This window comes from Lycium ferocissimum, unplaced genomic scaffold, assembly GCF_029784015.1.
Source record: "Lycium ferocissimum isolate CSIRO_LF1 unplaced genomic scaffold, AGI_CSIRO_Lferr_CH_V1 ctg5437, whole genome shotgun sequence".
Classification (NCBI taxonomy): Eukaryota; Viridiplantae; Streptophyta; class Magnoliopsida; order Solanales; family Solanaceae; genus Lycium; species Lycium ferocissimum.
The window spans coordinates 134689-206777 of NW_026725988.1; the positions used below are offsets into that span (position 1 = coordinate 134689).

Genomic DNA, 72089 nt, shown 5'->3' on the forward strand with positions numbered 1-72089 from the left:
AATGTCCCTGTTCTGTTATAAGTTGGAGGTGAAAACGGGTCAGCCAGTACTGGTTTGGGTTTTAAAACTTGGGTGGATTTTAATTATTTTGAATTAAAACGTGGCACCAATTAGAAAATGACACGTCTCTTTTTAAAGAGTCAAATTTTTTCTGTTAGTTTGAGGGGTATTTTTGAGCCAAAAACAAACCTTAAGGATATTTTTAGACCCAAAGACGAAAGGAAAATATTTATGAGTCTTTTCCCATAGGTTAGGGGTATTTATAAACCTTTTCCGTTTTCAATTTTACCTTTAGAGGACTTTGGGAGAAGAGCCTTGGAAAAAGACAAATTGATCATTTTGGTGTTTTATTAGAAATTGTTATCCCATATTGAAGTATGTATAAAAAAAATATAAAAAGAATATTGCAGTTGTTACATAAATAATTCCAAAACAAAAAAGCTTCTTCTTTCAAACTTTTAGATTTTTTCTTAAGAAAATACTGTTTTCAACCAGACACCAAGAAAATAGAGTTTTAAAATTAATCTAATATAGCTTTTTAATTAAAGAAACTAAGTTTCTCTTGGTATTTGATTGAAAACACTGTTTTTTTTTTCTTTTCCTTGTTTAAAGTTTAAGATGTCGGAATCTGAACACATATTTGATTATTAAAAATGCTATCACTAAACAAATAACTGAATAGTGTGTCAAGAACATATTAAGAAAAAATTTTATTCGCATATGATGTTATAAAACTAGCTGTTTGGTAAATCGCAGTTTAAAAGTTAGCAGTGATATAGGCAGAGGTTATTGTGAAGTGGTAGCTAATTAATGGTGGTCATAGTAGACGAAGGTTAGATAGCTATGGTGGTTGTTTGTAGTGATGGTTGTACATGCAGTAATAAATAATACGTGGTGATGATTAGGGGTGGTCATGGTTCGGTTTGGGTCGGTTATTGATTAAAACCATAACCAAACCAATTTAGTCGGTGTTTAAATGTCTAAAACCATAACCAAACCAAATAAAATAATAACCACCGGTTTGGTTATTGTCGGTTTGGTTCGGTTTGGTTCAATTTTTCGGCTTTTATGTTACTTGAGACTTATCGCAAAACATTAAAAAGTTGAAAAAGACATGTTTTTTTTTTTTTTGTTCAAACGCTAACTTTTATTAATAGTTTAAGGTGGAACATACATCATAGAAACATTTTCACTGTTAGTGATAGTGGAGTACTCAAGTTACCCAAAGTTGCTAAACTATTACCTATAGAGCTAAAAACTAACTTAGTAGTGGCTGCACCATTTTTGTCATCTTAATACACATACCTGGAAATAAAGTAGAGCATAAGAACTTTTAGTTGTTGTTACAAACATACATATTAATTAAACATAAAGACTACCTAAAATTAAAATGAAATAAAAAAAACTTTGTGTAATGATCCCAAACTTTGAGGCAGTAATTGCATTTTGCTCTCAATTCTCCCATTTTATTAAAAAAAAACTTTGTGTAATGATCCCAAAATTCAGATGTTTTTCTATCGTTATCCCCAAGGTTAGGGTCTCGACTACAAGGAGTTGTTCTTTTTCTGCTTTTTAGGAGGATAACCCACGGAAAAAGTTTTAGGGCATTACCATGTGCTTGAGTTGCAGCAAATGCTGATGTTACTGAAGTATCTTCTATAGGAACCTCCAAATCTACAACCTGTGTCCTTTTCATATGAAAAATATTAGAAGTATAGTGTCACGTCCGGAACCATGGCCTGGGCAAAACACGGCACTCAGTGCCTTACTGCATGTGACCGAGCGAACCACATGGCTTGCTAAATCATCATAAGGCATAAAATGAGCGGAATATAACGTGAATACATGATGAGCTTTTGTAAAACATGAGAATCATAACATCTACAACATACTGGTTTAAAACATGAATGCGGAAATAACATGAGTTAAGCCAAACATGGCTAAACACCTTGCATGTCTAACATAACATAACTAAACTAACTAGTCTATGAAACCTCTAATCATGAGTCTTGACTAGAAACGTACTTGCTGGAACAAGGCCCCCAGCATACCTTTAGATGCAAAACTAAATAAAGAAAGACAATGTCTAAACCCCGAATGAGATGGGGCTCACCAATAAGCTGGTACGTGCAGATCCTAATGGCTTGAGAGGCGTCGTCCTGTAATCCGCACTTTGCATCGTGTATGCGAGGCCCGAACAATAAAGGGAACGTCGCACATTGAATATCTTTTGGTATGTAAAAAAGGCGAAAGAAATGACATGAGACATGGAATAACATGATAAGAATCGAAATCGAAAGCACGGACATGAACATGAGCATGAGCATGGGTACATATATATATATATATATATATATATATATATATATATATATATATATATATATATATATATATATATATATATATATATATATATATATATATATATATATATATATATATATATATATATATATATATATAAAACATGATAAGTAGGGAGAGCATTTCATAAACCGACACATGATATCACCACGTGGATACGTGAGTCCGGTACCTCGACTGGGACCGGCGAGCCCCCATACCTTGCCTGGGGTATAAGGTGGTATCGTGCTTGATGGATCCATTCGGTGTAAATTAAGGAATCGTCCTAAGCGGGCGGAGCGATCCTTGTCCTACGGTGGCTACGTAGTTTCGGGATATCGAGCCTTCTTGGTAATTCGTGCAACTCCCAAAATATGAACATGATATAATTGGCTAAGAAGTCCATGATTTTCGTGAATTAACTTGTACTTGACTTGTAATCATGATTTCACGAAATAACTTGTAAACATGGTTTCATGAAATAACTTGTAAACATGGTTTCATGAAATAACTTGTATTTAGCATGTATGTATCTTGTATCATAGCATGAAAGCAATTATATAATATAGTTGCATGAAAACTTGTAGATATGTAGGATATTCATGAAATAATCATTTTAGCTAAAACATGCATGCAAGAATCCATGGAATACAAGATATGGGTTTTCATGGATTACGGACTGATTCTCAATAATCATATGGAGTTATTAAGAACACAATGATAGAATAATAACAATTCATACATAATATAATCATGGACATGGACCTAGGGTTGTCATGAGCATGACATAGAAAACCCTAGTTTTCGTAGAGAATCATAATTTATGGATTATGAGGCGTGGGGAAGAACAATGATGTTCCCACACGTAGATAGTAACTCTACATACCTGGTAATGCTCCAAAACTTGAATTAAAGACTTGAACTTTGAAGAAGATTTTCAAAATCTTGAATTCTTGAACCTTGAGATGGGTTTTCTTGAAGACCCTAGGTTAGGAATGATGATTTCTTATTTAGATTACAAGAAAATGTATGAGAATTGACTTGGAATAATTAGAGTAGGCTTACCTTGGTGTTCTTGATGATGGAAGAAGGTAGGAGGTCGTTCTAGGGCTTGAAGGAATGAAAAATAATGATTTGAACTAATATGGACGAATATATACTATTCTGGAAAATTGAATTTTACGCCCAGTTAAATACTGACCGTATTTTGAAAGACTGGCCGTATTTTGAAATACGGTCTATATTCCGTATGGACTACACTACGTCTCTTCAGTAAAATGGTCATAACTCTTTGCACAGATGTCCGTTTGACCCCCATAATATACCGTTAGAAAGGCATTTCAAAGCTCTACAACTTTCATCAAGGAAGTTTTCCCAAATTCCAAATACGTTTTGAAATACGGGCCATATTTTAAAATATGATCTGTATTTAACAATGTAACATCCAAATGCCAAATTCCAGAATGTTCAGAAATCTTTGGTACCACCAGTTTACGACTTGAAATACGGCCCGTATGTTGAAATACGGTTACTGTTCATGGGCATAAACCCCGATCTTACAACTGAACAGGGAAATTCCAATTCCCACATTCTTTATCTGATTTTCTAAGTCTAGGATCATGGTCAAAGCTTAGGTTAAAGGTACGAGGTGTTACATTTAGGACCCATTCAGACAAGAAAAAAGAAAGATATAAATTCGAGAAAAAAGAAGAAAAAACCTAAAATCAAATGGCTGACAAAGAAAGGCTAAAAATTTAAGTTAAAGACATTAAACTCTAACGTGATCGTCTGTTAGTAGGTTTACACTTAAAACTTAAAGAGTTAAAAGACATAAAGACATAGGCTTAGACATATTCTTAAAAATATGAGCCTTAAACAATCATGTGAAATACGTAGACCAAAATTCAAATTGATGATTAAAAGGTATAAAATATGTATAATTATTTATGAAAAACTAATATTATACATATAAATAATTATAAAATTTATGTATATAATTTATCGGTTTGGTTCGGTTATTTATTCGGTTATTTTTTAATAGAACCATAACCAAACCAAATATTATCGATTTTTAAAATTTAAAACCAAATCAAACCAAACCAAACCAATTGTCGGTTTTTTTATTCGATTTGATTAAATTTTCGGTTTGGTTTTGGTTTTAACCAAAATCGTGAACAACCCTAGTGATGATAGTGATATTTATGTGCGGCTAGAGCCTACTTATCTTGATAGGATTCCATATAAGAACAAGAGCTATGAAAATGATTGACGATTATGATTGTTGGTAGAAACTAATTGATTGATGATAAAGATGGTTTACATTAAAGGTGATTAACGGTAGTGCTCTTTCGCGGAGGCTAATGGTAGTGGTTCTATGGCGGTAATGGTTACAGACTTATAGTAACAGTCATAATGTCACATTTATACGGCTGTTAATTAAATTGAACAACATATTCTTAACAACATCAAAATTATGTATAGTACCCGAATAAATAATACCTATTAAATCCATTTAGTTCAGATCTGAACAATTAGATGCAAACTATCGTCAAGTAAATTTATACCGGCCTTAGTTTCTTGTCAATTCTTCGAAAGATTGGCCTTCTACAGTGTATGGCACGGCATCCCAAAGGTAAGGTAATACAAAAATCTAGTTTTATACTTGTTTGAAATAACAATTATAGAGAGTGGAAAATAAATTGAGATCCAGAAATGTTGGGCCAGCTGTCAGCATATCAACTATTTAATTGGATATTTATAACCTGGCCGGTAATAATTCTTTAATTTTGTGTTGCATAATAATTATTCATAATAAATTTTTTGTGTTACATAACTTGTCCACGTCTCTCTCTAGTAATTATGACTCAATATTAAACCTTAACCTCATTTGCTCATCTTCCTCAAGGAAATTAATTAAAATTTAATTCACGCCCATCATCTCAATCTTCACTTGCCTGCGCACAATTAATTTTTATTATAACAAGTTCAAACAAAATAGAAGCGAAAACAAATAACACAGAATATAATTAAGAGGGGCACATCGTGTGAATAGTAAAGATTCTCGACAATCAAGATGATTTCATACTAATAAGAAACCCAAAAGAATAGTCTTATGCTTAATAATTACAATTAAGGTTTAGGATTTTCTTCAAAATAGTTCCAATTGACACTTCGCTCTCAATGCGTTTTACTAGTATTAAAGTTTCATTAGATAATATAGTTTTTAATGAGTACACTTGGAGAATCTCTTCCTCTCCCTTTCACCTATCAAAATGTACACCATAACTAGTAACCAAATTCAAAATTTTATCCTTGTAGAAGAACCTACTATGACCTAATCAAAGAAAATCTAGTTAGCTTTACATCATAACGCACATCATGCTTATGTTTGATGACTAACTAAAATATGTTGAATAAATAAATAAATCTAGCCCCAATGGATTTCCTCCAACTACTTAAAAAGAATTTCTTCTTGAAAAGCAAATTGCAAGAATGTCTTATTTTAGAGTGTTGATATTTTAGGATGATTTTTTTTTTCCGTAGCAAGACTCTTGCCTTGTGCTGTACTTTGTTACATATTGTTATAAGGGGTCAACTTAGGAATTCTGAGTTAGGGAGTATTAGAGGACGAAAAGTAAACTTTGTCGCATTTGCCAATATTAATAGATTCCTGGATAAGTTTCTTTCACTTTTTTTTTTTTTTTTAAATTTTATTTTTATAAGAATCTAGTATTCAAATTCTAGTGATTCGGTTAATCCAAATTCACATTAGATAAGCCAACTAAGAGGAATAAAGCTCAACGTCATAAACAAGTTTTCCATTTTATATTTTTAGGGATCAGACTCGAAACTTTTGATTAAATGTACAGAGATTTCAACCATCTCATAACATTCGCACCATCTCATAACATACCTCAGTAGTCATGGATAAACTTAAAACTTATGATTTTGCATCCCTTTCAAGGAAATTATACTTAAACCCCTTAATTTTTGAAGGTTTCCAAATGCACCCTTTCTTCATAAAAGTCCAAGGAAGTAATGTTCATATATTTAATGGAAAATGAATCCTGACCTAAGATCTCTTAGAAGTGAAAAGCGCCAGTGAGCACCATCAATTTAGGGGAAATTGATAGGATGTTTACCTTTCTTAACGAAGTTTCAAATACAACATATACAATAATTTTGTGTGTTATTTTCGACAAACATTTATCAAGCCTATCTTAAAAAGAACTGAAAATCTACATTAAGCATCTCATTTTTCTACGAGGGGTTTATCAATCTCTTTTTGAACTTAAGTATCTCATTTTTCTACGAGGAATTTATCAATCTCTTTTCGAACTTTAAAGCGGACAAAATTCTACATTTCAAAACCTCTGAGGTCTAGATGAAAATTGCCCAATTTAACTTAATATATGAGGTAATGCATAAGAAAATATATCTCTTTTCATGTTTCAACCTCTTGCTTATGCTTTCAAAAGCAGCACACAAAATCAAATGGTTGAGACCAGAGAAATGAAATTTAGATGAACTGTATGAAGAGATACAGGGATCGGAAATTTAGAATGGGCTTTAAGCCCATTTAAGAGCTGAAGAACTAAGGATTCATTATGTGATATGAATAGTAAGAATTGCACGCAATAGCCAGTTTTTATCTTGCTATTTAAACTAAATCAAATTTTGTCACTGTTGTATATGCTCCTTCTAAACTAATCAAATTTTCAATCATGGGTTTTATAATAATTGAACCTTAATATTAGAGATGCTTTGCTATCAATGGGCTGATACTAGTTGCGCTTTGTTGTGAATACATGCATGATGCATATAATATATGTTTGATGGAAGCTAGAACAATAATGCAAGGTGACCCTTACCAAGGTCTAAGAATCAATATGTTTTGTCAACAAACTGAACACCTTGTAGTAATATAGTTACCTTCAAGGAATTTATGCCATATTGTGTTCCTTATGCTATGCTATATTCTTGATTCAAAATACTGTTTGCTCTTTTTTCTTTTTTGGTTGTGGGCAGGGTCTTGGTAATCACTCTCTTTTGGAAGTAATTAGACTTGGTAGTTTAAATTTTGGATATATGGGTTTAAAGTTTGGGATTCTCAAGCCAAACTTAACAAAAAATATCTGAAGTTCAGGCATAAATGTCCGACGTTTGGCTTTGATAAGTGAAACTTTAATAGCGTGTGTATGAAGTTCAAGTATAAATTTCTGAGGTTTGGCCTGAACAAATAATATGTCAAACTTCAGATAACATTTACAACTTCATACGCAGGTTTTTCAATCACATTTGTCTGAAGTTCAGATGAAAATGTCTTAAGTTCGCTTGCACAAATAATATGTCAAACTTTAGATAAAATTTGTAACTTTATACGCGTATTTTTTCAACTTCAATCGTGTATGTCTGATGTTGATTTTAAAATAGCTAAACTTACAAAAAATTAAAAACTCTGGCTACAACTTAAATAGAGTCCTGAAATAAGCTACCTGTGCACTTAGCCCGATTGATTACTAGGTCAGCCCAATGAAAATAGTGGCCCAATATACTCTCTGAATTCTTTTTTTTGCGCCGATTGTCCTTCATTTGGGGCGGTCTTTAATTTTTGCAGTTCAAATTGGTGGTCTTTAAGTTTTGGCCTTCGCCTAACACGCCGAAGTTGTAGGTTCGAACCCCAGCTCAGTAAAAAAAAAATTAAAAAAATCGCAAGGCAAAATTTTATAAATCTGTCCATGCAAATTCGGCCTTAAGATAGAATTTGGTCCTTAAGGGCAAAAGTTAAAGACCACCAATTTGAGGAACAAAAATTAAAGACCACCCCCAGCGAAGGGCAATCCTGCAAATTGCTCCTCTGAATTCACTCATCCAGGAGAATCTAAACCATTAGAACCTCTCCTTATTACCCCCACCGCAGCTAGCTAGACATTCCTTTTGCGTTCATTTCTTTTCTTTTCCTCTTTACTTTGTTATTTTTGGTCAATTACTAGAAGATGTAAAAAATTCAAACAACTACCTTTGTTTGTCTTTTATGACACAATGAGAAATTCTATTATTTAAATGCGAATTTGAACTGGTAACTTTGAGTTCAAACTTTAGGAACCAGTCTATGCAGTGGTAGCTCATTTCAAATCATATGAGGAATGCGGCATTCCTAAGCTTTGGAGCATCTAGCTCTGGTCACTTCTTTAATTGGTTGGAGTGTTTGGATTAATGGAAATAAGAAATGTTTTTCACAATACCACAACCTTTGTTTCCATAAATCATATTAGTATCACGCAAGCTGCTGATTTTTTTCTTAAGAATATTATAACATCTTCTTCCCGCACCGCCATTATTCTTGTCAAATGACAATTGCCACCCGATGATATTAGTAAGCTTAATGTAGAAGTGCTTACGATACTATCTCTAAAACAAAGGAATAGGGAATATCTTTATAAACCACACAGGTAGCTGGATACTTGATTTTTCCAAACACCTTCTCTTCACTCTATTATCCAAGCGGAATTATTTATTTTGTTATATGTTACAACTGACAAGGAATTGAACATGTTTTTGCAGAATGCGTCTGACCTGCAGTTGGTATGCTTTATGCTCAATGGGATAAATGATAAATTCTCACATACCATCGCTAAATGCAGGTGATTGTTCGATGATCCTGGAGACAGTCTGTGCAATACATCTTCCAAGAAGTCAATAATGGTTGATATTTTGTTTAATATTATTGTGCTAATAATGATATGTCTGTCCTACTACATTTTACTCGATCATTGGACTAGAATTATACAGACAAAGTAAAAGTGGGCTATATGAATTGTGTAGGGAGCTTTTCTTCCATAATTTTTCATAGTTGCATACTTTGGAAGATCAATATTCAATGAATCCTCACAGCCATCCTCTAAAACTGGAGTTTCTTGTACCAACTACACATGACCGCACAAACGGGTGTTGAGAGTAATTTTTAAGGGAAGAGGTGAATTTTTCAATATGTATGATCACCTAAAAGTTTGTCCATCTGTCAAGACTTGTGAATAATTTAAAAAGATTAAAATAAAAATAATCTAAAATCTTGCGACAAACAAAACTTCTGAACAATTAAATAACACAAGATAAATTTTGATAATCGGTCAACTTTATGAATACTTTGTACCAAAGTTATGTCCCATCAAATAACTCATGAACCAGGCAAATTTTGCCAATCTAAAAAGACAAATTATGGCCCAAAGCTATTTTTGCACAAATTTCTTAAACACGGACAAAAGTTAAAGTTAAACAAAGTCTGCTAGTTAAATCGAAATAATTGCACGGCTTATCCTTCAAATGGACTGGTCTTTAATTTTTGGCCTTCAAATGGATTAGTCTTTAATTTTTGCCTTTCAAAATCGAAATTATGCTTTGCGAGACATAAGTTCTTTAAGGGCGTGGGTATAACTTGTGGTTGTTGATATTATGATGCGTGATTTTGAAGGGAAAAAAAAATTAAAGACCAGCCCATTTGAAGGCTAAAAATTAAAGATCAACATAAAATAGGAACAAATAAATCTTGTATCCTATTTGTGCAAACCTTCCCTCCAGTTAAGCTCCAACGTGAGACCCAAATTAAGTTCAAGCTTAATTGAGTTTCCTGGCCCAAAAAGAATTTCAACAACCAATATTGCACATCTGGATAACGGTTTCTATAAACTTATTCTTGTGAAGTAGATATTTTCCGTTAGCGGAAACAATGGCAGTTATTCCAACTGTCACCGTGTTATCATCAATCAGCGCACGCTTACTGTCCATCCCGCGCACGTTAGCCACAACTGCTATAGCTTCATCTTCTTCTCTCTGCTACTTGAACAAGGGTAGTTATCCTCTGCAACGCCGGAGTACTATTCTACCGGCGAGGAAGCTCCTGATACGAGCAGCAAGAACAGAGTCCAAAGGCGTCTCTCTTGGCTTTAGACCTCCCAATTTTGAGGTCCTTTTTCTAAAAAAAAAATATACTCTCTCTGTCCATTTTTATTGGTCCAGTTTAGAAAATCAAGAGATAATTTATCTGTTTTACCCTCACTATTAACTCTTGACTTGGAAACTTCAATCAATTGTTTGTGGTTACACTACTTTTAAAGTATCTTTGATTAAGTGGTAATAATTAGGGGTGATATAGTAAAATTGTTACTCTATTTATGGTTCATTTCTTACATGACAAGTAAAAATGGAGGGAGGGAGTATTTTTTTTTTTTTTAAGTACTGTTGCTTGGTAATTTATGTTTGAATACAAAGAATTTTTTTACTAATGAGAGTAATGTTTCAGCTTACGGAGCCGCTCACTGGAAAAGTTTGGAAGCTTGATGATTTTGAAGCATATCCTGCATTGCTGGTAAAAACTACAATATTATTACTATGATTTTCCTGAAATGATTCAATGTGTACTGTTATTATTGTTATTATCATTGCTGTGAGACAGATTCATGATTTAGTGCAATCAGGGTGGGGGTTCCTGGGAACGCAGTAATTTTTTGTATAGACTCGTATTTGTATTGAGAAATCCAGTAAATATATAAGTATTAGTAGTTGGGAACCCAGTTACAAAGTCATCTGTTGGTCACGTGGCAGAGATTGCACCTGTTAAGCTCGGGCGCCCTCCTTCACGAGGGATCGATTCCCCTCTGTGGCACTTATATTGTCTCTTTTTTACCATTGATAGTACAGAAAAGGCTCAAATATGCCATCGAACTATCGGAAATGGCTTATTTATGCCACTCATCAATAGTTTGGCTCATTTATGCCATCGAACTATCGGAAATGGCTCATTTATGCCACTCATCAATAGTTTGGCTCATTTATGCCATCGCTTGTTGCCAAAATGACTCATCCATGCAATTTTTCATTAACACCGATTTTATAATACCATTTATGACACGTGGCCTCCAATCAGAGGTCTACGTCGTTTAATTAAACAGCCCAATTTTAAATCCCAAATTAATAAAACATCCGACCCATACACCCTACTCACCCACAACCATAATCTAGTTGGAGGCCACGTGTCCTATCTGGTATTGTAAAAACCGGCGTTAATGAAAAATAGTGTGGATGAGTCATTTTGGTAACAGGCGATGGCATAAATGAGCCAAACTATTGACGAGTGGCATAAATGAGCCATTTTATATAGTTCGATGGTATTAATGAGCCAAACTATTGATGAGTGACATAAATGAGCCATTTCCGATAGTTCGATGGCATATTTGAGCCTTTTCCGTTGATAGTATAAGAATCATTAGTTGGGGACCCAGTAACAAAGTTATCTACTGGTCACTTTTTAAGCTACACTTATTTTGTCTCTTTTTTGTTTTAAAAAACAAAAAAGTTGAGATTGTTGGAACCCATAAACTTCAAATCCTGAATTTGCCTCTGAGTGCAATAAAATGTATACATACATAGTCTATAATTTTTCAGAAATTTACATGGTGCGAATAGAAAGCAGTAGGTTCGGTTAAGCGCACTGTGCGGAACTGAATCGTCATCTATCCCTACTCCTGTCCCACTTCTTTAAGTGGATTAATTTGACTTTTCTGATAAAATTTGAAATTTCTAGAGTGATGTATGACCTCAATTTTTCCAAGCCCAAGAAAAAAATTAGTCTTTGATAGACTAGGATGGAGTCAATTTTGAATAATCAAATCCAAAAGGCTAAGTTAAGTAATAAGTTATAATTTAAAATTGAATGCAGTTACTGTTATCCCTGTATTCAAATCATATTTACTGAAAAACAAAAACGTTTTAGTTTCGAGCCCACAAAATTGTGTTTCCTTAAGGAATTTAATCCCCTCACAATGGCCCAAGGTTTGGATTAATTCCTCACAGGATAGAATGAAACTCTATTCTGCAATACTGGCAATCGAGATTGCAGAACTTCAGCGAACTCAATAAACGACAGTAAATCACACGACACTTACTTTTCTCTTTGGAAAACAATGCATAGAAGAGGAGATGAAGAAGATTAATTTCAGAGAGTAGCTGCGTGATATTAGTGTGTGAAATGAGGCGAAACCTCTGAAATTTTTTATGGCCAACTGTTGGAGTCTCAACAGGTGCGAAAATGCCTATTGGCAAGAGCGGTTGGGAAATTTGTTACCGTTTGAGAATTATTTTTTACCGTGAATTTAAGTTTAAATTTTCCGCGGAAAAAAATAAATAATCAGAAATGGAATATTAAATAACGGAAAATGGAAATAAATTCGGTCCAAAAAATATATCAATCAAATCATTTGACCAAATCCAAATCTAAATCCGAAGTCGAGCCGAGGGACGACGCAAGGGAATACTCTCTTCAACTCTTTAAGAGCTAGAAGAAGTGATTCTATATATAAGCACATAAGAAGTGTTTACCCCCACCAATGAGGTACAAAGTGCCTTTGCTAAAATGAAATTTGTTTGAATTTCATTTCTCTCCATTTTATTTCCCACCATTTCTCAATTCACACTTCATCTTTAAAGCCCAACACTTGAAGTCTTTAAAGCCCAACAATCCCCCACATGAATGGGGAATGACTATATTATGAAAACATGCATGAAAATACTGTGTGATTTACAAGAAACAATTAATCGCATCTGGGTAAGAAACTTAAGGTATTTTATTTACACATTTCTGTTTCATCTTATATTTTGTTTTGGTTGGAGATTAAAATCTTCGGATTTTCTACTCCGTTAATTTACTCGATGTGAAGATATAAAAATTTAATTTACTCGATGTGAAGATATAAATACTTGCTCAAGGTAATAAGTTTTTGCATTCGGTTTGAAGAATATAAAAACATAACGTCATCGATTTATTAATTCTATTTCTGTTGTACCAAACAAAATGGGAGAAACAACGCTACTGTGAATGCTAATGGTTCTGGTGCAACAAATGTTGCCTCGTCCAGCAGCACTACTCCAGCAAGCAATACCAGTGGCAGAAAAGCCCAAAAAATTTTCCAGCATTGACTTTAAGCACTGGCAGCAAAAGATGTTTTTCTACTTGATCACCTTCAGTTTGCAGAAGTTTATTACTGAGGATGTTCCAGTCCTGTCAGATGATACTCCTAACAACGAGCGCTTTGTGGTGACAGAGGCGTGGAAACATTCTAACTTTCTTTGCAAAAATTATATTCTGAATGGTTTGGAAGATGGTATCTATAATGTTTATAGCGTGTGTAAATTTTCTAAAGAGTTATGAAATGCTTTGGACAAGAAATACAAGACCGAAGACGCTGGACTGAACCAAATTTCTGAAATTTAAAATGATTGACAGCAAATCTGTCATGTCGTAGGTCCAGAAATTACAAGTTATTATTCACGATCTCTTTGCAGAAGGAATGAGAATTAACAAAGTTTTTCAAGTTGCCTCCTTTGTGGAGGGACTTTAAAAACTACTCGAAGCATAAAAGCAAGGAGATAAAGTTGGAAGATCTAATTGTTCGTCTCAGAATTGAAAAGTACAGCAGATCTGTAGAAAAGAAAGCGAATGAAAAGTCAGCAATAATGGGGGGGAGTATTGTTGAAAATGCTCCAACAAATTTGAAGAAAAGGAAAAGGGCTTCTGGACTAAAAAATTTTCCAAGTAAGAAGAAGTTCAAACAAAATTGCTACAACTGTGGCAAGTTTGGACACGTGTCTACAGAATGCTGTGAGAGGCGGATCTAAAATTTAAACTCTAGGGGTTCAATCTTTTAATTTTTTAGCATTGAGCCATTATATGTCTAAAGTTATGGGTTCATATCTATTATTTATTGTAATTTTAGTAAATTTTTACACATAAATTTGTACCCCGCATTGAAAGTTTGGGGTTCAATTGAACCCCTAGTTAATGTGCTTCATCCGCCTCTGAATGCTGTGCTCTAAAGAAAGATAAAGATAAGAAGAAGGGTCAAGCAAACATGACAGAAATTAATGAAGACGTGGACAACTTATGTGTCATGCTTTCAGAATGCAACTTGGTAGGTAATCCAAGAGAATGGTGGATAGATTCTGGTGCCACCCGCCATGTGTGCTAACAAGGAGTTGTTTGCTTCTTATGCTGCAGCTGGACCCGAAGAGACAATTTTCATGGCAAATTCTGCTATTGCAAAAATAGAAGGAACAGTCAAGATTGCTTTGACATCAAGCAAGATTGTGACTCTAAACAATGTCCTTCATGTTCCTGAACTGCGGAAGAATTTAGTATCAACATCACTTCTAGTCAAAAACGGATTCAAGTGTGTTTTTGTTTCCGACAAGGTTGTAGTTTGCAAAAATGAGATATATGCAGGAAAGGGTTACCTTACTGAGGGCCTTTTCAAACTCAATGTAATTGCAGTTGATAGGAATAAAAATTTTGTTTCTTCTTACTTACTTGAGTCAAATAATTTATGGCATGCACGTTTGGGAATGTTAATTATAAAACTTTACGAAAAATGATTAACTTGGAAGTATTGCCTAGATTTGAATGCAATAATTCGAAATGTCAAGTATATGCGGAATCTAAGTATGCTAAGCATCCTTATAAGTCTATTGAAAGGAATTCCGACCCTTTTAAACTTAATTCATACGGATATTTGTGATATGAAGTCAATACCATCTCGCGGTGGGAAAAAAGTATTTCATAACTTTTATTGACTACTCGATATTGCTATGTTTATTTACTTAATAGCAAAGATGAATCTATTAACGCATTCAGGCAATACAAACATGAAGTTAAAACACAACTTAACAAGAAAATCAAAATGATTAGAAGTAATAGGGGTGGTGAATATGAATCTACTTCTGATGATAAAAAAATACACTTGAATCCGTTTTTGACTAGAAGTGATGTCGAGAATAAATTCTTCCGCAGTTCAGGAACATGAAGGACATTGCTGAGAGTCACAATCTTGCCCGATGTCATCTTTAAAGCAATCTTGCACATTCCTTCTATTTTTGCAGTAGCAGAATTTGGCATGAAAATTGTCTCGTTGGGTCCAGCTGCAGCATAAGAAGCAAACAACTCCTTGTTAGCACACACATGGCGGGTGGCACCAGAATCTATCCACCATTCTCTTGGATGAGCTACCAAGTTGCATTCGGAAAGCATGGCACGTAAGTTGTCCACGTCTTCATTCATTTCTGCCATTTTACTTGACCCTTCTTCTTATTTTTATCTTTCTTTGGAGTATTCTGTAGACACGTGGCCAAACTTGCCATAGCTTTAGTGATTTCCTTTGAACTTCTTCTTACTTGGAAGATTTTTCGGTCCAGAATCCCTTTTCCTTTTCTTTGAATTTGTTGGAGCAGTTTCAACAATATTCGCTCCCATTATTGCTGACTTTCCGTTCGCTTTCTTTTCTGCAGATTTGTTGTCCTCTTCAATTCTGAGATGAACAATTAGATCTTCCAACTTTGCATTTATTCTTTAAGTAGTCTTTAAAGTCCCTCCACAAAGGAGGCAACTTGAAAAATTCATTAATTATCATTTCTTTTGCAAGGAGATCATATGATAGGACTGGAACATCTTCGCAGGTCTGGACCTGCGACATGACAGATTTGTTGTCAAATCATTTTAAATTCCAGAAATTTGGCAGCAACAAATTTCTTCAGTCCAGCGCCTTCGGTCTTGTATTTCTTGTCCAAAGCGTTTCATAACTCTTTGGAAGATTTACGGATGCTATAAACATTATACAGACCGTCTTCCAAACCATTCAAAATATAATTTTTGCAAAGAAAGTCAGAATGTTTCCACGCCTCCGTCACCACAAAGCGCTTGTTGTCAGGAGTATCATATGATAGGACTGGAACATCCTCACTAATAAACTTTTGCAGACTGAGGGTGGTCAAGTAGAAAAACATTTTTTGCTACCAGCACTTAAAGTCAATGCCGGCAAACTTTCTAGGCTTTTCTGCCACTGGTATTGCAGGCGCCGGAGTAGTGCGGCTGGACGAGGCAATAGGCGTTGCACTAGAACCATTATCATTCACAGTAGCAGTTGGCCCTCCCATTTCTGTTCGGTAAAACACAAACAAAATTAATAAATCGATGACATTTTTATATTCTTCAAACTGAATACAAAAAGTTATTACCTCGAGGAAGTTTTTATATCTTCAAATCAAGTAAATTAACAGAGTAGAAAATCCGAAGATTTTAATCTCCAACCAAAACAGAATATAAGATGAAATAGAAATACGTAAATTAAATTCCTTAAGTTTCTTACCTAGATGCGATTAATTCTTTCTTGTAAAGCACACTTTTTTTTCATGCATGTTTTTATAATATAGTCATTCCCCATTCATGTGGGGGATTGTTGGGCTTTAAAGATGAAGTGTGAATTTGGAATGGTGGGAAATAAAATGGAGGGAAATGAAATTCAAACAAATTTCATTTTAGCAAAGGCACTTTGTCCCTCATTGGTGGGGGAAAGCACTTTTTATGTGCTTATACATAGAATCACTTCTTCTAGCTCTGAAAGAGTTGATAAGAGAGTCTCTCCTTGTGCCGTCGTCATCGCTCGGCTCGGATTTGGATTTGGTCAAATCCATTTCCCGATGATCTGCCAATTAGTCACAGCTTGCTTCAGGTTCCCATGATTTACCTAATGCATACCGTCCATACTAAAAAACGCCCACCATGTCAGCCAAATGTATTTACAGTGTGGTAAAAACTGATTCTGCATGTTCCTTTAAGAGAAAGAAAGGTACATGCTACGTATAAATCTCTTCTTCTGTAAGTTTTCCCTAGTCAAGCATCCCTCATGTAGGGCTGTCCATCCAATGCATGCCACTGTAGTTGGGAATTTATTCTCAAGATAATCTTCCGTTGCCAATCTACAGTCTCTCCTTGCCCCTTCTGTCAATAAGTAGTGACAGCCTGACTTCACATAGTATTTTCCGTCCTCTTTCACTTTCCATAAAAGAGAAGCTTTTGAGGTTCGTCCAGGTTTACTCCCAGTATCCCAATACTCAGTTCACTCCAGGTTTTCATGTGGGATATACATGCTGCACATTAATTGATGGTTACTCCTTTGACTTTAGTGTTATGCATGTATTGGGTGTTCTCGAACAATTGACGTTACCATTAATGTCTATTTGGGTGAGCTTGTCTCTTGACCTTTTTCCATGGGTGAATGTACAGGGTTCTGCCGAACCTAGTAGCTTTGACATAAACCCTGTATTTGTTTCTAATGTACAAATTATTAATTTAATACCCATAAGTAACTCAAAAAGGGCTAGAATCCCAAACTCATGAGCTTGAAATCTTGGATCTTCATCATTTATTTCTTGTGGTTGTCTTTTAACAGTCGTCAACATGTACAATGAAAACAATTCTGTAGGCCATAAAAACCATTCTTATTTGTCCTTAACCCATGAATATTTTTGTTAGCCACAAAATCTAAAGTTATGCCAGCACAAGGTTTTAACTGAAAATTAGAAGCTTTATTGTGTAAGAGCCAAACGTTGAAAAAAGAATCAAAGAATCATGAGTTTTCTTTCCCTCTTCTTTATTAACTTGTCTTTACTGTGATTCATCTCTAATAATTTAATTTGCAGGTTATGTTCATCTGCAACCATTGTCCATTTGTCATACATTTGAAGAAGGATATTGTTAAACTCTCAAATTTCTACATGAAGGTAGGCAGAAAGCTGATTCCATTTCCCTTCATTTCTAATTTCACGCATTACATGCTCTCTCTGCTTTCTGTCAGCTCAGTTGTTGAAAAGAACAGAATAACATCAAGAAGTTCATATTTGCTGCAGAAAGGTCTTACGGTGGTAGCAATATCTTCAAACTCTGTAGTTACACATCCGCAGGTTCAGATACTTTATAACTTATAATCTCTTGATTTTGTGAGACCATTATGTACTTTTGTTGTGAGTTTCTCCATCTTTCACAGGATGGACCTGAATTCATGGCTGATGATGCGAAGCTCTTTAGATATCCTTTCCCTTATCTTTATGATGAGGTGTGCTTCTATAACGAGTTCTTGATGATAGTTTTCAATTTAATTGCTTTTGTTGGATTACTCTCTGATTACTCTTGCACTGCGTAGTCACGTGTGGTATCTTTTCTGATGCATTTTTCTGTTTGTGATGCTGTTCTCTCTTAGGTTATTCTTTGTATAGATCACGTTCACTTTTTTTCCCATTTCCTTTTTCGTTTTCTATGAAAATATTTTGGTCGCTCGATATAAGTGTCTGGTTCAGTTCCCTTGCCAATATAGCTTACTGTTTCCTATGTTGATGAGGAGCCTGGTGAGACTTAGGCAATGCCCAAAAATATAGAACTATTAACAGAAACTTACATTATTTTTTAGAGCATTGAGTAGGGAAAAAGTATGAATGAAGCTGCTGCTGAGGTATGCCTCACCTTGAGCCTCTTAATCTACTGCTGTTTTAACTTTTAACTACTCATATTGGTTAGGTCAACCCTGACAAGAACAGGAGGACTAGGTGATTGCTTGTCACCTTGTTGGGGGCCTACTAATTCAGCTCTTGGGTTAAGAAAAAGCTTTCAGTGGTGGTGGAAAATTATATTCTGATAATGCATATGTTAAACAAAGAAACCAACTTTTAAAATTCTACTACAAATGGTAGGCTCTCAATAAAAACTGTCATACGCCTTTGCAGACGTCCAGTTTAATTCAGCTCTAGATTTGCTGTTGTCTCTTGACGATTGGCAGAAAGAACAGCATCCAAATCAACTATTTAAGCCTAAACAATGAGGGAGATTGTCTTCTTTGGGCAGATTGCGAGGAACTTTAAGAGTAATTTGTGCGAGCTTAACATCAGTTTTTTTTTTTTTTTTCCTATAAAATTTTTTACCCCAATGTTGGAGGATCTATAGTGTTTCCACACTTCCCCTCCAGGGTGACTCGAACCCTGGACCTACCGGTCGTGGCTGGAGGTGCTAGCTTAACATCAGATTGTTCAACACCCAGGATATGCTTATGAAAGTAAAACATATAGTTTCTGGTTATCCCATAAAAAATGATTATATTGTCTACTTGTTTAACTAGTTAATTTTAACATTCGAAGCACTCACACTTGAGACTCTAGTATGTACTAAATTTCCATTTTCAAGTAACCATATGACATAATTAGTTAATTTAAATCTAGTCAAGAGATAGTATTTGTAAAGAAACATAAATGTGAAAGTATAATGACTAATATGTCAATGAATAAAGTACGAAAGCAATCATACCCAAAGGCGTATCCAGGGTTTGACTTTGATGGTTTCAACCTTTAGGTTCTTAACTTGAACCCTTACACTTTTAAAACTATCAAAAATTAATATCTGTTGAAATTTTAGTGATCTTATATATATCTATGTGCCATGCGAAAATGTTGGATTCAGTTGAAACAAGTGATTGTATGCTACATGCGCTTCTTCCACTTCCTCTTTGGACTACTTGTTCTCTCATGAGGCTGCAATTAGGTAAAGTTGTAAACTATGCGGTCGAAGTACAATTGTAGAGTTGTTCTGTTTGGCAAGAAATCTTCCAAAATGCATTATATTTTTTTTACTCATGAACTGTTGTAAAAAGATGTGGTGTGCACTACACTACATGATATGCATGCAGTAATTTTATTGTCTGTTTGTTATGTTTTTATTTGAAATATTATAGATTATGTGTTATGTAGAACTTGTTCGAACTTCTTCAGCTTGGTGTTTTTCTTGTAGTCACAAGAAGTTGCACGAGATTTTGGGGCTGTTTGTACACCAGAATTTTTCCTGTTCAAAAAGGTAATGACTACCCGAGTTATATCTGAAAGCTTCAAGGTCAGCGTGATACACTGCACCCCCGCTTTCAAATTTGCATGATTTTCTGCCCCTTGCTTCTTTCCCTAAAAATATGCATTATCGCCCTTGATTGAAATCCGCTCAACCACAATTCATTGGCTTTCTATCCCGGTTTTTACTGAGTGTTTTAGTGTTTCCTCTTATTTCTTTCATTCCAAGATGATAATGCTAACATATTCTCAAGGCCAGGGGCGGAGGGTGAACCCCCTTCGGCAAAAAATTACACTGTTTACATATGGTTAAAATTATTTTTTATGTATATATATTAGACGTTGAACCCCCTTTGGCTTCTTCGTGTGTTTACTTTTTCATATTTTGAACCCCTTAGTGAAAATCCTGGCTCCGCCACTGCTCAAGGCCTCAATAAAGTATTCTCTAAAGATCTGTAAGTGATCTTACTTTTTTATTCATTTTGGAATTATTTACAGATTTGAAGAATTTCATTTTGTGTCAGGATGGCAGAAGGCCCTTTGAGCTAGTGTATCATGGACAATTTGATGATTCAAGGCCAAGTAACAATGTGCCTGTCACAGGAAGGTTAGCTACTTTGTCTTTTCAATTTTCCCTCAAGAATCTATTGTATTGTGAATTCCTAATGTAGCTGTTATGACACACCCTATAGGGACTTAAGCCTAGCCATAGATTGTGTACTTAGTGGCCAGCCAGTTCCATCAACTCAAAAACCCAGGTATTCTTGTTCCCATTTGAGTTCCCCTTTGTTGTGTATTTCTTTTTTCTGGTTTGAATAGTATTTCTGGTTTCCTTCACCTTTGTTGTCAACTCAAGAATCTATTATTTGCTGAATTTATTTTTGTACTTTCTACTTAGCATTGGTTGCAGTATAAAATGGAGTCCAGGGGGGAAGCAGTAAGCACCATCTCAGCTGTCTATGAGGTTTTTCTCAGCAACACGTTTAGGTGCATCAGATTATCCACGTAGCGGATGATGAGCATTGGAGTACTGGCACATCTGTGTTACTTTGCTACGCCTCTTCTAGCATAGTGAGTTGAGCTTCGAGCTCAAAGCTTTCATTAGGAGACCTGAGATTCTTTGATATGCTACTTATCACACTTCATGTATATATTACTTCCTTCGTATTTCCTAGCAAAGCTCAGCTTTTTACATTGTATGTGCTGTCCTTACTTATGAAAGGGTTGAAATACTATTTCTGTAAGATTTAATGCCAGCTCGGGGAATATGTTCTGGAGGAGCCAAAAATAAAAGAAATTGTTGCCAAATGGAGCAATATGCTATCATGATTGGCAAAAATATGAGCCAGTCACTAATTTTTGTGCTCTTTGATACTGTAACGTGGAGTTCTGTTCCTCCTAGTGATTTGTAAATCATTGTATTTTATTCCTTCACCTTCACTTTCACTTTCACTTTCTCTGCTTGTAATGCTCTAGTGTTTCTGGTAATCAATATAGATCCTTGTGTCTGCACGCCCTTATCCTATATTCTTTGTGCATATTTGTCTGTGCCTAGCCCTTTGTGCACTGGTCTGGGGTTTGTCTAAAGCAAGCTCTGCTAGAGTGATTACTTCTGTGTAGCTTTTACTTTCTTCTTTCTGTTGTGTTGAAGCCAACTGTGTGGTCAACTTTCCTTCAACTTTTAACACGATATGAAGGGACACTTGATTGTTAGCATTCTGTCATTTAAACTTGACAGAGACCACAAAAGTGTTAAATATTGCTTTCATACTTTATGCTGATTGTCATGTTTAAAGTAGAATGTCAAAATAACTGTGGTTTATATCATCCAATTTCCCTTTCATTTGATGCCAGGGTATCAGAAATCTATCACAAAACCTGTAACTTTTACAACATATTTTATGCTGATTGTTATGTTTGAAGCAGATCTTCTTCCGTAGTTAGTTCAATTTTACATTTTAAAAAAATGGGGCAGCCCGGTGCACAAAGCATCCCTCGTTCACCCAAGGTCTGGGGAAGGGCTCTGTTGCAAGCATCAGTGGTTGATTCTATGGCTCAGACCCGTGACCTATGTGACTAAATACTCGTATTATATGCTATGTGACTAAATACTCGTATTATACCCACTTAAAATGCAGGCAGTATGAGCTACCAGATTAAGCCTATGTCTTCTTGGGATATTTAAACGAGTGATCATGGTAAAGTTATGATATGTAAAAACAGTCACTTCCGCTGGAGGAGTTACTAGGCCATCAAATTCACCCTTTCTTTTTTCTTCTGATGAGTAACCGAACACCAATTATTGTTGAAACCTTATTTTTAAAAAAATCTTACCAGGTTTGCTTATACCTTCTGCAGCTACCACTGATAGAGGAAGGCTTATCTCAGACCCTTGATTGACTTATCTTATTGCCGTTCAATCTGTAATGTGGTTTTACTTTTTGCACTACTTTTAAATCTAACACACTTGGCTTTTAGTGATCAACATAGATCCTTGTATCTGCACTCTTTTGTCCTTTCCTCTTTGAGCACATGTTGGTTGTGTGACTTGTGTCTATCTTGCCTTGTAAATTATATGTGCCTGTATGGGGTTGAAAGCAAATTGTGTACGGTGATTACTTTTCTAGAGAATGAAAGCCAAATTTTTGGATAAACCACCGTCCAACTTTTAGTATGATAAGATGGATAACATGCTAGGGAAGATGCTTTACTGATTATATATATACAAAAGAAACCACAGAGTCTGATATATAGCTTTAATACTTTTTGCTAACAAGTCATGTTTAAAGTGGATTATCTGAAGTAATGGTTTATGTCATCCAAATTTACATTTTATGCTGATGCAGCAGTATCATGCATAAAGCACAAACCTAATTGTTGCTTTAGTACTTTATGCTGATTGTCATGTTTACATATCTTGGGAACTTGTGATGACAATCATCCATAAGTTTCATTCTATGGTGATGTACCTTTATCTTGACTAAGTACTCATATGGTACTTGTTTTAATTGGATAGAGTGGTTTTCTGTCTTGGATGCTTATCAATATACAAGATTCTTGCCTAGCTATTAGTGTATATATTAGAGGAGCTATCTAATTCCACTGTTGGTTTGTATTATTCAAAGTAACTACAGAAAAATGATTCAAAATTCCTATGAAAATAGGAAAGTTCCTTTATATTTCTCCTTCACAATGCTCAATAACATCTTTTAAGTCAGATTATATTCAAAGGTGATGGTAGAAAAATGATTCGAAAGAATTATTCTCATTTTAGCAATGAGTAGTTACTGCTTGGAATAAGTAGAATCCTGATTTTAACAGAACATTTTGATTAATACCCTATGTTCTCATAAAGGTTATAGAAAGTTGATACATAATGTATGCTTTGAAGCTTGACGTATTACTGTAACCTACTTGTGGGCCTAAAAGGGTTTGATATCACATGGATAAAAAAGCAACGTACCTTTCAAGAACATGGTGAGCTGAATGCTTCTTCATCTTTTGTGAAAATGACTTGTAAAGCATATGGTAGGGAATGATGGTCACTTCGTTTTTCCCATATTTTCATGTATCAGATTACATAGTGCCAACAAAGATCTTGTCACAAAGCTGCCTTTTTATCATCACCCCACAAACTACAAATGGGATTCAGTGTTACCAGTTTATCTGTAGGGCCCTATTTGGTTCTTAATCTTTAATCATCAAACATTTATGCTTCTCATTTAATCAATCATCACATATTAATATTGGTTTATTGTCATTTTAATGAGGATCCCTAATTATAGAGAGAGATTGTTCTTGTACTTTACCTCTCTTAATTTTCACTTTATCATTATAAGCTAAATTAGCCTTTTTTCGGACATGTTAACAGGGGAGGAGCCACTCAGTAACTTTGGCTCAAACCCTATATTTGTGTTAAAGAGTTTCATTTAATATATACAAATAATATCCAGAACCCAGTATGTAAAGAGAATTGTGGTCCAGAACTAATCATAAACTAAAAATCTTCGCTCCGCCTCAACATGTTAAGTCTAATCATCTGGGATATATTACCTTCTTTTCTTGCACTTGTTTAAGAGCCCGTTTGGATTGGCTTATAAAAATTTTTTTACTTTTTTGAGTGTTTAAGTGTTTACAACAAATCATTTTGTGCTTAAAATAAGTTCAAAAAAATAATTGGACCCATTTAACTTAGTTTATCAAAAAAATTTTTATGTGTTCTAAAATGAACTTATAAGCGAAAAAAAATAAGTTGACTACCCCAACTTATTTTTTTTATAAAGTTCGCAAACAAACTTTAGTATAAAGCTCAATCCAAACGGGCTCTAATTGAATAGTTGTAGGGGCCATGTTTAAATATTTCTTCTAGGGTAGTTGCAGAAATTGGAAGGAAAATAAATGAGCCTTCTTCATTTAAACTAACAAGAAGAAAGCTTGTAGTGTAGAAGGTTGCTATATTGTCTGTTTATTAAGTTTCTGCACACTTTTGAGAAAGCCAAATAATCATTAGAGTACTTGCCTAGACCGCCCTTCATCTCTCCCTTAACTGTATTAATTACATCCACGAGCAGTAAGGATAGATTTGAAAAAAAAGAAAAACAATACAGGACTTTTTGTTTTGAAACAAATTTAGTTTGACACGATTTAGCCTCTGTTTGGATGGTGGTTTCCCGTGGTTCATTAATGTATGGTATGGTACATTATAGTGTTGTATTGTATTGTACTGTATTAATGAACACTATGTTTGGATAGACTTTATCGTTTATTGTGGTTTAATAACATTTTCATTGTTTTGGTTTGATTGTATGGTACTGTATAATAACATAAAAGTTTACTAAAATACCCTTAACTAATATAACTATTTAAAATATCAATAAATACTAGGATAACCCAAGTAAAAGATAGAATTATAACTGTGTTCATCTCTTCTTTTTTAGTTTGACTCTTTCAGTTTAAAAAAACCAAATCACAAAGTTGCTTGAGAGTATTTATATCATTAAGATGTTTTTATATCATCTTGATTACTTAAGTTGGCTGCTGCACTAAGTTCCATCCACAAATAGATGGGAACTTTCAGTTCTGCTTCATTTTGTTGATTTTTCATTCCTAGACCGTTATTATCTAGTAGGTTACTTTCATGAATGTACAGAGCATAAGATATTAGATACCTAATAGATTTTATCTGAAATAAGTCCCCATATGATTAGCATATTTAACTCTACCATTCTTATCGATGTGATGATCTGTTAGAGCATTGCCTTGTATGTATCCCTACATTCAATCCTAAACCTCATATTCGACAACAGAACTTAAAATGAGAAGTATCAATAATGAGAATAGCATTATTGATTTTCGCCACAAAAGGAGTTCACCAATGGAGGAACAGACCACTGCTCACGTTAAAAAGGAGTTGGAGGCAAAATTGAACGTAGTAATTTATATATTAATAAAACTAGGGTAAAGGATAAAATAGGAACTTTAAATAATAAGTGGGGGTATAATGGGTAAATGAAATACGTAACCACGGAAAAACCACCGAATCTGTGGTTACAAAAATTGAGGTTTTTCATGGTTATTTAACCATGGGATTATCACGAATTTACAATACCATACCACGTAATTTTAAGAACAACGGAAACAAACATGGTTTCATAGAAAACCATACATTAATGAACCACGGGAAACCACCATCCCAACAGGGGGTTATATTTGGGACCGGAGAGGGTAATATTCTTATTTTGAAATGAATATTGATGCCCATTGATAATCTATACATCCTTATTAGTTACTTGAAAGAATGAACTAGTTAGAACTAGACAGAGGCTGAGTTAACTAGAGTAACTGAGGGGAGGTGATCTGATGAGAGGTTGAGATGAACCAGAGAAACTAGGACAATTAACTGCTTCTTTAGGATCTCGATTAGGCTTCTCGAAATCTTCATTTTCGTGCCTAATTTCTGTTAGCATTGCTGCTACATCCTTCATTGTTGGTCTTTCATCCGCACACGGGTTAACACAAAGTAGTGCCACCCCAAGAACTTGAAGCATCTCCTGAGTTTGTGTACCAGACCTTAAAAGTAATTGCTGATCAAGAATTGTTGTGAATTCTGTATGTTTTACTCTTAGCTCCTGATTGACCCAAGTGACAATGTGGGCACCTTCTGGTATGCGGGAATCGGTTGGTTCCATTCCCGTTAGGACCTCAAGAAGCACAATGCCATAGCTATACACATCACTCTTCTCAGTTATTCTTAGACTATATCCATATTCTGCAATTTAGGGCCAAAAAACATTTAGAATGCTGTCCAAATTCAGTAAATATACCCAATCTATACCCACAATATGTCTGTGCACAGCAAATTACGCGGGGTACAAGACTAATATAGTGATGTGTTTTTCAAAGCTAATATTCAAGAGTACTAGCATAATGCTATCCAAAATGTTGAGCACTTGATAAAGTTTCTATCACTACTGAAACAATAGGAATTAGCAAAAGACAAATTTTGTTGCTAAACAACAAAATCCATAGTAAATTGCTGTTTAGCACCATTATAGTAAAGTTTCTATAATCTGCCCTATTTAGCAACAGATTATAAAAAAATTCTCTTAGCTGCGAGCAATTTAGCAACAAATTTTAGAAAACTCTCCTAGCAACGAGCAATTTAGCGATGGATTAGCAACAACTTCTAACTAATTCCATTTTTATTTTTTATTTTTTTGGTAGTGTGTTATATTGAGCTATTCAAATGTTTAGCCTCTTCAAGAGATTAATGATGTTCAGAAAATGTACTTACCAGGAGCTATATAGCCATAGGAACCAGCTATTATGGTGGAAGCTCTTGAAGTATCTGATGATGATGAGTTTAATAGCTTTGCAAGTCCAAAGTCAGCAAGAAAAGCTTCAGACTGTGGACCAACCAAAATGTTATTGGCTTTGATATCACGATGGACTATAGGAGGTATACAGTCATGGTGAAGATAAGCTAAACCTTGAGCTGCTCCTAGTATGATATTAAACCTAGCATCCCAATCCAGAAACACCCTCTTCTCATGGAGCAATCCCGCTAAACTCCCATTACTAATGTAATCAAACAACAACAATCTTGTTTTCCCATTATTACAACATCCCAGAAGCCTCACGATATTTTTATGCCTGATCGATCCCAGTGTTCTAACTTCCGCAGAAAAATAGTCCCTCTGTGGCACCTCACCGATTTTCTTAGCCAATAGTTTCTTCACCGCGATCACCTGTCCTGATGGAGTCTCAACGCGATAAACAAAGCTGGAGCAACCCTTTCCAACAATGTTAGATTCACTAAGTCTTGGCACTATGTCGTTCACAGAGAAGCTAAGCTTTCGGAATGGGGTGAATTCCCACTCCAAACCATTTTCTTCGTCATCTTTCTGGCATATCTCTCCCTGATTAGCTCGGATAAAGATGGCAATAGAAGCTGTCAAAATTAGCATGGCCATGAAAATACTGAGTACAATAGCAATAGTGATCTTTCTTATGGATTTTTGGTGATCATTATCACCACTTAAGTGGCATGCAGTTGTGTTAGTGCAGAGTTCTTGATTACCAATAAAAACACTGGTAGGTAAACCCTGAAAGAATTTGGTGTTAGGAAGAATACCAGAAAAGTTATTGTATGAAACATTGAGATAAACAAGGTTATCAAGGTTACTAAGTACTCTAAGACTTCCAGTCAACATGTTATGGGATATATCCATGTTGGCGAGCTTGGAAAAGTTAGAGAAACTTTCAGGAACCGGTCCGGTCAGGAAATTACGACTTAAATTCAACAGAATATCTAGTCCTTGCAGGTGTCCAATCTCTTCGGGGATTAACCCCCCGAGTCTGTTGCTGCTTAAATCCAACAGCTGCAAATCCTGGCAGAATCCAAGCGATTTAGGAACCGTTCCGCCTATGTTGTTTCCATTCAGTATGAGCTTGTTGAGTGATGTGAGTTTCCCTACATCTTCTGGAATGTTCCCTGATATTCTGTTCATGGAAAGGTCTAATACATTAAGACCAGTGAGGGACACAAAAGAGGAAGGAATTTTTCCTTGAAGTTTGTTTCCATGAAGATCAACCATTTCTAGCTGTGCACATTTGCCAATAGCTGGAGGGATTGATCCGGTGAATCGATTTTCTGACAATTCAAGAAAACTCAAAGTCAGTAAACGCCCTATTTCCGGAGGAATTTGACCGTCTAACCTGTTTGATCCTAGGCGTAATCTGGATAAACTCGTGCAATTTCCAATATCAGGTGGAATTCCACCAGACAGAATGTTCGATATCAGCAGCAGCTTAGTCAAGTTTCCCAGATTGAATAAAGTTTTGGGAATGGACCCTGTGAGGAAATTATGAGAAAGATCCAATGACTGAAGTTTCGAACAATCAGCCAGCTTGTTCGGTATGCTCCCATGCAGTTGATTCTGCCAAGCGAAAAACAGATTTAGCTCTTTTAGTTTCCCAATTGTAGGTGGAATCACACCTGAAAAGTTATTGTTGTCCAATTCAAGTTGCTTCAAGTTTGAAAAGTTGCCAATATAGTATGGGATTTCACCAGAAATGCTGTTATCTGATAATAGAAGCTCCTCCAATGTGCCTAAATTTTCGAAAGAAGGGGGGATTTCTCCAGATAGATAGTTCAAAGAGAAATCAATCACTTTTAAACTTGAGCAGTTTCCAAGATTTCCTGGAATTTCCCCTCTCAGATTGTTCTGCCAAAGCAAAACCTTCTTAAGATTCTTTAACAGACCAAGTTCACTTGGTATTTCTCCTGAGATTTGATTTTCATAAACAAACAATTCCTCTAAAGCAGTACAGTTTCCGATTTCTGGAGGGATCTCACCGGTTAAATTAGCCGTGTAAACTGCAAGAGTCTTTAGCTTCTTCAGTTCACCTATACTGTGTGGAATCTGACCCGAAACACCGGTATCTGCAAGGCCCAAAATGACCAATTCCTTACAGCTTGATATCTGCATTGGGATTTCTCCTCGAATTTTAACGTTCCCACCAGCACGAAAGATTTCAAGACTCGTTAACTTTCCGATTTCTTCAGGTATTTTTCCAGAAAGCTGGTTGTCAAAGAGCTCAAGTTGTTGCAATTCATAGCAACTTCCTATCTCCTTTGGTATCTCACCTTGAAACAAATTCGAACTCAATGAAAGTTGCTTCAGTTCTGATAATCTTCCTATTTCAGGTGGAATATTTCCTGTTAGAGCATTGAAACTGAGATCTAAATATCTCAGAGACGACGACAAGTTTCCAATAGAAGATGGAATTTCACCAGTGAGGTTACAATTTGAGAGGACTAACACTTGTAGGAAGGGAAAAGAAAGAATTTGAGTTGGGAATATTGTGGGAAGATTAATGGACCTGATCTTGATATCTGAAACAAAACTATTACTAGTGCATTGGATATAATCCCATTTGCATGGAGTTTCATGACTTGGATTCCATGAAGAGAAAGATGTAACAGAAGCAGAAGTGTTAAAAGTCGAAAGCCATGACAGTAAAGAAAGCCCTTCTTGATTTAAACCAGAAATAGAAGTGGGGAATAAAAAAGATATGTTCAGAAACAAGAAGAATAAGAAGACTGTTAGTTTGCTTGACATGATTGTGATGATGATGATGATAATGGTCTGTATGTACTAGTTCTACTGTACTTTTATTTCAGCTTCATGTTGCCAAATGCACTGCAATGATTTCTTTATCATGGTTACTGGTGTTGGAAAGGCACCAGACTTCTATGTAAAAGAAAGGAAAAATAAATGGAATTTTTCAGAAATCTTAATTGTCCTCCAAATATACCTGTCTTCAACTAAATTCATTGTCAAGATTGACACTTGACAGTGTAAGTGTAGGACAGGGTTGGCCAGAGGGGGTATTATTGCAGTGTTGGTTTGGAAGATTTTGTTTGTACAAATATACCTTCTGGCTGGTAATGTCTAATATGTAATGTGATAAGTTCTTGTCTCCACACTTTTGCTATTACACCCTTCATTTCTTCATTCTTGTTGCCTCCCACCCTACCTTTTCTCTTCCCTAATAATATCTCTTATCTCCTTACAAAGCCTAATGATTGGAACTTTATCCTTTTATCTCAATTTCTTATAGTATATTTGTTGTATACAACAAGATTACTTCCTCCCATATCAGATATTACTGGTCTTGACAAACTGAAGTTGTTTTCAAATATTTAAGGTTTAGAAAAATATATTAAGATGTTGCATAAAGAATTAAATTCGGATGGTTGAAATGGGAACGTGGTATCGAGGTGTTATGTAATAGAAGGATGCTTAATAAATTGAAAAGTAAGTTACAATACATAGAATAATTATACGGCCAATAACGTTATCTGAGAGTGAATGGTGAACCGCAAAAGTCCGACACATCCGATGAGTATCGCAAAATGCCGATTTTAATATGGATCTGTGAGAATAAAATACTAGACAAGTTTAGCAACGAACACATTCGTGAGAAGGTTCAAGTAGCACGCATCAAAGAAAAATAAGATAAGATTGCTTGAGATGGTATGGTCATCAATAGCCGGGTGCACTAGTTGGGAATGTGATTTTTTTGTGAGTTAAGGTGTTAAAAGACGTTGAGGTAGATGCAAAGTCACCTGGAAAGAAATTATTTCGAAAGACATACAATTTTTCGGGTGCAGACTTAGCAAAAAATAGGACAAAATGAAAGAATAAGATCTATTAGGCGATACCTATTAGTTAAGAATATGTTTGTCGTGTTAGCACTTTTACTTTACGTCCTATGCTTTTCTAGAAATTATTTAACCTTTAAGAGATTTGGACATTAGTAGAAAATATAAAGAACTTCTTTTTTTTAGGCATGAGATGAGTTTAAATGGAGTGACATGATCAGTGAGCATTCATATAATCGATACTAACTTATTTAAAATTGAGCATAGTAATTATTGTGTTACTATTTCAATTAAGTAACGGTGAAGATCTCATCTTCAATTTGTACGTTCAATTGAAAACCAAATAATGTTGCCGACTACTGCGAGACGTATTTGTCAATATCGAAGATCACAAACTCCAGAAAATAGTTGCTTTATCTTTTGACCCTTTCCTTTTTTGTGTCTTTTTCCTTAAGGCCCCCACTTTGGTGAGACAAGTGCTTAGCACAACTAATCCTCCATTAAAGGGGTTGAAAAGCCAAAAATCAGGATTATATCTTGAGTTGAAGTGTCTAGTTAGAAAAACCAATGAGAAGGACAAGTCACCACCATGAAGAGGTGCATTTTAGAACATACCATTATTGAGTTCATATAATTCAATAAAAGATTTTTCCAGTATATAGTCGCCACCAAAATAATAATAAGTAAATATATATTTTTGTATGTTAATTGTAATGAACAAAATTTGTATATATTAGCTACATAATTATTTATATTTTTTGTGTATTAACTAACTGCTGTAATTATTTTGCATTCAGCGGCCAAATAGGTTAAAAAGCTCATTCAAAATAATGGCAGTAAGAAGCTCTCAAAATCAACTTTCTTTTTCTTATAAAGTTGCCCCATCATAGGACAAATAAACTAGGGCCACCCATCCACAAAGTGGAAAAGCCCATTCATTCGGCCTCCATTCGTGAACCTTCCCAAGAAAATAGATATGAGGCAAGGCATGGCCTTTTTCAATGCACGTACTCAAGTGCTCTCCCATTTCTACACTATTCTATAACTATTAGATCCACGATTGTCAATATATGTCATGTAAAAATAATTGAGATTAGTTATTTTCAGGGGTGCTTTTAATTAAGTGGTGATCAGGGTGTTTACCCGAACTCCCTTCGACGAAAAATTACCATATATACACAAGATTAAAATTATTTTTTATGTATAAATAGTAGATGTTGAACCGTCCCAGCTTCCTTGTTTCTTACTCTTTTATATTTTTGAACTCCTAGTGAAAAATTCTAGCTCTGTCACTGGTTATTTCGCTATTCTTTTTAACGTTTCCAACTCTTTTTGCGTTTTAATATTTATTTTTTAACCATCGCAAGTAGTAGTCTCTCTTTGAATAACCCACAAACTTTCACCGATAAAAACTAGTATTAAATTTGGTCGGTGAAATTCTCATCTTGAAGCTTATTGAAAGTTACTCTGTCCAGATCAAAAAGAGTGTCCACTTAGCCATTTACACACCCTTAAGAAAATACTAAATCGTAGGCAAAATAGATAATTTGATTAAACTACTCCTAATTAAATGGGTGTTGAATTTAGTCACTTAACACTTAATAAGTGTAAATTTGAAAAAATAAGATTAATTTTTTCTTACTTTGGTAAGTAAGAAATAAAAGAAAATATATATTTACCCGAATACCTATTAAAGATTAAATATTTACCCGAATCTGCCCCGTAAAATTTAATTACTTGTGCCACCTACAGGGAGAAAAAATATTACCCGCAATACCCATCATGATGGCGACGTCAAATGCGTGCATTTCGGCGTCGGTTGGGGTCAATTCCTTTTGAATTGAGTTGGGGTTGTCTGCCTCCTTTTTTTTGATTTAGTTTTTTTTTTTTTTTTTTGGTGGGGTTTTCTGTTTTCCTTTTATCCATTTTCTTTTAATTTCTTTTCTTGTTTGTTTTGTTTTGTTTTCCTTTTTGGTTAGTTTTTCCTTTTGTTTCTTTGTCTATTTTTATCTCCTTCTTTTTCAAGAAATATAGAAATAAAAAATTAACTAATTATTTTCATATTAATATAAATGTAGGAATCAAATAATTAGACTACAATAAAAAATAATTAAAAAGTATTAAATTACTATTTATTAAAATTAAAATTAATAGAAAATATATTCATAGAGGATCGAAGAGTGTTTTTTCCGAAGAAATGGACCAGTCCTCTATGATACCTCTGACAGTATATGAATATATTGTGTGGGTATCATAGAGGACCGAGCAGTGTTTTTTTCGAAGAAATGAACCAGTCCTCTTTGATACCCTGGCAATATATGAATATATCGTGTGAGTATCATAGAGGAATGAGGAGTGTTTTTTTTCTCTCGAAGAAATGAACCAGTCCTCTATGGTACCATGACAGTATATGAATATACCGTGTGGGTATCATAGAGGATCGCAAAAGAGTTTTTTTTTTTCTAGAAATGAACCAGTCCTCTATGGTATGCTGGCATTATATGAATATACTGTGTGGGTATCATAGAGGACCGATGAGATTTTTTTTTTTTTTTGAAGAAATGAACCAGTCCTCTATGATACCCTAGCAATATATGAATGTATCGTGTGAGTTTCATAGAGGACCAAGGAGTATTTTTTCCCGAAGAAATGAACAAGTCCTCTATGATACCCTAGCAGTATATGAATATATCGTGTGGGTACTATAGAGGACCGATGAGTGTTTTTTTTTAAGAAATGAATCAGTCCTCTATGATACCTTGATAGTGGATAAATATACCGTGTGGGTATCATAGAAGAATGAGGAGTGTTTTTTTCCGAAGAAATAAACCAATCCTCTATGATACCCTATCAGTATATGAGTATACCATGTGATCATAGAGGACTGATGGGTGTTTTTTCCGAAGAAATGAACCAGTTCTCTATGATACCTGGCAGTATATGAATATACCATATGGGTATCATAGAGGAATGAGGAGTGTTTTTTTCCCGAAGAAATGAACCAGTCCTCTATGATACCCTGACAGTATATGAATATACCGTGTGGGTATCATAGAGGACCGAGGAGTGTTTTTTTGGAAGAAATGAACCAGTCCTCTATGATACCTGGCAGTATATGAATATACCGTGTGTGTATCATAGAGGACCGAGGAGTTTTTTTTTTTTTGGAAGAAATGAATCAATCCTCTATGATACCCTGGCAGTATATGAATATACCATGTGGGCATCATAGAGGATTGAGCAGTGTTGGAATGAATCTGCTATCTATGACTTGTTAGTATATGATATACCAGGTTGGTACCATAGAGATCTCAACGTGGTCTTGAAGGAATGGACTGTTAGTCCTGTATGATACCATGTCAATACATGATATATCATGTGGGTATCACTGAAGACTGAGTAGTATTTTTTGAAGCAATGATCCAACGTTCTATGATACATTATTTGTATATAATATATACCATGTGAGTATCATAGAGGACTGAGTGTTTTTCTTGAAGGAATGAACTGACAGTCCCCTATCTTACCATGTTAGTATATGGTATATACCACGTGGGTATAATAGTATACTGCAATAGTTTACTTTAACTGCTACTGATTTGGTATACTATATGCTAAAATATGTTGTTTTTTGAGATATAAAAAAATAATATATCAGTTATACTTCTTATTTATATAAAAAATAAAAATAAAGGAGCGAAAAGGTAGAATTAGATTATGAAAACTGAAAAATAGGAACTAAAGAAAAAAATGGAAAAAATGAAATTAAAAAAGAGAAAATAAATAAAAATCACCAGAAATTAACAAAGAATAATGAATAAAACTAACAAAAAAGGTGAATGAAATTAGATTAGGTGAATGAAATTAGATTATGGAGATAAAAAATAAAAAATAAAAGAAATAGATGAAATTAAAAAGGAACAAGAAATTAAAAAAAATAGAGAAAAAAATAAAAATAAAGGAGCTAGAATTAAATATAAAATCAAATTATGATGAAAAAGAAAATAAAAATAGTATGATTTGGGAAAGAAATAAATGAACAAAAAAGGAGAAAAAGAAAAAAAAACGAAAAAAAAAAAAGAAGTAAAGAAGAAAAGAATATAAGAAGTGGAGAAATAAAAAAGAAAAGAAGAAAAAAGAGACAATTATCTACAAAAGCTACAATGAGTAGGAAGGATACATAATTTTGGGGGTATGAAAGTAAGAGGGGCATGCAAAAATAATTATTTTGTGTGTAGTGAATATTAGTGTTCTTTCCCTAAAAATAAAGACTAAATGCATTTTTTTTATCCAAAGGGAGTATAATGGAAGACAGACCCAGACAACCAGTCACCGTAAATCTTAACCTTACCAAAAGCAAAGCTCATTGAGAAGAGAACCAAAAAACACAAAGTCATAACTGTAATTTAAAATTCAGTTGCAGAATTATTCTACACTAGAATCATTGCATATTTTGTGGTAATGCAGTCTCCATCTATTTTAGTATTAGTTTTTATATTTCTTATTTTTAGTAGTTAATACCCCTTCGATCAGTTTTTCTTTGTGCATATTTTCTTTTTAGAGGGTTGGAAGGTGAACCAGGTAATTTTTTTTTTAGGGTAGTTTAAATTCTTCTTAGTAGCAATTAACTATATAGTAAGAAGAAAAAAAAAAGTGAATTGCAATCCTAGGAGGATTTTGATTTGTTTGATATCAGCATATTTAGGCCTAAGTTTTTTTTTTTTAAAAAAAATCCTTGCTTGAGAGTTAAATAAAATAGCATATCTTCATGATGGTAGTGAATCTCTACATAGCTCTTTTCTTATTTTGTAGTTCGTGATGACCACACTACAAGAAAAACTATATTTGGCTTTGTTGCCATAGATTGATTATTGTTACAAAAAGTACTTTTGGCAATAAAAAAATATATTTTGTTGCATGAACTTTTCCCAAAGGCTGTTATTGCAACAACGTGCAACAACTTTTTTTTTTTTTTGCCAAAAATACTTTTTGCAACAATAATCAATACTATGGCAACAAAATTAAATTCTTTGGCAACAAAAAAATCATTTGCCAACAATAAAACTAAGTTGTTGCCAAATATAAAAGAATTTGTTGCAATTTCTATACTTTGTTGTAGTGCCATGCCTGTCTAATTAGAGTAACATGAAATCGTCTTGAGTGAGACTTGTGCCATGCGAGGTGAGATTTTTCTTATATATATATATTTCATGTGTTGCATATAAGTCGAGAACTTGTCCTGCGCGTTATTGAAGGGAAATCACAAGTGTTGCTCGGTTTAGAAAATAATGATAGACTTTCTTTGATCCCGTTCAGATATTGTGCACTCCTTCTTAGCCCTTTTGAGCCTGTACCCTAGGTAGCCATGATATTTGCCTTGACCTATTTATTTGAATCCCTAATTTTCTCACCCTTCTTCCTTAAGAACTGTAGCATAGACTAAGCTAAAAATAGATATTTTAAAAAAATGAATGGACGAGTATAAAGATGACAAATGATGAGGTACTTGTGATGAAAATTCCTTCTTGGAGAGAATATGACATGGTATAAAAAGAGAAGAAAAATATCTTGATATGAGGGGACAATAACAAAGGGGAAAGACTTGAAGATTAGTTGATTGAAAGAGGCTGTAAATAAAGAGGAGAAAGAACAATGGGATGAAGTCTAAAGTATGAAAGTGTTTAGGGAAGAGTAAGTCACTATTATATATAGTTATTCTATCCATCCCCTAGCCAACATTATAGCCTTTAAAAGTCCGATTTAATTGTATCTGAACATACTTACATTAGTCGAGATTTACATAATGGGAAAGCCTAAATGATTTTTAGGCATGCATATGAATTCATTTGTGAGAGAGCCTATATGATTTTTGGGCATGCATATGAATTCACTTGTGAGAGAGACTGATCTTTGATGCTATATCCTAAGTATTTACATTCGATTTTCGATTTGAGTGTGTGACCCTATTCTTTGTGAGGGCACATGTTTCATGATAGATATTAGATATTTTTTAACAAAGTAGGCTAGCGAGCCTAAATTTGTTGTTGGAGACTGTCCTTGAGGTTGGGAGGTTATAATTAAGAGTTTGTTTTCTTTATTGATTTTTAATGCTTCATTTTAGGATCTGAGACTTTGCACAAGTTAAAATAACTATTTTGGACTTGTTTGAGTGATTCTGGTGAGTGTTGGAACCAAAAATTACATATACACAGTGCAGGATTTTTTTTCTTTTTTCACCAGTTCTTCATGGGCGCGAAGCACTGGATCGCGATCGTGCAGAAGGGAGAACTTAGGCATCACGTTCGTGAGGGTACTGGATCGCTCGCTAATGAGGCTTGCTGGATTGCACTTTGCAGTCGCGATCGCGATGAATAATTAATAATTCAATCCGTCAGGCGTACCAATCATAAAAATAAACTCAATACCAAAGACAACATATCGCAATGAAGTCTAACAGACATATAAATTAGACATTACTCATAAGTCAATTTCAGTAACTACAGGCATACCATTGCGAGTGGTGGTACAACCTTGGACTGATGGGCAAACATGGTGCTTAGGAGGTATACTCGAAGTCGAAGAACTAGCTATTTTACTAGCATGTTTTTGTTTTTCCAAGTCTCACGCAAAAAATTGATTTATTACTTTTCCGATAGAGCCATTAAATAGAGAAAAAATTTCACTAACTACTTTTCCGATAGAGCCATTAAAAGAATATGCATCTGATTGATTAAATTCATATTGGACAGACGACATCGTCGGAATGTTATGCACAGATTAACTACTTTAAAGGCATTTTCATTTAATATTATGCACAAATTACTAATTTATGTATTTCTTTTCACATTCTATCTCGCATAAATAAAATTAAATCTCTAATAATTTATGGCGTTATTAAATTTAACAATATCATCAGCAAATAATAATAATAATAATAATAATAATAATAATAATAATAATAATAATAATAATAATTTCTGAAGACTGTAATCATGACTGGACAGAGTCGCATTATTATTTAAAAAAAATAGCTATTAACTATTGGTATTTATACAGGGATATAGAAAGGAGATGAGAATTAAGAAAAGTAGAAAAAGCTTTGAGTGCATATTTAGAAGTAATAAATACAGAAGCACTGTCATCAATAATAGAAAATAGACTTTTACAGAGTTTAATTAACCAAGAAACTATATCTGCAGTAATTTGGGAATTAGAAGGTATAAGAGACAACATAGAACAATTTACAAAAAGGATAAAGCATCTAGAGAAAGTTTGTAAAATAAAAATTCCATTAGGATAATAACAAAGTCAGACAAAATAGATACATTAAAAAATTTAGAATACTTAGACTTAAGAATACATCCAGAAAAGAAATATCGAATATTAAAAGATCATACTATTATAAAGCGTAATTTCAATAACGGAGAACATATATTACATAGTGAATATATATATATATATATATAGACACACACATTGGAATATATTTTTTTACCCGACCTACCAAACGCCGCATTAATTGTACCAAATTATGTGGCCAGCCAAAAAAAACACTTATATTACTTATGCTAATAAATTTCATGTTGAGATTTTATTTAATAATAATGTGGCCAACAACGGTTTTGTATGAAGCTTCTGCATAAATAACACATTTTACATGCATGTATAGTTATCATAGGTTATACTTCTAGAGCATCACTTTTTATTACACCTCTCTGATCCCATCCCCCACCCTCTCCTATTGCCTGTGAATGTCACTGTATGTATTTATGTCAAAGTACTCCATGTGCCATAATTGCCTGATTGTGAACTATTGTTGACTTTACGAGCAATAACATACAATTCCAGCACAATTACTTAATGCATGTTGCAATGAAATACGGAAGAAAGAAGTGTATACAATACATATTTTTCCTTTTAATTTTTGTGCATGTGTATATTCTTATTATATTCATCCTGTATTTCTCACAAGTCTCTTTAACAGTGTGACAGTTAACTGTCATTTTTAAGTAAGAAGAAAATAAAGAAAAATAACTAAATAAAGAGAAAAAAAAGATGACCGTTACACCTTAAAATTAGGTTTCATATATAGTTAATTAGGTTTCATATATAGTTAGATAGATCAAATGAGCTATAGTTGTTATTGTCACTGGCTAAGTTTGGTGTTGAATTCTTCATGAGCTGATCATCTTCTAAAATAGGTCCAAAATCTTGAAACTGCATCATCGGTTGCCACGTGTTATAATGATCAAATTCTTCTGTTTGCCCTATTATTTCATCCCCAAGCATGGCTTGCATTTCAAGCAAGCTTGTGTTAAAATCAAGAAAATCTTCGGCACCTACTTGAATTGAACCCCCCTCATGTAGTTGTTCCTCTTGAAGGAAATTACCACAAGGATAATCTTGAAAATTACCCATAATGGTCTCATCCAACATAACCAAGCTATCTGATGAAGGAGAATCAGATAAGCTTGCTCCAATAGAAGAAGAATCTTGATCAGCCAAGGGAGATTCTTGAAGAATATTATCTTGATCATGATCACTGGTTGCACCTTGGTTCAAATACTTGGCGAAAACATCGGCTAGATCAATGTCAGCTCCGGCAGCTTCAGAGAGGAGGGGGCTCGACGTTTGAAGGGTATTATCGTCTTTTCTGGAGGATTTTGAACGTCGGCTTTTCCGGCAACCGCCACCAACGGGGACATTTCTAAGAGAACCACCCTTAGTCCAGTATCTCCGGCAAGCTTTGCAAAAATACCTAGGTTGTGACAAGCTATAGTTGTTGTAGTAACAAAATTTTGTGTTGGTAGAGGCACACCTAGGACAATTTGGTGCTTGCTCTATGTTGGACTTTCGTGTCCTCTCTATCATGATCATTGGCCTTGAATGGTACGGTAGCATGTTTGTGACTAAATAAATAAATCACTCTCGAAGGCTAGAAAGAATTTAGATACAGAGAGAGAGAGTATGTGGGATTGACTAGGGGTGCATGGTGGGATTATATATAGATTTAGATAGAGAGTAAATTGCAGGATTTGGTCCCTGAAGTTTGGTTTACTTTACAATTTAGTCCATCATGTTTGAGTTTATGGTGTCCAACTTGACACTTTCCAATTTGATGATATCATTTAGGTTACCATGGGTGCAAATGCTAGTTGCATACAAAAAATTTAAGGTGGCTCAAAAGAAGGGAACAAACCAGCAAGCAAGGTGGAGCAACGTTAGCGGAAGCAGTGTTGTAGAACACTGCGTCGTTGGAAGTTTTTACTATGTATATATAGATATATAATGTACATACAAATTTATGTAATACATTATATCAAAAATATTGAAATTTGATAGCCAACAACTGCTAGCTCATTGGTCAGGCTCATCAATTTTTCTGATTGAGGTCACCAATTTGAATCTATCTGGAAACGTGATTTACATTTTCGAGGCCTCATAAGTACTCATATGTCAATAATATAGAGGTAGTGAAGCATGGAACTAATGACCCGCCGCCTCCATAAATGAGGTTCAACCAGATATTTCAACTTCAATGGAGTAATATTTTAGGTCATTATGAGGAAAGTCGTAATATTATATTTGAATTGTATCTAATAGTGATTTTTATAGTACTTTATTTTTATTTAATTCTTTAAATATAACATTGTTTACAAAATTTTGCATATGTCACTGACAGCAAGACGTCTATGTCAAGTTTACTGATTACTGGTTAGATTTTGAGATAGCAGAAAAAGAACGTCTATAGTGCCAAAGTTTGAAGGGAGAGATTATTTTAAACACAAAGATGAAGGAAAGAAAAAGATTTCCACACTAATAATAATAACTAATTTTCACAGAAACCACTAAAAATTGATATGACGTGAATTTTAGGACCAAATTGGATGCTAGACGAAACTTCTCTGCCAAAAAGCAACTTAGAAAATTAGGTATAGGTAGTAGAGTAGGGCACCAAGGATTATGAAGGGTGACCCCTACGTGTACGTGGGACTCGGGAGTGTTAGGGGATGGGTAGGAGCGGATCTAGTCTCTGTCAATGGATTTATCTGAATTCAATATTTTAACACAAAGTATAAAATATATGTAAAAATTACTAAAATTAATAAATACATTAAATTTATATTTTTAAAAATATAATAAAAAAATGTAGGTTAAAGATCTTCAAAGCCAAATTCATCAACTTAAAAATTCTGAAACTGCTCCAACGAGGGGACAGAGGCGGATCTTGCCTTAAACTTATGGGTTCACATGAATCTAGTAGGAGTAGTTTTTATTCAGACTTTGTATACGTACTTAAGAATATTTAATTCTGCACCCTGTTATTATTATTATTATTATTATTTACCTACATTAACTTGAGATAGATGCAAAAATTCATAAATTTTAAATTCTGAATCCGTTTCGACGAGAGTGGGGAAGAAATTGAGGTCATCATGTGTAGAGTAAAAAGGGTGTAAACAGATCGTGGGCGGTTTGAGTTTGCGAGCCGTTAGGTTCAAGAAAGAGTATATATGACCCCTCCATGTGAATTCACAAAGGAGTAAGGGCCCCTTCCTCACTCTACCTGGTTTAAGTTTTTGACAAGAAAGATAGTACTACTATTATTTCACTGTTTCATAGGCGGATTATTAGTACACGTCTATACGTTTTTCAAATTGGTGCTAATAACTCATGTGTCACTCCCTTATTGGGTCATTATGACCGTGATTGGTGTTCATAGTCAAAACTACTGCTAGTTGTCATTACCCTTTCTCACCATTTAACCCTTTCATTGACCAATCTGCCCTTATCCTTTTTGCCCTATTTTTTAATTTCATGTTTCAAAATTAGGTAAAGCCAGCGTTTTAATACTCCCCGTTTCAATTTAGGTGAATCTATTTTCTTATTAGTTCATGCCGAAAAGAATGACTCATTTAACACTACAAGTTTAAAAATCTTATCTTCTTTCTTAACTCCGTGTCCAGTTAAATAGGTTCACGTAAATTGAAACGGAGAGAGTATTAGATGGAGCACTAGCACCCAGGATTGTGGGTCATGCTAGTCCGAATTAGTAGGAGCTTCAAAATGAATACCAAAAATCAGATAAGAAACTCCCGAAAAAAAAAAGATGGAGTAATTTATTTTAGGCTTCATGCAGGTAATATTAACAAAAACACTTATTTTGGAGTAAACTCAAAAGACTAAAAAGTCACTTAACGGGGAATGGAGGGAGTAATTGACGGTACAGGCATTATTGTCACATGGGAAGGGATTTCCTAAAATAACCATCGATGCATTTACCAGAAAAAGGAAAAAAATATCGTTGCATTTATCAACCACTTCAGACCTTTAGCTTGTTTAAGGTCTTCAAACGTTAATGACACTAATTAATTGGCATTGAAAATGACCTAGCCTTTGAGACTAGGATAGCATAGCTAAGTACTACTCTAGAATAACTTAAATTTCATCATATCATTACATTATGTTTATGAGCCGACCATTGCACTGTATAATTTAAAACTTGTATGTTCTTTTCAATTCATTATTAGAAAAATGATGGCTTAACCTAATTAGATCGACACTTTTTAATTATATATCATTAATAATTTAACCCACAAATTTTAGTAAGAACCAAAATTGAACAATGTAGTTGTTGCAAGATTAGCTAGCGTGTGTGTGTCTATATGCAAGTGATCATCCTATATTTGTTATTTTTATTTTTAGAACGACATCTTTGGTAAAATTATATATTAATTCCCCCATTTCAATTCATATGCTACTCTTTTCTTTTAGTCATTCCTTAAAAGAAACACATTTTAATATTTAGTAATAATTTAACTTTAAACTATTCATTTTATCATTAACGAGATGATTTATAATCACATAAGTATCTATAACTTGATTTAGATCATAATTTGTTTTTAAAAAAATCATTCATTCTTAAACTTCTTATCCACTCAAACATGCACATAAATTGTGAAGGAAATACTCCCTCCATGCATTTTTACTTATATGGATTCTAAAAATATAGTTTCACTTTTACTTGTCACTTTTAGCACATCAAGAGAAGATAATTTCTTTTTTTCTGTTTTACCTATAGTACTAATTACCCATTTCAAATCATTTTCAAGTCCATTAAAAATATGCATCAATTAATATAAGTATCATGATAAATTATATATTTTATTTATTATTTCTTAAGAGGTGTTTAAAATCTATAGTGGACAAGTAAAAACAAACGAAGAAAGTTGTAATCTTTGATGATTACATTAAAAAAAAGGGCAAAAAATCTTTGATTATAAACATAGGGGCAAAAATGGAAAATGGTCGCACATAGGAAAGGCCGCTAAATGCAGCGTACTTTTCAACATAGGGATCATCAACGAAGAATTAATGCTGAGGAAAGCATGTTGCATTGCACGTGCTGGATCTGATAAGTAACTTCTTCGTCTTCTTTAATTTTTATTTTAATTCCAAATCAAATATTTATTTAATAGTGCAGTAAATAAAAAATTAAGGGGTTCATTAGAAGTCATTCTCAAAACTTGGTACATATATATTAAGGGGTACATTAGAAGTAATTCTCAAAACTTATTAGTACATAAAATCCGCGTTTTTTATAAAGTGAGCTTACTCATTCAACGTCAAACCGTCAATTAGAGTATTGATATCAAAGTCAACCTTTACGTATCTCCTTTTTTCTTTTTCTTTTTATTTCTAAAGTTTTCAGATCCCAAGAAGACCATTTATTTTTACAATAAGGTCTTAGCAACTCTCTTTTACAATAAATATTATCCTTGTACATAGTTTGTGCCAGTTTACCAAAGAGTTAGGATCAATAAAGAAAAGAAAGAGGTTCTTGAGTTACGTTGTCATAATAATTGCTTTTTTGGAATGGAAAAGCAGATTTTATCGAAAATAATGAAGAGGGTTTATCTTCCAAAGTACTCGTCCCAAATTATTTTTCTCTTTTATACGCCTTTTAAAAAATTACTAACTAGTAATAGTTTTTGACTATTTCTAAGACAGTTTGCGACCCTCACATTTCCCTCATGTATGCCTCCCCACCCAAACTCCCTTCACTCATGTATTAGGCGGGGGTGGACTGAGGCTAGAGCATATTACTCTTTTTTTTTATTTTTTTCTAACAAAAAAGAAGAAGGAAATTTTAACGATTTTGCAAAATTGAAACGTGTATAGTCATTTTCATCTCGAAGGAACGACTAAAAGCAGTTTGGAAAGAGACATTGACGAAGATTTGCATTTGTTTTCGACAACAGCTGAAGAATATTTTCGAAACTTTTTTCAACTAAAAAAATATTCTGGATTAGCTTTTTGGTTTTTTGGAAAATTAATTTTTTTTCTAATGGCATTGGTTGATAGAAGTTTTTAAATCTATGCAAAACCCGAAAACGTTTTTGAAAAACAAAAATGTACACACGTTTTAAAACAAACCCAGCCGAAACAATGTTATCATGTTTCTTTTTGTTAAACTTCTTATATTGTTCCCATCCAATATCAAACTTCCTGTTGATGTAATGTAACCATAAAAATAGATAAACAAATAAAACTAGACAAAAGAAGTTCCTAGTTATGGGTCGGTCATTCGGTTACTATTTATAGTCTTCTGTTGGAAAAGAAAATAAATTCACGTGGTGTGTTTTACATCATTTTCGTGAAATTATTATGTGAAAGAAAAGGGCAAGAGAAGAGAAGATGAGTACAATAATAGACGGTTAGCGGCAATTTAAACATTTAAAATTATAATACGGATTCAGAATTTAATATTTATCGTGATATTTTACTAAGCACATTTAATCTTTAATTACATGAAATATGCGTTTTTTAACCCTTTACTTGTGAATAAGTTCAAATTATCTGAAGTATTAATCATTCCATCATTTAACTACCCTCGTCATATGTTAAGATTGTAGTATGACTCCATATATATTTGAGGTTATATACTAAAAAACAGTTTAATCTAATCTCGCTTTGTCAAGTGGGCGGCCTAACCTAATTTACCACCATCGGCGGAAAGCGGGGTAAGGCCGCTAGGTTGGATTTATTAGGATGGGCGGGACAAGGTGACAACCCAGAAATTTTACCGACCCACCTGAGGGGTGATGGCCACCGGCACCTACCACCAACTTCAATTAAAAAAAAAATTATCAACTAATAGCCAAATAAATCTTACGTCATATAACAATTATCAACTATGATACAGACCATATAGATTTGTAATACTACCATTTGAAGTTTGATCTGCTGGAAGCTGGACTGCATTTACAACAACTAGCTTCCTTAATTGGACAACGACTAATTATTTTTTTTTAGTTTAGCAAATTTATCATTATATGTAAATGTTAATTATATTATTATTAGTAAATGTAAATGTCTATTTTAGTATTAGATTTTTTTAAAAAAAAAAAAAAAAAAAAAAACTAAAACTCGGCTCGGCCCACTAACTAAAACCCGGCCTGGTATCCCTATCCGGGTAGGGGCTAGGCCGGACACCCCTTTCCCTTCCCAAGCCCGGCCCCTTAACTACGACCCAACCCCCGTGTGGCCCACGTTTAAACGGCCCGGCCCACTTGAGAGGTTTAGTTTAATCTAATATATTTCCAACATAAATGAATTAAAAGGCACATTTTAATGAATTGAAGATTAAACGTGCTGAGTCATATATATCAAAGATTAATATAAGAATTTACTCATAACGGAGAAATCAAAAGTGTTACTGTCCCTATATAATTATATATCTATTTTTCATATATAAAATATTGAATTCGATTAAACCCATTAAACTCGTGCTTTATCAGTCTCAGTGTCAATGACCTTCACGCCTCAAATTTGCTGATGTCTAATGTCCATCTAAGATGTCATAAGATAACGGCTTATACTTCACTCCAGATTAAAAGTTTCCTCTTCCTATCAGAACTTAATTGAAAAACTGGTGAATATAGCCCTCATATACCCCATGCCCAAGGCTAATAAAAATAAACTACTTATGACCAATGTAAACTAATTGACGTTGCTAAATTTTACAAGTAATGATACATCTAGTTTTGTGCTTGTCTTGATTTGGCTATATGAGATGAGCCTATGGTTTGTGTTATTTGAGAAGTACTCCTTACGCAATAGATGGTGGACAATGCTCTTTTTTTTTTCCTTTTTTTTTCGATGTTTCAATATTTGTATTTAGTCCCCGACTAATTTGAATTTGCCCCGACACTCCCTAACCTGATTCTTTTCCTATTCAGAACTCGAACCCGAGATCTCTGGTTAAAAGTGGAGGGATCCTATCCATCCCACCACAATCCTCGTTGGTGGATAATGTTTACTTATCACCTAACCTAAACTAGCTATTACCAACCCACTTCATCCTCCCCCTTATCCATGCCTCCTTCCAACCCAAAAAAAAAAGTAGTGAAAAAGGTATTTCTTTTGTCTCGATATCTAATTGTTTTTTCTTATTTAAAAACATCATTAAATATTGTTCAACATCATTTTATTAATACTTTTGTTTAATATGAGCACTCGCAGACTTGTTGAAGTAGTTCAACACATTGTTGTACGTCGAATGGATTGTGGCACCGCCCGGAGTATTTCTGTGAGTCCTCGGAACGGGATGATGCTGTAAATTAAAGGCTTTTAACTATATAAATTCAAGAATTTAAGCCTTTTTAACTAATAAATATTGTATATTTATGTGCAGTGTTTTACTTTTAGATCGACTTTTCAACTATTATTCCAGTATTTTCTTCGACTATATAAGAGATCAAACCAATATCTTAAATCTCGTACTCAATCAAATAGGTATTTTCTAAAAGTTGTAATGGGTCGAGCCCCTTTATAAGTTAAGTGGGTTGTTTAGTTTTAGTCGTTGGGTTGGTTGCTGAAGCCCAATACTTTTATTATGTCTTGTTTAGCCCAAGTCTTAGTAGATAGTTGTCTAAGTATCCTAAAAGGCCTAGGGTCACATGTGTCCCTGGATGAGTGGGTCTGTTATTTTCCTTTTTTGTCCCATTAGCTGGTCATAGTCCTTATATATCCAGATTATCTTGTAGGTGAAGTTTTACTGATTATTATGAATTGAACTTTAATTTTTATCCTTTTATTTACTATTTTATTGGGTTTTCTTAGCTCAAGTGTTACATTTGGTATCAGGAGCCTTGATCTTGGCTAATAATGGTGGATAAGCAGCGTGCAGCCCCACTTGATGACGGTGTTAAAAGGCTTGAATCTCAACTCCAAGCTTTTGTTGACACGGCCTCACAGAAATTTGATCATATGGATGAAAGGCTATCTGATTTTGAAGCTAAAATGTTAGAGTTTGCAGAATCTGCCAAAAGAGTGGAGGAGATGATGGCGCACATAAAAATGACCGGAAATCTGGGTGAATCTACGCCAATGAATTCTCCGGCACCGATTGGTTCAAAGGCTATACATATAGATTTGGGTCATTCTTCTGTAGCAGGTAACTACCAAGCAAATACTTCTACACCAACCTCAAACCCTTCTGTGGCAAGAGGAACAGCTCACTCTTCAAACTCTTCTCCCTATACTTCAAACCAAACCTCTCTTCTTTCTTCTTCTTTACCCTTGAACCCATCAGTAGTAGCCTTCACTCCACCGACCACTTCTTTTAGTTCGTCGCAAGGCTACCCAAATATTCCCATGTCGCAAACCTTAAACCCCAACACTCTATTGTCTTCCATGAGCCCAATATTTCAGCCTAATCCTTATTCAATACCATACAACCAATCCTATTCTTACACCCCTATGGTTCCATTTAGATCTTTCAACCATCAGCCCTTGGGCCGACCTTCACTGCCTCTTAATGGGCCTGAAGGGTATAGCTCACAGCTTCATCAATGGAAGTTTCCCCTTGCAAAGCTCGAATTTCCAGAGTTTAGTGAAACCAATCCACGAAGTTGGATACGTCGCTGCAACAAATTTTTTGAGTTATATAACATATCTGTGGAGACAAAAATGATTTATGTAGGAATACACTTAAAAGATTATGTGGATAATTGGTTTGATAGCTATGTCTTAGACCGTGGAGACCATGTAACTTGGGCCAACTTTTGTGTAGACGTTTGCCACAGATTTGGTAACTGCAGGCCCGTAGGTGTTACGTCGGAATTTAATCGACTAACACAAACTACTGACGTAGAAAATTACCAAAGACGTTTTGAGGAATTACGTTGTCAAATTTCTCTAAACAATCCATCGTTAAGGGAAGCTTATTTTGTTGAATGTTTCATTGGTGGCCTTAAGCCGGATATTATGCCATTAGTGGAATTTGCCAACCCAAAATCCTTGATGGAGGCCTATAGTTGTGTTAAATTGCACGAACAGTCCTTCAAAGCCCTCTAACAACAAATAAATTCACAGTGGGCTGCCAGAGTTCATAACTAAACTCCCAGGCCCAACAATTATCCCACCTCTACTAAAAGTCCCAATGTCGTCACCCTACGAAACCCAGCCCCTAAAAAATATCCCTTGAGGAAATGAGAGCCAAAAATCTTTGCTACAAATGCTTGAACAAATATCATCCAGGTCACCAATGTAAACCCAAACTGGTGAACGCAATGAAGAGGGAGGTTTTTTGTGATGCAGAGGAGGCCTTACCTGAAGAAAAATTGGAGGAAAAGGGGGAGGAACATGATCAAGGTGAGATATCCCTGAATGCTATTATGGGCCACATTGAAGGTGTTTCAACCATTAAACTTTTGGATTGGGCCAAGAAAAACCAATTTATTGTGTTAGTGGATAGTGGATCCACTCATAGCTTTGTGGACCCCCAATTGGTAAGAGTCACTGCAGGCAAAATTAAAAGGATCCCAAGGCCCATGCGAGTGAAAGTAGCAAATGGCCAATATGTGTGGACTGATGAATTCAGCCCAACATTTAAATGGAAGATGCATGGCTTGGAATTTTCTTTTGACCTTAAACTATTAAAGGTAGGTGGTTGTGACGTTGTGCTGGGCATGGATTGGATTGACACAGTTGCTCCAATTGTTTTACACATAAAGCCCCTAAGTATTACTTTTATGAAGGACTCTCGTGTGGTGCATCTGTTGGGCCATAAGGAATCAAGCCCAATCACTGATGTTGACGCTAAGAAAATTGCCAGGCTTTTGCATATGGGCCAGTGTAATTATGTGGCCCAACTGTGTATGATGGATGAGGAAGGGAAACAAGAGTTAGTTCCACAACAGGTCTTGGAAGTGTTGGGCCAATTCCAGGAAATATTCTAAGAGCCCAAGAAATTACCACCAACCAGGCCCAGTGATCACGCGATTGAGTTAATTCCAGGAGCTAAACCAGTGAATTTACGTCCATACAGGTATTCATTTGACCAGAAAAATGCTATTGAGACTATTGTGGCTGAAATGCTTAAAGCTAAGATGGTAACAACCAGTGTGTCTCCTTTTGCTTCACCGGTATTACTTGTACAAAAGAAGGATTCAACTTGGAGGATATGTGTTGATTATCGTAAGCTCAATGAAATTACGGTTAAAAATAAATATCCCATTCCGGTGGTGGAAGACTTGTTAGATGAATTGTTTGGAGCTAAATATTTTACAAAACTGGATTTGCGCTCGGGTTACCACCAAATTAGAATGAAGGTGAGGGATGAATATAAAATCGCGTTTAGGACCCATCATGGGTTGTGGGAGTTTTGAGTGATGCCGTTTGGGTTACAAACGCACCAGCCACTTTCCAGGCCCTGATGCATCGAATATTTAGCCCATTTCTAAGAAAATTGGTGTTAGTATTTTTTGATAATATCCTAATTTATAGCACCTCTTTATACGACCATGTGGAGCATTTGCAGATTGTTTTTAACACCAGTTATTTGCTAAGAGATCTAAATGTAGCTTTGCTTAACAAAAAATCGAGTACCTTGGTCATATAATTTCAACTAATGGTTTTAGTACTGGTGCTGCAAAAGTGGAGACTATGCTAAGTTGGGCCACTCCTAAGAGTATAAAGGAATTAAGGGGATTTTTGGGCCTTACAGGGTATTACTACAAATTTATTAGGGTTTTACTTCCATTAGTAAACCATTAGCAAATTTGTTGAAGAAAGGTGGGTTTTGTTGGAGTGAGGAAGCTACAGTGGCATTTGAGGAGCTCAAACAAGCAATGGCTCAAGCTCCTGTATTGGCCTTGCCAAATTTTATCATGCCTTTTGTCGTAGAAGCAGATGCAAGCGGTAAAGGTATTGGGGCCGTCTTGGCCTAAGGGGGCAGGCCCATTGCATATGTCAGTCAAGCCTTGAGCCCAAAACATTTGGGATTGTCAACTTACGAAAAAGAGTTAATAGCACTATTATATGCAGTGGAAAAATAACGCCACTACTTGCAACCCAACCATTTTATGATTAAAACTGACCATTTTAGCCTCAAATTTCTTAAGGATCAACGCATTACTACATCTTTACAACAAAAAGGTGTGACTAAATTATTGGGCCTAGGTTACGAAATACAGTTTAGAAAAGGGGCGGAAAATGTAACTGCCGACGCCTTATCGAGAAAGTTTGAGGAAGGAGCATGCATTGGAATTACGGCTGTGCAACCAAGCTGGGTTTTAGAGGTTGTGGAAAGTTACGAAGATGACCAACAGACCCAGGACGTCATAGCCCAGCTCATTCTTGATCCAAATGCAGTACCGAGGTTCCAATTGCAGCAAGACATTCTTAGACACCAAGGACGTGTTTGGGTAGGAAGCAATGGTCAAATAAGGCAAAAACTCATCACTGAACTACACTCCACACCATGGGGAGGACATTCGGGTATGTTAGCTACTCAACAGAGAGTCAGAAACATTTTCTACTGGCCTAATTATTACAAGATGTGAAAAAACAAATTAGGGAGTGTGAAGTATGCCAGCGAAACAAAGATGAAAATATTTCTTACCCAGGATTATTGCAGCCATTACCAATTCCAACTCGAGCTTGGGAACATGTGGCTATGGATTTCATCAGTGGCCTGCCCAAATCACGTGGAAAAGATTCAAGTTTGGTGGTAATTGATAGATTTACAAAATTTTCCCTTTTTTTGGCCTTAACCCATCCTTATACCGCTTCACAAATTGCACAATTATTCCTTGATAATGTGTGTAAACTACATGGTTTACCCAGTTCAATAGTTTCAGATTGTGATCCTATTTTTGTTAGTACATTCTGGAGGGAATTGTTCAAGGGATTACAAGTTCAGTTAAACCCAAGCTCTTCCTACCACCCCCAAAACCGATGGTCAATCAGAAAGGTTGAATCGATGCTTGGAAACTTAACTCAGATGCATGACGGGCTATAAACCAGTAGAATGGAGTAAATGGTTGGTACAAGCTGAATTTTGGTATAACTCGAACTTCCACAACTCTTTGGGCATGTCACCATTCAAAGCTCTTTACGGTTATGATCCTCCTCAGCCAACCTTTAAATTAGTTGCCCAGACCAAGCTAGATATAGTGGATTAGTTGCTCCGAGACCGACAATTGATGGATAAAGTGCTAAAACATAACCTGCTCAAGGCACAAAATAGGATGAAGCATTTTGCAGATAACCGAAGGAGCGAACGAAAATTTGATGTAGGAGATTGGGTATTTTTAAAATTACAGCCTTATCGCCAGAGCTCTGTCGCAATACACCGGAACTTGAAGCTTTCTGCAAGGTTCTTCGGACCGTACGAGGTTGTTCAGAAAATCGGTTCAGTTGCTTATGAGCTCAAGCTGCCACCAGGATCCAAGATTCATCCCATTTTTCACGTTTCACAACTAAAAAAGAAGATTGGGGACCAGAATTTTACTTCACAAGATCCGCCTTACTGTGCTAATGATGGACGAATTTTGACTGAGCTCTTGGCTGTGTTGGATCAGAGGAGCGTGAAGAAGCGGAATAGAATGGCAACAGAATGGTTGGTTCAGTGGGCCAATTTGTCGTCGGAGGAGGCCACCTGGGAAGATCCATCGTTTCTCCGATCTCAGTTCCCTAACTTTGAACCTTGTAATCTATCAAGGTTCTTTAAGGGTAGTGGAATGTAATGGGCTGGGTCCCTTTATAAGTTAAGTGGGTTGTTTATTTTTAGTCGTTGGGTTGGTTGCTGAAGCCCAATACTTTTATTATGTCTTGTTTAGCCCAAGTCTTAGTAGATAGTTGTCTAAGTATCCTAAAAGGCCTAGGGTCACACGTGTCCCTGGATGAGTGGGTCTGTTATTTTCCTTTTTTGTCCCATTAGCTGGTCATAGGCCTTATATATCCAGATTATCTTGTAGGTGAAGCTTTGCTGATTATTATGAATTTAACTTTAATTTTTATCCTTTTATTTACTGTTTTATTGGGTTTTCTTAGCTCAAGTGTTACAAAAGTCTACTTGGGCAAGACTTTCAAGGTCCTTTTGGAAAATGATTTAGAGCTTTAGTTAGGAATTAGGAGTATGAATAGTTTCCTTAATTCTTTTTCAATTTTTTTTTTCTGCATGATGTTTATAACTGGTGATTAATTTCTCAGGTTGGTATAGATATTAAGCAAATGTTTCAAATTGCTTAACGGTTGCACTCTCTTAAATGGATTCAGCAATGTTAGGTTGAAATGGGGGAAGCCTCCTATCATAAGTTAGAGAAAAGCAAATGTTTCAAACCAAGTAATCATGTATTTCAACTTCAATGCATACAAGCTTCTTGAATTGGATTTTATCAAAAAGATGTCGTCTCTCAAAACTAAGAGCTCTCCTGATAACGGGCTTGACTCATACTCCCTCCGTCCCAAAATACCTGTTATGTTTCTTTTTTTGAGAGTCAAATTACATGAATTTTGACCAATATTTTAACATTTAACTTTTCACCATACTGACATGAAAGGAATTGTAACATATAGTACTTTTTGTATAGTTTTCATAAAACTAAATTTTAATTTTAAAATATTGAGTTAATCTATTTAGCTCCGAAAATTAGTCAAATTGACTCTCAAAAAGTGAACCGTGAATATTTTGGGACGGAGGGAGTATGATTCAAATAATAGAAATTCATTGGGCTATTTAGCCAACTACTCCGGTTTACCTTAACATTAGGGCCGTCATGAGTATTTTTTCACAAAAAGAAGTTCAAAATATTGTTTGTGTTATGAATAGAAAATGTGGATGCCATGGCCCACTTGGGTACTGTAGAAAACACACTACTTCAAGTATTGTGTACTGTAGCAATAACACTACTCCAAGAATTGAGGCATTATATATAGCCTCAAAGTTGATATGTAAAGTCATCCCAAAATAGTAGAAAGAAAAGAAATAGTACTACTGCTCATTTCTCTCACTCTTTGTGCTTTTATTGCTTTTAATTTTTAGTACGCAATTATATTTTACAATACGTTATCAGCACGAGGCTCTATAAATTATGTTTTCCCTTTGGAACAAGTTGAACGCCATTTCTCGCGAGGTATGTCTCGATGATCTAGTGTTAAGATCATTAGGCCTAATTGTCAATTCTCACTGCACATTAATATATTCTGCCAAATAAATATTGATTTTATTATCTGTGTTTTTGAAAACTGTTCTTCCATCATAATATAAAACTTGAACTATATGCTTTATCACTATGCTTATTATTATTATTTTTACCTGATTCTACAGTTGGTTATTTTAGTATACATAGTATAATAATTACTTTTCAAACATAACTATCTGTCTTAACAAGAAAGAATATAGTACACGATTATGTACTGCCTATAACTGTAGGAGTTTTTTTTTTTTTTTTTTTTTTTTTTTTTGACAATACTTCTTATTATGTCTAACTTTGGATATTTTCTTTGATAGTTTTCACTATGTCAAATTTATCAAAGCTTGAGTTTGTGGCACTTGATATCACTGGAAACAATTATTTATCATGGGTCCTTGATGCTGAAATTCACCTTGAGGCTAAAGGTCTTGGGGATACTATTAAACAGGGAAAGAAATCATCAAGTCAAGATAAAGCCAAGGCTATGATTTTCCTTCATCATCATCTTGATGAAGGATTGAAAATTGAATATTTAACTGTGAAAGATCCACTTGAGTTGTGAAATAATTTGAAGGATCGATATGAACACCTAAAGCTGACGGTATTACCGAAAGCTCGGTATGACTGGATGCATCTCCGGCTCCAAGATTTTAAAACTGTAACTGATTATAATTCTGCTATCCATCAAGTTAGTTCTATATTAAAATTGTGTGGAGAAATTATCACTGATGAACACTTGTTGGAGAAGACTTTTACTACTTTTCATGTTTCAAATGTGTTGCTACAACAACAATACCGTGAAAAGGGGTTCAAAAAGTATGATGATTTAATTTCATGCCTACTTGTGGCTGAGCAGAATAATACTCTATTAATGAAAAATCATGAGTCCCGTCCCACTGGTTCTGCTCCATTCCCTGAAGTGAATGCAGCAACAGGTAATGATAAGCCTGAAAGAAGGAAAAATAATTACCGTGATCGTGGACATGGTCGTGGACGTGGACGTGAAATGGGACATCATAATTATCGTCAGCATGGTAAGAATAAACAAGAGACCAATAAGGGTTCTCAAAATAATCCTTCAACAGGTAAAGTTAATATGTGCCATCAATGTGGTATGAAAGGTATTTGGGCACGTATTTGTCGTACGCCCGATCATTTTGTCAAGCTTAATCAGGCCTCTCTCAAAGGGAGAGAAAATAATGTGGAGGCACACTAGACCTTTCAATAATAATGATGATGAAGCAGCTCCCTCAAACAAGCATGATGATATTAAGGCAAATCTTTCTTATAAAGATGATGATTTTAAAAGCCTCTCAAATATTACTCATTTAGAAGCTGGAGACTTCTATGATGATATTGATTGAAGAACTGATCATCTCACTGGGGAATAGTACTATAAGAAAAATTTCTATTTACTTTTATGTTGATCACTAGTTTGTTTTTCTTAAGTGTATTTCCTAAAATATCATGTCTTACTAGTTTCTATATTTCCAGTGCAGTTTCCTAAAGTTGTTTGTTCTCACATTTCTTATAATGTACCTTTTATTTTTATGAAGAATATGGAAATTCCCCAGTCATCAGTTGGACCCAAGATCAATTACGATGATATATGTCTTATAGATAGTGCTATAACACACACTATTTTAAGAGATAAGAAATACTTCTCTTATTTGGTGATGAAATAAGCCAATATTAATACAATATCTGGAAGTACAAGATTAATTGAAGGCTCCGGAAAAGCTAATTTATTATTATCCGGAGGAACAAATTTGGCAATTAATGAAGCATTATATTGTAGTAAGTCTTAAAGAAACCTACTGAGTTTCAAAGACATTCGCCAAAATGGCTGTCATATTGAGACTACAAATGCTGAAAAGATTGAATATCTTTATATTACTACAATAATGTAGGGTAAGAAATATGTGCTCGAAAAATTACCCGTTCTTTCTTCCGGCTTATACTACACAAGTATTAGCATGGTTGAAACACATGCCATAGTAAACCAGAAGTTTACTAATTCCAATGATTTTATTATGTGGCATGACCGGTTGGGCCATCCCGGTTCTAATATGATACGCAAAATAATTGAGAATTCACACGGGCACTCTTTGAAGAACCAAAAGATTCTTCAATTCAGGAATTCTCTTGTGCTGCATGTTGTCAAGGCAAATTAATTACTAGACCATCAGTAATTAAAGTTGGGGTTGAATCCCTTGCATTTCTGGAACGTACACAAGGTGATATATGTGGGCCCATTCACCCACCATGTGGACTATTTAAATATTATATGGTTTTAATAGATGCATCTACAAGATGGTCACATGTGTGTTTGTTATCAACTCGCAATTTGGCATTTGTCAGATTACTAGCTCAAATAATAAGATTAAGAGCACAATTTTCAGATTATGCAATTAAGACAATTTGCCTCGATAATGCTGGTGAGTTTACATCCCAAGCTTTTAATGATTATTGTATATCAACTGGGATAACAGTTGAGCATCCGGTTGCTCATGTTCATACTCAAAATGGTCTAGCGGAATCATTAATCAAACGCCTCCAATTAATTGCTAGACCAATGCTTATGAGAACAAAACTTCCCATTTCGGTATGGGGTCATGCTATTTTGCATACAGCAACTCTTGTGCGGATTCGGCCCACAAGTTATCATAAAGTCTCCCAATTACAATTGGCTTTTGGTCAGGAGCCGAATATTTCCCATCTCAGAATATTTGGATGTGCGGTATATGTTCCAATAGCTCCACCACAACGCACAAAGATGGGTCCCCAAAGAAGGTTGGGGATATATGTTGGGTATGAATCTCCTTCTATTATAAAATATTTGGAACCTATGACTGGAGATTTATTTACGGCAAGATTTGCTGATTGCCATTTTGATGAATCAATATACCCAGCATTAGGGGGAGAAAATAAGCAGTTGAAAAAGTAGATAGATTGGAATGCAATATCATTTTCTCATTTAGATCCTCGTACAAATCAATGTGAACTTGAAGTTCAAAAGATAATCTATTTGCAAAATATTGCAAATCAACTGCCAGATGCATTCATTGACACAAGGATTACTAAATCTCATATTCATTTACCGCTAATGCTCCAATTCGAGTTGATGTCCCGGTAGGACAATCAATTAAGGCAAATGAGTCTAAACCACATTTAAAGCGTGGTAGACCGATCGGTTCCAAAGATAAAAATCCTCGAAAAAGAAAAGGAGCAAATAATCAAAATGATAATAATATGGAGGCGGTTGCTCAAGAAGAGCAACGAGACATAACAATTGATAAAACCTCGGAAGAGGTTCAGGTACCTGAAAATAATGAAAATGAAGAGATCTCAATAAGTTATGTCTCCTCGGGAAAAATATGAAACCGAAATGATATAATTGTCGACAATGTTTTTGCCTATAATGTTGCTTTTGAAATAATGCAACAAAGTGAGGATCTTGAACCAAAATTTGTCGACGAACGTAGACAGAGAAATGATTGGCCAAAATGGAAAGATGCAATTCAAGTTGAATTAGCTTCGCTTGAAAAACGCGAAGTTTTTGGACCTATAGTTCGAACACTTGAAGGTGTAAAGCCAGTGGGGTACAAATGGGTTTTTGTGCGAAAACGAAATGAGAAAAATGAAGTCATAAGATATAAATCACGACTTGTGGCACAAGGGTTTTCGCAAAGACCTGGCATTGATTATACAGAGACATATTCTCCTGTGGTGGATGCAATCACCTTCAGATATCTTATAAATCTGGCAGTTCATGAAAAATTTGGTATGCATTTGATGGATGTTGTCACAGCCTATTTATATGGCTCACTAGACAATAATATTTTCATGAAAATCTCTGAAGGATTCAAAATGCCTGAAGCATATAAAGATTCCCGGGAAAATTATTCAATAAAGCTTCAGAAATCTTTATACGGATTAAAACAATCAGGGCGCATGTGGTATAATCGCCTTAGCGAATACCTATTGAAAGAAGGGTATAAAAATGACCCAATTTGTCCTTGTGTCTTTATGAAAAGGTCTGGATCAGAATTTGTCATAATAGTTGTATATGTTGATGACTTGAATATTATTGGAACTCTTGAAGAGCTTCCAAAAGCAGTAGAATGTTTGAAAAGGGAATTTGAAATGAAAGACCTGGGAAAAACGAAATTCTGTCTTGGTCTACAAATTGAGCATTTTACAAATGGAATATTTGTCCATTAATCAACATATACTGAAAATATTTTAAAGAGATTTTACATGGATAAAGCACATCCATTGAGTACCCCAATGGTTGTGAGATCACTTGATATTAATAAAGATCCATTTCGACCTTATGAAAATGATGAAGAACTTGTTGGTCTTTGAAGTACCATATCTCAGTGCAATTGGGGCATTAATGTATCTTGCCAATAATTCTCGGCCAGATATAGCTTTCTCTGTAAGCTTATTAGCAAGATTTAGTTCTTCCCCAACGAGAAGACACTGGAATGGTATTAAACATATATTCAGATACCTCCGAGGGACCATTGATACGGGACTGTTTTATTCAAAGGAATCCTATTCACAACTAATTGGTTATGCAGATGCGGGATATTTGTCCGATCCACATAAAGGTCGATCCCAGACAGGTTATTTATTTACATGTGGAGGTACAGCTATATCATGGCGTTCAACAAAACAAACTATGGTTGCTACTTCTTCAAATCGTGCAGAGATAATAGTCACTCATGAAGCAAGTCGAGAATGCGTTTCCCTGAGATCAACAACTCAACATATTCAGGAAACATGTGGCCTTCCTTTGGAGAGGAATATTCCAACAACATTATACGAAGTTAATGCTGCATGCATAGCTCAACTAAGAGGAGGTTACATTAAAGGAGACAGAACAAAACATATTTCACCAAAATTCTTCTTTACTCATGGTCTTCAAAAGAAAGGTGAAATAGATGTTCAACAAGTTCGCTCAAGTGATAACTTAGCAGATTTGTTCACTAAGGCATTACCAACCTCAACATTTGAGAAGCTAATATATAAGATTGGAATGCGTCGTATTCGAGACATTAAGTGATGTTTCCAACAGGGGGAGTAAATATGCGCTGCACTCTTTTTCCCTTAACCAAGGTTTGTCCCACTGGGTTTTCCTGGTAAGGTTTTTAATGAGGCAGCAAGCAAGGCGTATTACAAATAACTATGTATAGTACTTTTCTTTCACTAGAATTTTTAGTTTTCATGGACATCCAAGGGGGAGTGTTATGAATAGATAATGTGGATGCCATGGCCCACTTGGGTACTGTAGAAAACACACTACTTCAAGTATTGTGTACTGTAGTAATAACACTACTCCAAGAATTGAGGCATTATATATAGCCTCAAAGTTGATATGTAAAATCATCCCAAAATAGTAGAAAGAAAAGAAATAGTACTACTGCTCATTTCTCTCACTCTTTGTGCTTTTATTCCTTTTAAATTTTAGTACACAATTATATTTTACAATAGTTTGGTACTTACGCATTGGAATATTGCTTGGTTACTTTAGACGAGTTTTTCAAAGTGAATTTTTTTCCTAACAAAATTTCAGGAAAAAAAGTCAAGTGAAATGCGTGTCCAAACACAACTTCAGCTTTCAAATACCATTTTTCAACTTCAACTTTAAAAAAAAAAAAAAAAAAAAAAAAAAAAAAAAATCGAGTTCCAATCCAAAACGCATGCTTAATAATTTTGGCCAACCTATAGCATTTACCAAAAGGGATAACAGAATTAAAGGAAAGAAGAAGAAGCCAAACGTTACTAATCCCTACCTTGTGTAATGTGTACTAGAATTAGCACCCAGACAATAACAAATCCGCAAGAGATCATATTGGTATAGTAATACCTGATAAAATAATTCGCCATATGGTTTTTGTGCGAAATGAAGGTTGATATGGATAAGGTAAGACGTCAATGAGATTTGAATAAAGATTTTAATAAATGGGCGTGATATTATCTTTTTAAGAGGGGAAAATGATATGATCCCGGGTAGTTAGAGCACATTTTGGATGATTTCGAAATGTTCAGTGGACTGTTGACTCGTAACAAGTCCAAGAGCGTCCAAAGATTGCATATTAAGGAGTGCATGATCTTCAAGAAGTGGTAAGAAGGTGTTTGGAGAGCCATTTCAATTATTTAAGCAAACAATATCACATTTGGAGGCTTGAGAATTGCGATAAGCAAATTAAGGAGAACACTGTTGAAGTATACGAGTCAGTGTGCCACAATATATAGCTAATCAGAGTAATGATCTATTTCAATTAAAGTCGTTGACCCCAGAGTGACAGATAAAAGACGATACATCAATGATATAGTTCCTAACAATTGACCTAGCTAGGAGTGATTGAAACAAGGTAGTCTACTGGAGCATCCAGATCAATGACCTAAGTGTTGACGCGTTGCAAGAGAATCTCAGGGATAATTTTTTCTTTCAATAAGATTTTTATTATTAAGTATAAATAGAGTTAGAGTTGTTTTATGAGTAGTTTCCCATATGGAGATATTACAACACACCTTTTTGAAGAGAATTGGAGTTCTTGGTTGAGATTAACTCATGATTGCTTGTTTCTAGAATTGGAATTCTTGAGGCTAATATTCCTCCTATTTTTATACTTAAATTTTTATTTTGTCGGTCTTCTGAGACAGTAAGTATGTCGATTGTCACATGAGACGTTCATTTAGGATTCTAGATTTCTTCTTTGTTAGATATTTAGATTACTTTTAATTGAATTCTATTTTTATTTTTATTATTATTATTATTATTATTATTATTATTTAATATTCCACTGCCATTTGTATTTTGTATGTATGTCTCATAGGGCTAACACTTGAATCGATAATATGTTAGAAATATTAACTTAAATAACAGTCCACCCAACCGCTTAAACTAAAAATAGTAGCTGGATGTATAATCCATGTTATATTCAATGCAATAACCATGTATAATCAGTGTATACCAACTAGAAAAAGTAAATAGTCAATTAATCCAGCTGGCTATTTATGTAAAAAATCTATTTTTAAATGTTATTCTTATTTTTTTAGATTATTAAAAATGAAAAATCCCGTGGCTGTAAAACACTTCACCGTATTTCTCTGCCTTTTAGAACATTATGTAGCGAGGAGAACTATTAATTGAGCTTAGATGCAAATCATAGAAGAAATGTTTAAAATATGTTGTCCCTTTGGACTGACAACGGTATCACTTAGTAAGAATAAGGAAACATATGAAATAAATTGAGAAAGAACACAGTACAGAATGTTGTAGTTACAACTTATTGGTAGGAATTGGAGCTTGAACAATAATTAAAAAAAATATATATATTCAATCATGTAGTTGTTCTTAGTTTCATTTTTCTTAGGAGGAAGTAGGCTAACATCCTATATCCAATAATCATCACCAACATTGCTCCTACTTCAACTCCACTAGACTCAATCCCCTTTCCATGCTTTGAACTTCTCAAGGAGTTGTACTGAATCCTTAACAGAAGTCTGTATGTGTGATAATTGATGGAGATATAGCGAACCCACGACACGAATGCTGGAACTTCCTACATTCACAAAATCAATGTAGAAACAATCAAAATCAAACACATTGTTTGATGTGATGACCTCTTTTAAAGGTATCATATTGCAGCTGATATTGACAAACTTATTCTTGTCCTAGTCCATTTATTGTTCCTGAACAACTCCGGGTTCTTTATCTGTACAGTGTTATGGATCTACACCATTCAAATTAAAAGAGGGAGTAGGTGGTGCAAATTGTACCTAATAAGTAATACTTGCATCTAGGCGTCAGGGGTTGAAAATTGTAATGATAAAAACAATCTTTTTTGTATATAGATATATTTTTGAATTTCCTTTAGATAAGCCCTGCTTCTAGTGTAGTGGCAAAGGTGTTAAGACTTTCTTTTTAAGTCAACAAGTTTGAATCCCAGGTGTGGAGTTCTTGCATTTCTCCTGGGAAGCGAAATTGAGCAAATATGTCCTTCGTTAACAGTTTAGCTCACTCATGCCCTTACCGTTCAATAATTGGTCCAAGTATGCCTTAATTTATATGGAACCTCCAATTAACCTAATTAATAAATGAAAAAGGGCCACATATGCCCTAAGTATGTGAAATTGAGCAGATCTGTCCTTCGGTAATATCTAGCTCTTTTCAGTTTAAACTTATTACGTATGATAGTTATCAAAAAACTTATACCATCAGTGTTGGTTTATCCTCTTGTGAGGGTGATCCATGTGCTGATAAGACATAATTAATTACCTGGACAAAGAATCCTCCAGACAACATGAATGTCATGAGAATAACAGAAGCAAAAGTTGTTGCTTTCTTCACATCCATGAATCCTGCACCTATAGCCAAACCTAAGCCCTGAACATAGTGAACCCCAAATGTCATATCAAGTTCAACTGTGCTTAGTTATGGTAATTGCCAAAAAAAAAAAAAAAAAAAAAATTGCAACTTCTAACCTGAGCAGCAATTATGCTGAGTAAAAGTGTGAGCAAAGTTAAAGAAAATGCAGGGAATGTCAGCTTCAATCCAACCATAAAGTAGACAATCAGCAAGAATGTCACAGGCAACACTAGGTCCAGGAGCAGATCAGTAGTGATTCTGGCTATGAAATAGGCACTCAGCTTGTACATGTTCACTGATCTTTCTTTAGCCAACATAGCCCTTTCTTGCGGGAACGTGAAGATGGCTGTAAATAGGGGAAAGAAAGCCCAAAATACTGAAATAAAGAATAACAGCCCTGCCTGCAATTTTTTCCACACCAAATTAGGAAGATAGAGACATGTTGGTTTAAAGAAAAACAGGGTAATTACATTTCTGGACCGCCCAAAAAAAATGATAGTCAGAAAAGTTATAGGTTTTGTATACTAAGTATAATTATACATATAATATACATTTAATATACACAATCAATGTATATGTTCTGTTTATTTTGGTTAGCGTCCATAATTAATTTCAGACACGGGCTAAAAATGAGAAAATCCCTAGAAAAAATGATCCTTTCTGTAAGGAATGCATTAATTGCCTGATCTGAAACTTGTTTAGGTGATGAAGTGGGTGATGAAGTGTCTGATTTCCACCATAGTAAGCCAACAATAATAGCTGTTGCGATGACTTGAGTTATCCGGAGACTGCTGAAATACTCGTGGCTTCGCTCCTTAAAACCTCTCCTGAAAAGAATTGGAAACTGTTGGCACCAGGTTGCACCAGAATCTCTTGAATTAGGCCAACTCTGCACTTCGGGATCTTCTTCTATTAGGCGATGATTCAGGAGCTTTATTTTCTCTATGTTGGCAACCCTTGACTCATAAGCCCCAACGAAATACTGAAATATTTGGTTTTTAAATATATATTATCGTAATATGGTTATCACATAGATTATGAGCCAAGAAGAAAAGAACGGTGATCTCTTATACCTCATGAACATCAGCTGCGGAAGGTCTTTCATATTGGCCTTTGAAATGATGGTTCTCTAGATCTGAAGGAATAGACTTGTCGGTTATATTTCCATTTGCAAGATCAATTAGAAACTCTGCTGGATTCATGGCTATAAGGGGAGAACAACCAATTGAAGAGAAATATAGCATTGCCTCAGAGGCTTTGCCAAAATACAGTGAGTTTCCTTGTCCCAATAGAATCAACTTATCGAATCTGCTGAATAATCTACTCGATGGCTGATGTATTGTCGTTACCACTGTCTTGCCAGCCTATAAGAAAAATAAGATACGATGTTTTATTTAATGACTTTGAAAAGCTAGTTTGAAATGAGACTCTTAGAGAATGAGTACCCTGGAAATGTTGTGTAACATCTGCACGATTCGAAGTGCGGTGGTTGAATCCAGACCAGATGTTGGTTCATCTAGGAACAAAAGTGATGGATTCAGAAGAATTTCATTTCCAATGCATACTCGTTTTCTTTCACCTCCTGAAATTCCTCTAACAAATGCCCCTCCAATTATTGTGTCTTGGCACCTGAAATTAAACTTCAGTGTCCAACTTTACAAGGCATTACAATCTTAGAAGCATCAAGAAAGTTAAGCTAGCGAGCTCTTTCTGATGTTTGCAGGTGACTCATTATCTTTTTTGCTTTTTATGTGGTATAATCATAAACACTTTAACAGAAAGAGCTTTTTCTTGGGTTAGATAGAATTTATCCTTAAAAATGGTAAGAAGAATCACCATACAGTTTCTAACATATGATTAATAGAAAATGAAGAAGTTACCTTTCTAGGCCAAGCTCATTTATAACTCTAATAGCTCTCTCTTTCTTCTGCTCTTTAGATAACATATTGGGGAGACGAAGCAAAGCAGCATATATTAAGGTTTCTTTTACAGTGAGATGGGGAAAAACGACATCGTCTTGCAGCACAAACCCGATCCTGTTGAGTGATCATCAATAAATTTCATTTGAACTATTACGAAGGGATCTGTATCAAGAATTAAGTGCACTTACCTTTGTTTCAATGACTTGCTATATGGCTGGTCATTGTAAGTAATCATGCCACTATCATTTTTTACATTTCCACTTAGAAGTTTGAGTAGGGTTGTTTTACCACAACCTGAAGGTCCCATTAAAGCAAGAATTTCTCCTGGAGAGGCGGAACCACTCACTCCTTGAAGTATGCACTTTTCTGCATCAGAATTCTCCACTCCTTTTGATGCCACTGTGTACTTCAGATCTTGAAACTGCAAAACAAGTGGATAAATGTAATAGTAATAAATTCTTAATTACTGTATAAGCAGTAGAGTGTTCATAAGAGATCCATGCATTAACCACCTTGAGACATATACGTAAGGTAGGCTCAATCTGAATTCTTCTCCAGCTGCATGAATCTTGATCCTCCTGATCCTTCAATTCCAACATATTGTTCTCTGAACAGCAAAAAGTTGGGACTTCTTTCAAAAAATACATGAAAAAGGAAACCGAGCTGCTACTATATATGTGTTCACTGCCATAATAGGGGCTTAACTTTATGTTCTGATGCCTTACGATTTTATTTTCTTACTTTTTTGTGAATTTTCTAATGTCATGTCATCATAGATGCTTGATGAGGAAATGGAGGATCCACTTGAAGTCTTGCTTATAAGTGCACCTTTTTCATTATCGGCGTCAGTACTCATCATCTCATCTATATTTATTAGAAAATGACAACTAAATGATCTTGCATGACGAAACGATTTTCCATGTATCGGTGAATCCTTTGCAAAGTCCAGGCTTCGCATCTTTATTAAGTCTTTGCTAGTCTCTTTATTGCTTTCTGTTTTCCTTGTGCAAAGAATATTGCTGGTTTTTTCAGGTGGGAAAATCTCATCCTCATCGATATTCTGCATGATGACAGCTTCTTTCTTGTCAAAGCTCTTGGAGAGATCTAGTTCTTGCTCCATGTCTTGTGGTTGGCTAGCCTTCAAACTGTGAACTCAACAATATAGAGTTATTAAAGACAAATAAAATATAAAGAAGAAACACAATGTGTCAATTAATTATATAATGCCGAGTTATTTACAAACATAAAACTCTTTCACTGCAATATTCAAAACAAAAGTGAAAAGGAATTGTTAATTCAAAAAAAACTCTCCTCAAGATATGTCTAAGGCAATCCAGAAAAAGAAGAATTAGTTTTTGCAGCAAACCTGAGCAAGTTTTATGCAATTAAAAGGTTTACACTGACTTGAGTTTTCTTGTTATAAGTTTATATAGACCTTTTTTGAGGTGACAACATTGGGATATCATATTGGCAGTCTCAATTAATGCATCTTTCAATTTCAGGAAAAGAATTGGAACTTTCCAGTACATTAATTGATGTTTCTTTTTCAACAATGTCTAGAATGTACATTTTGATTGGTTCTTCCATTTTCTTTCTGAGACTCAGTGGCTAAATTTGGAATTCCCTATAGCTAAAGTAAGACAACAGTATTACCTTGCAAAATCACCATACAATTAGAATCTGTCATGTCAAAATTTGACATGATATTTTACCCAAAATAAGTTTCCCAGTGCATTCCAACTTCCCAAACCAAGTAAATTAACTGTTATCTGACATTTAGTGCAATGGACCATCCTTTCCGTTTCTGCCAAGAAAGAAACGCAGTTTTCGAGTATCGCTAAACTCCAGTTGATGTTACAATTAGACATGGTCCATTATAGACAAGCTTGTTGGTTCATAAGATGCCGTATAACCCAACTCTTGGTGCAGAACACTATTCTTACGCGTTAATACTTAATTAACTTCATATTTGAATCATTTACATTGACAATATAGTCAATTCTTTTTACTGTTAGTGTATGAAAGATGGCAGTCCGGTGCAAAAAAACTCTGTCTGAGGAAGGACTGGACCATTTGGTCTATTATAACGAACCTTACCTTAAATTGTTGGACCACATTGGGTATACTGTAAGTAGCCCTACCTTAAAATTTTGCAAGTGGTGCTTTTCACGGCTTGAATCCATGATCTTCTGCTCACACGACGATACGTTTTGCGTTGCACTAAACTTCTTCTTTACTGTCAGTATATAGTGCTGAGGATATATTATCAAGTAAAAAAGTGTGTTCTCTTAACAGCTTAAGCTTTTAAATGAGATGATCATACACTTAAACATTATATCAGAGCCAGGCTCATCTCATTTCATTGTTTATCAGATGTCCAGTCCTACGCGTGCGAGAGTGTTGAAGTCCCACATCGGTTGGTTAAGGGGTACTTGGTCTCTTCTTATGATCTTGGATACTCACCTCATGAGCTAACTTTTGGGGTTGAGTTTGGCACCGCCACTCATTATAAAAAAGAATTTCCACGTGCTTGGCCATGAAAAATAAGATGAAATGGTCACACAATTCAACAAATAAAACTGAAATTTGTAAATAATTAAAGGTGTTAAACAGAGAATCCTTTTCAGCCCTAAGTTGATATTCTAACGGTTGGGGAAGCATTCCATTGGCTTATTGGCACAAGGATGCTAACATATAAAAGAAAACCATTTATCTAATGGTGCAAAACAATCGAGAATAACTTCATGCAATGGTTTGGAATGGACAACTCTTGTAATCTCCTAAACCATAGAGAAAACTTTTATTGCTACTTTGTTTGTTTCACTTATACCAATACTTTGAAACTGATTTATCACTAGGAATTTTTCCATGTAGTTTGGTGTTCAAGTTGAAGTTGATTATTTCAATTGTACAACATCTACAATTAATAAAGCCTGATGAGAGTCACAGGGGGTTGAGGCCATATTAATTGTACCCTGTGAGCTAGGGCAAATAAAAGAACAGTTAGGAAATGGTACATTTTCACAGTGTTTTTGGTTTATTGGACCATGCATAGATGATACGGATTCATCGATGTATTGCTCTCATGTCAGGACGCAGTAGCTATCCGTCTGGATCTGTACGTTCTGTTTTCAAGGATTTCACAGTTTTCTTACTGCTACCTAGTTGTTACTTGTTTTAAATTATGCCACACCTTTTGATCATATAACTCTCCTCAAATAAATGAGAGTCCCACATGAACACATTTGCCTGTTGAAACCAAGCCTTAATCAATATTCAAATTTGAGCGGGGTATGTAACATACATACTGGACAATAAGGAGTAATATAGCCCACCCCAACTTGCTTGGAATTGAGCTGCGTGCGGTTGTTGTTGTTGTTGTTGTATATAACCAGTTCATGATGAACTCATCTGATTTCGGTTTGCTGATTTTTAGAGGATCATAGTCTACTTTGTTATGGATTCAAGATCACATAAATCGACCATTCCAAGATATTTTGAACTATGTCCATGTGACCATCAAAAGAAAAAAGTTGGTTTTTCTTCACGTTTTCAAAAGGAAGAGAAGTGTCCTTGTGATGGAGAAAGAACTATATATGTCCATGTGACCATGTTCATCACTCACACATGGTCATGAAGGTATGTTAAATCTGCTTTAAAGCAGTGGAAATTGACTGATCAAAGAGCATACCTTGTGGTGTTCGAGTTGACAAAGAAATTAAGGACATACGTAACCATAATTACGCAAGTCATTTTCATCACTAAGACAAGGGGCAAGTTTACATGCTTCCTTGGCCTTCACTCACAATTTAAGGTTTTTGGATAGTAACCTTCAACCAGAGTTATAAGAATTGCAGAATTCCAAGTTAATATGTAAACTTTAACTACTTCAGACTACATGCACTAGAACATTCTAATTACTCTCTTTAGATAAGGGGTGCGTTTGTGCTAGTTCACGCACACTTCAAATATTTCAATGAGAACATACTTCTTTGTTTTGTTTGTGTCTTCCTATTTTCCTTTTCGATCTCTACTTTCTTCTGGTAGTATATGCAAGTTTTCCAGAGAATGAAGAACACAAAAATCTGGTTTACTTGCCTAAGTATTAAACAAGTTGAACATGAGTGTGATGAAACTTTGGGAAACCAGAAAAAAGATAATGATTAAAGAAAACTGCATACTTCATTAGAAATTCCAGACAAATATTATAGAGTTTACAATCTCAACTGAAATTAAAAAAACAACTCTCAAGAATTAATGATAACATAGAAATAAGTAATAACCGCTGAAACAGATTTACACAGAATTTGGACTGCTGCAGTTTTTGTGCATTTTCTAACAGTATACACAAGAGTAAGCTACTTTCCTCCAGTTTATATTTCATTCAGTCTGTACAACTAAAGGTATAAGGTATATGAAGAAGGCTACAAATTTCAATATTTACTTCATGAGATGTCTGTAATTTGCTCCTAGACTTTAAAATTGGGAATCTTCATCTACCCTTCCATCATCATGTTGAACAGAATACTTCTAACCATTTCATAACAAAAGTTAATCTGGTGTCTGGAAACAGATAATTCCAGTTCTTGAAAAGAAAAGGTGTAAATTATATTAAAATAGTTGGGTAGATCAATTTAACAAATGTTAATAAGAGCAGCATCCATATATTCCTTGCACTAGTGACTTTTGAACAATGCACGCTTATCTAGTTAAGAATTTAGTTGCAGTACTATACATATGACTCTGAATCCGGAAGTATCCCAGTAGAAAGATATATATAGATGGATGTAAAAGAAAGACATCAAAATTATGTTGTGCTTGGACATTTGTCCTCTAGCTTGCAAGAATTAAATGAAATATTAGTCGATTATTCCTTGAAATCATAGGAGATAGTATTGATAAATCAATGTAACACGTTAACTCAGCTTTTGTAAGTCAAAATCTAACAGCTCACTGCAAGCAACATTTTTCAGTCTAAGGTTTAAATAAACCCGTATCTATCTAGCTTAGCTGTAAGATATGCATTCAACACATCTATCTAGTTCTAATACTCCCTCCGTTCCATAATAAGTGGTGTTTTAGCTTATAATTGCTCACTTCTAGAAAATTAGGAGTGTTTTTACAAACTTACCCCTAATTAAATTTTACCTCTTTCCTAGAATAAGATCAATTTCATCTTGAAATCCTAAAGCACCACTTATTTTGAAACAAAATGAAAAATCTAAAACACCACTTACTATGAAACGGAGGGAGTGATTCCCAAACAAATTGCCGAATGGTGAGAAAGACAAGATGAATTAGCACATGCGAAAATTAATGGAGACAGAAATTCCCAAGATCAATGCATGAGAGTGAGAGCTAGTGATCTCTTCAACTCACATGAAAATATATACTCCCCTCGTTCTAATATAAATGAATTTTTAGTACTTTTTTATAGTCCAAATTGAATGAATCTTTCAAAGTTCAAAGATGTATTAATTATTATTTTTTCCAAAATTACTCATAGCTTTAATGATTATCTCTAGTTTTGAGAAAAGTTTGGGAATTAGCAAAAAGATAATATTGACAAATTATTATTTAATTAATGTCTTTAATTCACTTTCTTAAGGGATGTGTCATACCCTAAAAATTTATTTATTTTGGAGGAAAGAGTAATGTTATTACTTCCTTTGTCTCTGAATAGTTGTACTATTTGACTTTTCTAGAGTCAAAATTTCATAAGCTTTGACTAACATTTTAAGATATATTTGTTCATCATGTTGGTATGAAAAGAATTACAACTTATATTAATTTTTGAATAGTTTTTAAATATCTAAATTATAAATTTTAAAATATTAAATTAACCTAATCTAATTAAATTCCTTAAATCTATCAAATTGACTTTCGAATAGTTTTGAACTTATATATCACCTCAGCTTAAATATTTGGAAGACACATCGATCAGTTTGGATATGCCTGCAACAATCATATCATTCCATCTCTTTCGGACTTCGGTGACAGCCAAAAACACAGCTAACTAAGAGTCGGATTGGATTGACTTATTTTAGGTGCTTTTTACTCCCTCCGTCTCATAATAAGTATCATCTTAACAAAAAGAATTATCTCATAATAAGAGTCATCTTAGGAAATCAAGACATAAATTGGTTAGTTTTTTCCAACCCTACCCATAGATAAAAAATGATAAGTTAAAGTAACATCTAAATGATGATTGAAAAAGTCACATAGTAACTTGGTATTGTTGGATTCTAATATTAAAAAAATTACTACTTGTGCATGCTCTAATCAAGAGGAAAAAGTAGAGGAAAAATTAATTTACTTTTATTATATAGGAGTAATTTAGTAAACTTCACATTCATTTCATTGGTTTCTTAATATGTGTATTTTTGGCAAAAATAACACTTATTATGAGACGGAGGGAGTAGCTTTGAAGAACCTTTGTAGTGTTTGGATAAAATAAAAAAATATTTTTAAACACTTATTTTTAAGTCAAAAGCCATAAGTTAAAATTCCTAACTTATGGCTTTTGGCTTATTAAGCCTATCCAAACAGGCTCTAAGCCAACCCCCTATATGTATGACCCGAAAAGTTCTGAGATCATAATACGTCATCACTAACCATGTACAGTTCGACAAACAGAAGTTGTAGAAATTAAAGCAACAAAACCAAGAAGGAAGAAGAGCATTTGTAAGTTCTAACACTTTCAGAAAAAAGTGGTATTTAACTCCAATAAAACTGCATCCCAATTTCCCAATTGGGTATGTGCAACCAAGATTGAATAACATTAAAAGAGGCAAAGTCTTGGTACAGAATAGATCTCTCAAGAATGTGAGTGTTTTCCCTACCTTCTATTTCTTTAAACATAAATTCGATTTACGTTTTTCTTTTACAATAACTATAGTCTATACAGTCCAACTATAATTACCTTTTAATCTTTAATCTTGAAATTTTACACTAATTATGCCCTTCAACTTACACGATTAGAAAAAATTAGGAACTAAATATTTTATGAAGAGAGTAGGTCTAGTTTCTTTATATAAATATTACTCTTAGCGGTAAGATCAAGTATACGAAACCAAAATAATACAAGTTTCAAACTGAAAAGACCTTGACTAGAAAAGGGAAGACCTACTGAATTCTTCTGTTTTTAATCCCAATATTTAACTCTACATTCAGTGTTGAAGATATCAATTGGCAATTGCAATATTAGTCCTGGTGTTGTGTAAAGGCTTGGTCCAAATAATTTTGGTCAAATTATTGACTTTTATAAGGTCTTTGGATGGGTCAACTCGTGCTGCTCTGCCCTTGGCCCTTCCTTTTGACTTTTTTCCCTTTCTTTTTCTTTTTTCTCTTTTGATTTGCAAGTCAAATTTATTGTTCGATTGCATAGTTCAAACCTCTATCCTATTTTTTTGTTATGTAAGACCATTTTCCTTTTTCTTTGTTTTTATACGTCTTTCTCCTCACCTTTATTTGAGACGCTCTCTGCTAACATATAGGGGTCCTTTTTTTAGGTACAAGTTAGACAGAGATTAGTAATGAACGGATCATAATCGGAGGATTAGTGATGTATGACTAGTAATGTGGTAATTATATCTTGCTAAATGTTTAGTTTGATATTTTAATCGTCTAATTTAAAGTATAAGCTTACTTTTAAAACAAAATAAAAGTTTCTTACTACTATAAGTTTGGTTTGATCATTTTAGCATTTTAATCTATATATATATATATATATATATATATATATAGATTTCACATAGAATAATATATAGATTCTCGGATAACTTATGCAAACAATGTTATTTATGAGGAAAACAAAAAGGAACAACCAAGCATTATATTAATTAATTAATTAATGTTATTTATGAGGAAAACAAAAAGGAACAACCAAGCATTATATTAATTGTGATGATTTCTATGTGGAGATTAAATCTGCTAGCTAAACCCCAAACATTACGAAACGAGTTTAATAAAAGAAGAATAAAAAGCAATATTTTTTATCTTAATTTTTTGCAAAATAAATAAAAGTTATCCGCGGTGCAATCCTTTTGTAATTTAAAATGCGCCACATAGAAAGATCTAGAGTAAAAGCATCACATTTGTGATAGTGTTTGAAATTCATTTATTTTCTTTTTCTTTTTTACCACTTCGTCATCGGAATGTTATATATGAGCATAACAATTCTCGTGTAATATATATGTCTGAATTTGACGTGTATATATGTCTGTTGTTATTTAATGTAACGTCTTTAAAGAGTCCCACAAAAGACAAAAGGGGTTTGTCAAAAAGACTAAAAATGATGGATTAGTCCAACTAAATCTCGTGTAAACAATCAATGAACAATTAAAAAATAATCTCGTGGAAACGACTTGAAAGTCATTAGCACTTAACTTTAATACAAGGTGACAATGTATTTAGAAATTACGTACTTTCTTTTTGACTTTGTGAACCCACTAATTACTTTTCTCTACTTGATTTTTCTTTTTATCGCAATCATTGTTGTTTTATATATGCCTCTACTATATATGTTGTTTTATATTTCCACTAGGGATAGGCATGGAGAGCCAGGAATCTAAGGGCAAGAG

General features: G+C 34.6%; 4 protein-coding genes and 1 long non-coding RNA gene across 7 annotated transcripts; 2 read left to right on the forward strand and 3 right to left on the reverse strand.

Annotated features, from left to right (window-relative positions):
* Positions 1-10010: 10010 nt before the first annotated feature.
* Positions 10011-21498, forward strand: LOC132044907 (uncharacterized). Its single transcript, XM_059435441.1, has 9 exons — positions 10011-10309; positions 10646-10711; positions 17869-17949; positions 18076-18129; positions 18213-18281; positions 20000-20062; positions 20574-20656; positions 20742-20807; positions 20948-21498. Exons 1-9 carry the CDS (start codon positions 10073-10075, stop codon positions 20988-20990), a joined length of 762 nt encoding a protein of 253 aa, XP_059291424.1. The 5' UTR covers positions 10011-10072; the 3' UTR covers positions 20991-21498.
* On the forward strand, positions 10718-14703 carry LOC132044908 (uncharacterized). Its single transcript, XR_009412304.1, has 2 exons — positions 10718-14309; positions 14396-14703. It is a non-coding gene; the product is annotated as an uncharacterized LOC132044908 (long non-coding RNA).
* Positions 21499-25779: 4281 nt separating the features above from the next.
* On the reverse strand, positions 25780-29984 carry LOC132044909 (LRR receptor-like serine/threonine-protein kinase RGI1). Its single transcript, XM_059435442.1, has 2 exons — positions 26843-29984; positions 25780-26317 (listed from the first exon to the last, which is right to left on the reverse strand). The coding sequence occupies exons 1-2, from the start codon at positions 29670-29672 to the stop codon at positions 25878-25880; spliced, it is 3270 nt and encodes a 1089-aa protein (XP_059291425.1). The 5' UTR covers positions 29673-29984; the 3' UTR covers positions 25780-25877.
* An 8834-nt stretch (positions 29985-38818) lies between these two features.
* On the reverse strand, positions 38819-39702 carry LOC132044910 (dof zinc finger protein DOF1.2). Its single transcript, XM_059435443.1, has one exon. The coding sequence runs from the start codon at positions 39617-39619 to the stop codon at positions 38822-38824; it is 798 nt and encodes a 265-aa protein (XP_059291426.1). The 5' UTR covers positions 39620-39702; the 3' UTR covers positions 38819-38821.
* Positions 39703-60434: 20732 nt separating this feature from the next.
* Positions 60435-65016, reverse strand: LOC132044914 (ABC transporter G family member 22-like). 3 transcript variants are annotated; one of them, XM_059435449.1, is made up of 11 exons: positions 64874-65016; positions 64336-64652; positions 64020-64114; positions 63696-63928; positions 63466-63621; positions 63031-63214; positions 62659-62949; positions 62268-62567; positions 61702-61986; positions 61496-61603; positions 60435-60779 (listed from the first exon to the last, which is right to left on the reverse strand). In XM_059435449.1, the coding sequence occupies exons 2-11, from the start codon at positions 64625-64627 to the stop codon at positions 60558-60560; spliced, it is 2166 nt and encodes a 721-aa protein (XP_059291432.1). In that variant the 5' UTR covers positions 64628-64652; positions 64874-65016; the 3' UTR covers positions 60435-60557. The 3 variants fall into 3 exon arrangements, with proteins under 3 accessions (XP_059291432.1, XP_059291431.1, XP_059291429.1); XM_059435448.1 differs by having other exon boundaries at positions 62280-62567; positions 64249-64652; XM_059435446.1 differs by having other exon boundaries at positions 64249-64652.
* Positions 65017-72089: the final 7073 nt, after the last annotated feature.

Coding starts and splice junctions, on each gene's coding strand:
- LOC132044907 (XM_059435441.1), top strand. CDS start 10,073: ATGGCAGTTATTCCAACTGTCACCGTGTTATCATCAATCAGCGCACGC. Junction 10,310..10,645: donor TTAGACCTCCCAATTTTGAG/GTCCTTTTTCTA, acceptor GTAATGTTTCAG/CTTACGGAGCCGCTCACTGG. Junction 10,712..17,868: donor AAGCATATCCTGCATTGCTG/GTAAAAACTACA, acceptor TTTAATTTGCAG/GTTATGTTCATCTGCAACCA.
- LOC132044909 (XM_059435442.1), bottom strand. CDS start 29,672: ATGTCAAGCAAACTAACAGTCTTCTTATTCTTCTTGTTTCTGAACATA. Junction 26,318..26,842: donor CTATGGCTATATAGCTCCTG/GTAAGTACATTT, acceptor CCTAAATTGCAG/AATATGGATATAGTCTAAGA.
- LOC132044910 (XM_059435443.1), bottom strand. CDS start 39,619: ATGCTACCGTACCATTCAAGGCCAATGATCATGATAGAGAGGACACGA.
- LOC132044914 (XM_059435446.1), bottom strand. CDS start 64,627: ATGGAGCAAGAACTAGATCTCTCCAAGAGCTTTGACAAGAAAGAAGCT. Junction 63,215..63,465: donor AATGAGCTTGGCCTAGAAAG/GTAACTTCTTCA, acceptor GTTTAATTTCAG/GTGCCAAGACACAATAATTG. Junction 61,604..61,701: donor TCAGCATAATTGCTGCTCAG/GTTAGAAGTTGC, acceptor CACTATGTTCAG/GGCTTAGGTTTGGCTATAGG.